Here is a 72,089-nt window from a genome sequence, read left to right as displayed (position 1 = left end):
TCATTTCTTGCTTTATAAGAGCCGAATTTACTCCCTTTAATTTCTTCTCTTTCCTTGTGAGTGGAATAATTTATTTCCTTTCTGCTTAAATAGGAGTCGAATTTACTCCTTTTAATTCCTTCTCTTTCCTTTTGAGTGGAGTAGTATATAAGAGCCGACTTTACCCCTTTTAATTCCGGGAAACTATCTAAAGCAACCGACTGATTGCACCCCGCACATCAGCCGCCTCGTTTGTTGGCCACGTGTCCCCATGCCTCGTGCCCTCGTCCACCCATATCCTATCCAGAAGCCCTCCATTCATTGGCAAACCTCATCCTCTCCTCTGCTCCTTAGATCGATAGGCGCAGCTTCACATCCACACCATCTCCAAGCTCGCCGGAAAGCCTCCCCGCGTTGTGCTGCTTTTTCTCGCGCTCTTGCTCTCACATGCGTCTTTACGTTGATGCAGCGTTGCTGCTTGGCGGCTCCATGCAGCTGCAGGCCGACGAGTGACGCTGGTGCAGGCTGGTCGTCAGGGGGCGGGTGCTGCAAGTCGGCGTTGGCTACCGGTTGCCGGTTGCCGCACCGCAGCAAGGATAACGAGGGACGCTACTGCTGAAAGGGTCGCTGTGCTGCAAGCCGGTGCCGGCTGGCCATGGATCTCGCCGGGCGGCGGAGCTCTTGGTGCTGCAAACCGGCAACTAGAGCTCCGACCCCGCACGTCTCGCCGGCCGCCAGGGGATGCTGCAATGTAACAAGCGGGCACCGCATCCTGCGTGATATGCCCGTGGTCCTGCAAACTGGCAGCCGGCTCTGCGACCCCGCACATCTCATCGGCGGCCGGGGATGCTGCAATGTAACGCGTGGTAGCGTCACCGGGGATCTTGCCCTGGACAGCGGTGATGTAGTGCAACTGCGACCTGCATATCTCGCCGGCGGCCGAAGTTGTTATGCAACACACGCGGTGATGCCCGCCGCCGGCGGAGCTGCAATGGAACTTGGGTGGTGCTGCGACCCACAGATTTGGCCGACGAGGAAGCTGCAATGCAATGTGTGTGGTGCCCTGACCTGCTGATCTCGTCGGCGACAAAAGCTTTGATGCAACGGGACGTTGTTGCGGGGGGAGATGACCCATTGATCTCACCGGCTATCGTCTGCTGCAAGGCAACGATGGCACGCGGCCGGTGCAGCAGGCGGCATCACGACACTGGGGCCCGGGGGAGGACGACGAGTGGGATGATGCTTCGGTGCCTTAAGGCACTTACCTTCGTGTCTATGACATGTGGAGGCCCAACAGGTGGCTGACCCACATGTCAGTGACCCAAAGGCAGGTTGCCTTTAAGGCATCGAAACTGCGTCCTGACGAGTGATAGAGGGTGTTGGGGTCTTTACTCCTAATGAAGCAGTTGATAGTTTCGTTTTCAGGTTTATTTTCGTCCCACCTCTTATGGTTTTTTTGGTACCTCGTCCCACCTCACACTGAGCCGCCACGAACCAAAAAACCGCGTACCGAAGCCCCCACCCGCCCTCACGCATTCCAGGGCCTAACCTCCGATCACATCCAAGACAATCCAGCGAAAAAAACCTACGAAAATTAACCAGCGAAAAAAATCTAATGGAGGAGTTGGTAGTCCGGTATGGTTTATTTTCAACACTTTCCTAATGACAAAAGATCATGGATCTAACTTCCCTAACTTAGCCAAATCAACAAATCTCTCTCATTAATGCAATTTGCTTTAGGAAACAAATAATAGATTCTTTCCTACCTTAGCCAAATCAGTGGATCTCTCCCATTAATGCAATTTGCTTTAGCAAACAAATAATAGATTCTTTCCTACCTTAGCCAAATCAACGAATCTCTCTCATTAATGCAATTTGCTTTAGGAAACAAATAATAGATTCTTTCCTACCTTAGCCAAATCAACGAATCTCTCCCATTAATGCAATTTGCTTTAACAAACAAATAATAGATTCTTTCCTACCTTAGCCAAATCAAAGGATCTCTCTCATTAATGCAATTTGCTTTAGGAAACAAATAATAGATTTTCAGGAAACAAATAATCTCTATCTCTAATCTCTAATTCTCTAATAATAATTATTATTATTAATAATTAATTAATTAAACCTAAAAGAAATGCAGCGTTCCGTTTTCCGTCTTACGTCGTCGAACCCTTCGTCGAGCCTCCCTCCCGTGCGCTGTTGGTTTTCCCTGCGTACGTTCCACCCCAAACGTGATTTGTTCTTCTTAATTACGTGGTCCTCCCATGCGATCCGGCGAAAGAACCAGCAAAACTGTCATACCCACGCATGCAAGCAACGAAAAATTCACGCAAGCCGTGTCTCCTCCTCCCTGTTCAAACCCTCGCCGCCCCTTCCCAGTTGATGCCGCTAGCGAGTAGCGCATAGCACAGGCACCAGTGCGGCCCTTTAGTGGTCCCCCTTGACCACGCAATGAAACAGCTCGTCGGCATCGACGACGAGCCGGTGCGTCCGATGTTGATTCCTGTGGATGGGTCAAGCAGGGCAGATGGCGGTGGATCAGGGACATAGCCATGAAGTCTGCTTCAATGCGCGCCCAGTATTGTCTCAAGTGCATGGGTCGATCCTGCACGGCGAGCGATGGATCAAGGACGTACATAGCAGCTTTCACCTACGCAAAACGGGTGACTACTCAACCTCCTCTCGGTGGTGGCAGCGGCCAGGTCTGGTTAGCTACCATTTATCTTTAATACATGCCATGAAAGGCGATCAAGAGGAGCAATCATAAGCCGCGAGGTGTTCCAGGGCTACGAGCGCCAATACTATGACTCTGCGTCTGCGAGGTCTTCGCCAAGATTGCCACCCTCTCTTCCCGTGCCTATTTCTATTTGTTGTTGTTGGTTTCGTCTTACATGGTGGGATCTAAGCAGACAAGATGAAGCAAAGGTCTCTGAGATCCAGTCCGATGTGCAGGATACTGAATCAATGGTAAATACTAGATTGTGTTTTATGATTTGATCATCCATTCCGCTGCCTTACATACTGCCTTTGGGACATTTGGCAGGTGGAGGCTTCATTTTGGATGTAGGTGAATGTGTGATTTCTGGAAGCTCTGTATATTAACTTCATGATCTGCTCTTGATTTCCTTCTTGGGGACTAGATTTGAAGATTTTCCAGCCACACCATCTAAAAATCAGGCTGCTGATCTGGGTACATTGCTACTCGGCCTTGCGTTCAATTGACGTTTTCTGAGATCAACTCTTTTGAAACTTCAAAACGAGTAGTCCTCGTATTTTGAGGTTGCTACTTGCACATTGTTCATCTTTCTGTCAATTTTGTTCCATTATTTTGCACTCTAGCTATTTGCCAATTTGATTGCTTGGTATAGGGTGCGGTGGTGGCGTGGGCGCCGCACGGTGTAGGAGCAGTGCCCTGCACAGGCCAGCCCATGCCGGGAGCTAGCATCGCGCCAACGCCTCCATGAAGGCCGCCATGACGCATTGCATGGTGTCGCTATCGGGTGTGGCCCCCAACATCGCGATGTGTGCTCAAGCATTTCGTTTGTGGCTTCAAGCCACTTGTTTGCCACCATGGCATCGTGGCTAAACAAGAGGTTGGTGATGAAGAGCCTGCGCTCGTCCAGGAGGATATGGCGGAGCATCCACGACGATGTGGACGCGGCTGCAGCCGTGGCTGGATGGAGAAGCCTTAGGTCCTGGTAGATTATCTACTGATGGCATAATCCTCCAGAGCTACAATAGCCAGAAAGATGCCTTGCCGTGGGAAAGCCTCGCTGCTGGAAGTGCCATCAGTGATCTGATTTGAAGAGTCCAACAAGATGTCAATGAAATTCTCATCTCCAATATGTTCGCATTCTAACATGTCCTTGTTGATTCAGCTGTTACATTGTGTCATAGTTCACTTGTTTTTCACCCTTTTTCGTACTACTATGCACTGGAATGTCCATGTTTGCTAATTTGCAGATTGAATTGTTCTGATAAAATATACTAATATATGTCACCTCTTTGTGAAAGGTATCCAGAACTCTTAACTGCATTGCTCCGGTGATAACTTTTTCTTATTGTTGCCATTTTGTGTTCCGGTCAAGATTTTCTTCTTTCACAGACATTAGAAGTCTAGAACTAGGATAAAAATAAATAAAGTTTGGAATAAGCTAGAATCTTAATAATCTCCAATATCTGCTCCACATGTGTGGAATCAATCATCCAGATATATATACTCGGATTGATGCAGCCATGCCGAATAAGAATCTTCATGTAAATAAATCGAAGGATTCTCTACTGATGAATAGGGAGGTGCACCAGACATCATATGGCCTTTTCATTTTCATGGTAAGACTGGACTGACCTCAAGACTTAAGTATCTCAGAACCATGCTTTTCCTGCGTAGTTTTCAACATGCTATTACATGGTCTATTAAGTGCGTGTGAAGATTCTTGAATTTACCCTGACATTATGGAACCTTTGTGCTGAAACAATTAAATATGTTAATCTGTAATGATAGCAATGAAGACACGCAGTTCCGTTATCAGTACAGTGCAGATGGTCATGTGGCCATTATGGCCTATCTTCAGTATTGTAGTTAATATTGACATGATTAATGTAATCTTCGAAACGACATGTTCCATTTTCCCTATGTATTTTTTTGTTCAGATGCCCTACTACTGTTTTATTGACTGCAGGCAATCTATTTTGTATGGTATGATTTTGTTTTTTGGAGAGATGCTAGCTGCCCCTTTTCCACCTGTTAGTAAGTTTTGTAGCAGACTTCTTAATTGATATTATAGACGTTCTAAGGTAGACGTCGTATTTTCAGTTAGACTGATTTCTTGTATTTTATCCACTGCTATAGGAGTTTGTTACCTTTGTTTTTTGATCGAAAATTAAAATGTGCATGCATTGTCGAAGCTTGTGAAGTAGAATTAATAGCCTTCTGGTTATTGATTAATATGTATATCTTGGATGTCCCATAGCAACGCAAGGGCATTCAGCTATCCTTGAAAAAAAAGAACTATCAAACCGCTCAAGAACCTGCCAGGTAAAGCCTCTCCCTCTGTTGTTTGGCACTGCCTACCCCCGAATACCGCGACAGGGAAGATCCGGTCCATCGAGAGAGACCGATGCTGTCGACCATTGATGTCGCATGGGAGATCTGCGACAGTGGAAACATGCTCCCCTTCGCGCCAACGGCGCCTCGAGGTCACTAACACGGGTGACCCAGCGATTCGCCACTGCCATCCCGAGCTACTTTGCCAACATCGTGGGCGTGGGCTACTGGCCTTCCGGGTAGTCGACCGTCGGGCTTATCGAATTGGGCCGCCACGGTGCTGATGGCCGCCGCCGGTCTCACTATAGATGCATCATGTGCCGTCGGCCATGCCAGCATCGCCGCCTACGTTTCCCAAATAAGTTACCCATACGGTCCATGCATACCTGGAGACATTGGTGCGTTCACACTTCTCATGAATCTTTGTATTAGCCTGATAGTGTTGGGATCTCGAAATTTTGCTGTAGGTGAAGAAGGGATTCCTATCTCGAAATTCTGCTATAGGTGAAGCGCCTCCTGTAGGCCATGGAGATGACCAGGGATGCATTGGCAGGCAGGCGACGTAAAGCACTGGAAAGGAGTATTGTATTATGTATGGTCCTCCTTCACTTTTTGGAAGGTTGTATAGTCGTTTTGATACATAAGATATAATTTCAGGTTCTACATACATATTGGTTTGAGATTTTTTTCATTTTTTATCATTTCAATGAATAATGCAATCTGGATTTGTTTTATCATGCCAATTTGAGGCATTCTGTATGGGCTGGTTGGAGGAATATCATTTTTTGATGCACTATGTGTGAACATGTTGAAGGGATGACCATCAACGAGCTTGTGGCAGAAGTTTGAATGTGAGTAGCTCCTATCTTTTGTGTACTTATTTTCAGTCTATCAATCAAAGGGTAGAATGATTACACGTGCAGTTATTTGGTGTGAGCTTTGACATGGGATGCCGATTGTTATGTTGAAGACGCTAAAATCTTCCTCGGCAAGTGATGTGCATTATGCATCTGATAAAAAAGAGGCTTTAGGGAGTTGATTGTGCCCATGAGAGGTGGTCCTAATATTAGGCTTGCTATAACATGTCATATTTAACACGTAATGTTCTTTACCAACCAAATGTTCACGTTGTAGATTATAAAGAATGATGACCTCAAAGACAAAGAGCTCCAAGAACTCGGTTCTGAAACTTTTGGTTAGTCTGAGTAATGAAATGTGACCCTACTGGAAGTTCTACCTCATTTCAGTTCTTCTCTTTTCCATTTAATTATCTATTTCATTCCAAGCTAACTGTCTTACATACCTATATCTTTCGATGCAAGACTACACGAGGACTATGGTCTATGGGATATCAAGCTCCTTCAAATAATCTGCACCAGTTCTTCTGGAGAATAATGTGTATGCATGGTCTACAATGGAGTTTACAAGATAGATTCACTTACTCAAAGATTCAGCCCAAGATTTTCCATAAGGATTATGTATGTTATACCAACTCTCAGTAATCTCTACTACTAATGTCTTAGTTGGTAGTCTCGCCTCACTCCACCTCATCCCACCATTCCTTATTTCGCCCACCTTTGACATTATCACATCACAACATTGAGCTGGCCCATTAACGTGTATGTGAACGCAATCCTCCCATCGCCTGACCTCCTCGCGATAATCCCGACGTCCTCGCGATGCCGTCCTCTTCTCCCTGATCTCCTCTACCAGCGTGCCTTCCTTGCGATCCTCCCGACGTGTCCTCGTGTCTCCATCCTCTTCTCCCCAAACTCCTCTACCAGGGGGACTCCTCTATGACCCAGGCGGAGCGAACATTGTACGCAGGTTTTTTTGGCTTTCACTGGTTCGTTCTCTAACCCTCCTCCATGACTCCCTCGCCATCGTTTTTTTACGTCTAAATGCAATCCCTCCGTAGGGAATTATGGTGTGAAGGAGAGAGGCCGCGATGGCGAAGGTGAGGTGGGCGTCATCCCGTTTTAAAGGAGAGGGCTCCAGCGAGAAATGTCTCACTACGGCGAAAACCGAGCAGAAGGGGAGGGTCCTACAGGAAAACATAAGGGTGTGTCATGGGGTGGAGTTTTTATGTTGCTACACTAGATCACGGGAACCTGCCGTCGACCTTGAGGTTGGTGTATGAGAGAGAAATAAGCTTCAATATCAATAATTTGTCTGATTCATTTATATACAGTATAGCCCGTAGCAACGCACGGGCGTTTTACTAGTGTAAGGTTAATTTTTGCTGGGTCGCGCACATGGTCCAGCGGGAACAGATCGGGCGACTGCGCGGGGCCTCATCCAACGGCTTGCGAGGCGGTTTAAGATTGTCTCACGTCAGTCGGATGACGCATAGGAGCGAAAATTCTACAAGCACAGATCTTTACGGGGCTACAACGGACTCCTTCCATCTTAGTGTTAATCTCCCCCCTGATTTTCATGGGGGTGGGGCCCGCTTCACCTCTTCTTCCCAATCACACCTTTCCACATCAGCACACCCTGTAAACGTCCGTCAAATCTCTCCGTGCGTGTAGCAAAGCTCTGCATAGGAGTGGCCTTTAATTCTTGCTCTTTTCTTCATGCTTATATTCCGGGACTCACCCCTTGAGTTGGCTCATTGATTTTGAATAATACATAGATATAAATGGGTGGGATGTGATATAAATAGGTGAGGTAGGATATTGATCACAGCTATGGGTAAGGCGGTTGGATGGGTCTTTTCTTACTTTCCCTTTGGCCGGGAGTTCGATCCGTGACACGCTCCTGTTTTTTGATATATTTTGTTCTCGACCATCACTGCAGCCCATAGTTAGATGCCCAGATCCGATTCGATGGGCCGGCAATCGAACCGACATGAAGTGCACGCGGCCCATGAAAAAAAACGAACGTACGGGCAGTTTATTAGTACCACATTGGATATTAAAAAATCTCAAAAAGTATAATATAGGAAATTGACGGTGAACCCGACGGAAGCAATGTGTGCTTTATTAGTATATATAGGTAAAGATAAAGATAAAGATAAAGATGATTTAGTCAACCAAATTGAACCTAATAAATATTTTGGAGTGATAATTGACTTTAGGGAATTAAGCTTATGGATTTCTATTTCTGTGCCCTCGATTCCTTAGTTGTGCTCAGTTTTACCCATGGCCTCTAACTTTCCTGAGCCCCCCCCCCCCAACTCAACCCATGTTCACAAAAACTGAAACATAGCCTTGTTGTTGAGTCAAAGCAGTTGAGAATTACCTGCACAGTTACTAATGCATGGGGGTAGACGTCTTAGGATAGGTGGGCTATGTATGATAGGTGGGCCGTGGCCATGACCGCTTATGATGAGTGGGACATGTGCTAGCCGCCGCATTTCTTTGCCTAAATTAGCCTGAGACCGAGCAAGCCGCCGCATCCCCACCCAGCCCAACACTGCCACCACCACCGTTATGCTCCCTAGCAGCCCCGCCGCCATCTGCCTGAGTTCCAATGGTGCAACAAAGTGGTTCTACCAGGTAGCCCTTCCTCCTATATGCAGGAACCGTTCGAGACACACTACAAAAAAGACACATCCGTGACATTATGGCCCGAACGATTTTTTTCTGTCATGGTTGACACGTCTCCAACGTATCTATAATTTTTGATTGTTCTATGCTATTAAAGTATCAATATTGGATGTTTTATATACATATACAAGCAACTTTATATCATTTTTTGGGACTAACATATTAACCTAGTGCCAAGTGCCACTTGGTGTTTTTTTGCTTGTTTTTGGTTTCGCAGAATATCAGTACCTAACAAAGTCCAAATGCCACGAAACATTTTTGAGATTTTTTTGGACATAAAGAACACTAGAAGCTTTGGGAGAGGACCAGATGTGGGAGGATGGGCCCACCACCCACCAGGCCGCGCCGGGGGGTAGGCGTGCCCTGATGGGTGGTGGGGCCCTGAGGCTCCATTTTACCTAATTCTGCCTCTATAAATACCCATAAATCAGAAAACCCTCGGGAGTCCATGAAATAAATTTTCTACCGCCGCAAGCTCTAGTACCACGAGATCCAATCTAGAGACCTTTTCCAGCACTCTGCTGGAGGGGGAATCGATCATGGAGGGGTTCTTCACCAACCTTGTTGCCCCTCTGATGATGTGTGAGTAGTTTACCACAGACCTACGGGTCCATTTAGCTTGATGGCTTCTTCTCTCTCGATGTTCTTCAATACAATGTTCTCCTTGATGTTCTTGGAGTTCTATCTGATGTAATTCTTTTTTGCGGTGTGTCTGTCCGATGAATTCTGAGTTTATGGTCAGATCTATCCATGAATATTATTTTAGTTTTCTATGAAATATTTTATGCATGATTAATATAGCCTCGTATTTCTTCTCCGATTTATCGATTTGGTTTGGCCAACTAGATTGATTTATCTTGCCATGGGAAGAGGTGCTTTATGATGGGTTCAATCTTGCGGTGCTCAATCCCGGTGAGAGAAATAGACATGACATGTATGTATCACTTCCATTAAGGGTAAAAATATGGGGTTTATTCATACATGAGTTTATCTTGTGTACGTCATGTCATTTTGCCTAATGCATTACTCCCTTTTTCCATGAACTTAATACACTAGATGCATGCTGGATAGCGGTTAATGTGTGGAGTAATAGTAGTAGATGCAGAATCATTTTGGTCTACTAATCTTGGACGTGATGCCTATGTATGATCATTGCCTTGGATATCGTCAAAATTATTTGCTTTTCTATTAGTTGCTCAATAGTAATTTCTTTACCCATCGTATGTTGTTTTCTCAAGAGAAATCTCTAGTGAAAACTATGGCCCCCGGGTCTATCTTTTATCATATAAAAATCCTAAAAATACCTTGCTGCAATTTCATTTTATTTTTTAGTTTGGTTAGATCTATTTATGAAATCCTATACAATTTAATCTCGCTCGTAACGGTTGAGGGATTGACAACCCCTTTACGCGTTGGGTTGCAAGTATTTCTTGTGTGTGCAGGTGTTGTTTACATAGTGTTGCTTGGTTCTCCTACTAGATTGATAACCTTGGTTTCATAACTGAGGGAAATACTTACCTCCGTTGTACTGCATAATCCTCTCCTCTTCAGGAAAATCCCAACGCAGATCACAAGTAGCAGGAAGAATTTCTAGCACCGTTGCTGGGGAGACATCATCAACATCTATAAAGTACCTACGCATAAACTTTCATCTCCTTGCAATTTACTTTATTTTCCATTTTCTTCTTGTTTTCATCTCCCCACTTCAAAAAAGTTTTGATAAAAATTACAAAAATAATTTTCATTTGCCTTGCCTTTTTGCGTGTTTTCTTGTCTACTAATTTTCCAACTGTCATCATGAGTGATTTTGGTATGGCAGAAACAGATGATGGAAGGACTCCTAAAATTGGAAGTTTTGCTAATCTTGATGCTAAAAATTTTGTGTTGGGACAAGGGAATGTTATAGGGAAAGGTGTCATCCAAGAATTCTTTAATTGCATCGGGACTTTAGCTTGGGATGATGCCCCTATATTTAAAAGAACCAAGACTTATGCCGATGCTATTTTCGCACTTGTTCTTAAACTTGAAAGAAAATTTATCCATACTCATCCTACTTTACGAAGATTATTTTACGAGTTTCCCATTATAAAAAATCCTAGGGCTAAAAAGATAGCTATCCTTGTCCTGATGAATGAATTGATCATATAGTGCGCGAAGCTAGAGAGATCTTTGATTTTTATGGTATGAACCGTGAAAGCCAGTAATAGATGAGATCCTTTTTAATGGTGATTATATGTTAAGGCATTTCCTTCGCAGTGATCACATCTTTGATGAAAATCTTAAAAGGAAGTCCCTCCTTTAAGTATGATTCAACAAGTTTTCTATGATATCAACCAACAACACTCTTGGATTATAGCCGGTAATCAAAAGGGATATGAAGATGAGCAACTTGCTAATGCTAAAATTTCAATGGATGATGTGTTTTATGTTATGTTTGAAAAACCTCTAGATGAAAATACACCTAAGGTTAAGGGGAAGAAAGATGTCAACACTTGAAACTATACATTATGCCTAGCTAGGGGCATAAAACAGTAGCGCTTGTTGTGAGGCGACCTAATAGTTATCCTTTAAATTTTTGTTTCTTTTTTGTTTTTCAAACATACAATTATGGTTCTATAATGATCGTGTTTTAGTGTTTTAATTAGAGTTTGTGCCAAGTAAATCCTTTAGGATGATTTGGGTGATAGTTGCTTTGATTCTGTGCATTAACAGAAAGTTTTACGTCCAGTAGCATAATTATCAAATATCACTAGAGTGACGGTTTTTTTTAATCTTTTACCAATGATTTATATACAAATTGCCTATGTATTCCTAATTGTTCCGAATATGAGTATTTGGAGTTACATAAGTATGGTCAAAGTTCAGATTACTACAGACAGTTCTGTTTTTGACAGATTCTGTCTATGGATTGTATTGGGGGGGGGTATAAGCCATGGTTAAGTTAGAATACAATAGTGTTAATGCAATAATAAAATATGAATGGGTTTGCAACATTACCTAAATGGTGATTTGCTTTTTTATACTAACGGCACTCACAAAGGTTTTTATTAAGTTTTGAGTGATTGAAGTTTTCAAGTTTGGGTGAGATCACGATGGATGAAGGAATAAGGAGTGGCAAAAGCCTAAGATTGGGAATGCCCATGGTGAAGGAAATATGCCCTAGAGGCAATAATAAAGTTATTGTTTATTTCCCCATATCATGATAACTGTTTATTCTTCATGCTAGAATTGTATTAACCGGAAACATAATACATGTGTGAATATATAGACAAACATAGTGTCACTAGTATGCCTCTACTTGACTAGCTCGTTAATTAAAGATGGTTGAGTTTCCTAACCATAGACATGAGTTTTCATTTGATTAACGGGATCACATCATTAGTAGAATGATGTGATTGACTTGACCCATTTTGTTAGCTTAGCACTTGATCGTTTCAGTTTAGTGCTATTTCTTTCTTCATGACTTATACATGTTTCTATGACTATGAGATTATGCAACTCCGGTTTACTAGAGGAACACTTTGTGTGCTACCAAACGTCACAACGTAACTGGGTGATTATAAAGGTGCTCTACAGGTGTCTTCGATGGTACTTGTTGAGTTGGCATAGATCAAGATTAGGATTTGTCACTCCGATTGTCGGAGAGGTATCTCTGGGCCCTCTCAGTAATGTACATCACTATAAGCCTTGCAAGCAATGTGACTAATGAGTTAGTTATGGAATGGTGCATTAGAGAACGAGTAAAGAGACTTCCCGGTAACGAGATTGAGCTAGGTATTTAGATACCGACAATCGAATCTCGGGCAAGTAACATACCGATGACAAAGGGAACAGCGTATGTTCGTTTTGACCGATAAAGATCTTCGTAGAATATGTAGGAACCAATATGAGCATCCAGGTTCCGCTATTGGTTATTGACCAGAGATGTGTCTCGGTCATGTCTACATAGTTCTCGAACCCGTAGGGTCCGCACGCTTAAAGTTCTGTGACGATCGGTATTATGAGTTTTTGTGTTTTGATGTACTGAAGGTATTTTGGAATCCCGGATATGGTCACGGACATGACGAGGAGTCTCGAAATGGTCGAGACGTAAAGATCGATATATTGGACGACTATGTTCGGACACCGAAAGTGTTTCGGGAGGTTTCAGACATATACTGGAGTACCGGGGGATTACCGAAACCCCCCGGGGGATTTAATGGGCCTATTGGCCTTAGTGGAGAAGAGGGGCGGTCAGGGCAGGCCGCGCGCCCCCTCCCCCTCTAGTACGAATTGGACAAGGAGGGGGGCGGCGCCCCCCTTTCCTTCCTCCTCTCTCCTTCCCTTTCCCCTTCTCCTACTCCTACTAGGAAAGGAGGAATCCTACTCCCGGTGGGAGTAGGACTCGCCCCTTGGCGCGCCCTCCTCCTAGCCGGCCGCCTCCCCCTAGCTCCTTTATATACGGGGGCAGGGGGCACCCCAAAGACACAAGTTGATCATTGATCTCTCCCAGCCGTGTGCGTGCCCCCTCCACCATAATCAACATCGGTCATACTGTAGCGGTGCATAGGCGAATCCCTGCGACGGTAGCTTCATCAACATTGTCACCACGCCGTCGTGCTGACGAAACTCTCCTTCGAGCTCTACTGGATCGTGAGTTCACGGGATGTCACTGAGCTGAACGTGTGCTGAACGCGGAGGTGCCTGATACGTCTCCAACGTACCTATAATTTTTTATTGTTCCATGCTATATTATATCCTGCTTTGGACATTATTGGGATTTATTATACACTTTTATATTATTTTTGGGACTAACCTATTAACCGGAGGCCCAGCCCAGAATTGCTATTTTTTTGCCTATTTTAGGGTTTCACGGAAAAAGAATATCAAACTGAGTCCAAACAGAATGAAACCTTCGGGAACGTGTTTTTCGGAACGAACATGATCCAGAGGACTTGGACCCTACGTCAAGCAATCAACGAGGAAGGCACGAGGTAGGGGGGGCGCGCCTATCCACCCCCCCAGGCGTGCCCTCCACCCTCGTGGGGCCCTTGTTGCTCCACCAACATACTCCTTCCTCCTATATATACCTACGTACCCCCAAACTACTAGATACGGAGCCAAAACCCTAATTCCACCGCTGTAACTTTCTGTATCCACGAGATCCCATCTTGGGGCCTTTTACGAAGCTCCGCCGAAGGGGTTATCGATCATGGAGGGCTTCTACATCAACACCATAGCCTCTCCGATGAAGTGTGAGTAGTTTACTTCATACCTACTGGTCCATAGTTATTAGCTAGATGGCTTCTTCTCTCTTTTTGGATCTCAATACAAAGTTCTCCCCCTCTCTTGCGTAGATCTATTCAATGTAATCTTATTTTGCGGTGTGTTTGTTGAGATCGATGAATTGTGGGTTTATGATCAAGTTTATCTATGAACAATATTTGAATCTTCTCTGAATTCTTTTATGTATGATTGGTTATCTTTGCAAGTCTCTTCGGATTAACAGTTTGGTTTGGCCTACTAGATTTATCTTTCTTGCAATGGGATAAGTGCTTAGCTTTGGGTTCAATCTTGCGGTGTCCTTTCCCAATGACCGTAGGGGCAGCAAGGCACGCATTGTATTGTTGCCATCGAGGATAACAAGATGGGGTTTATATCATATTGCATGAGTTTATCCCTCTACATCATGTCATCTTGCTTAAAGCGTTACTCAGTTCTCTTGAACTTAATACTCTAGATGCATGCTGGATAGCGGTCGATGTGTGGAGTAATAGTAGTAGATGCAGGCAGGAGTCGGTCTACTTGTCTCGGACGTGATGCCTATATACATGATCATACCTAGATATTCTCATAACTATGCTCAATTTTGTGAATTGCTCAACAGTAATTTGTTCACCCACAGTAATACTTATGCTCTCGAGAGAAGCCTCTAGTGAAACCTATGGCCCCCGGGTCTATTTTCCATCATATTAATCTTACAATACTTAGTTATTTCCTTTCCCATTTATTTTACTTGCATCTTTATTTATCTTTATCATAAAAATACCAAAAATATTATCTGGTCATATCTATCAGATCTCACTCTTGTAGGTGACCGTGAAGGGATTGACAACCCATTTATCGCGTTGGTTGCGAGGAGTTTATTTGTTTGTGTAAGTGCGAGGGACTCGTGCGTGGCCTCCTACTGGATTGATACCTTGGTTCTCAAAAACTGAGGGAAATATTTACGCTGCTCTACTGCATCACCCTTTCCTCTTCAAGGGAAAACCAACACAGTGCTCAAGAGGTAGCAAGAAGGATTTCTAGCGCCGTTGCCGGGGAGTCTACGCAAAAATCAACATACCAAGTACCCATCACAAACCCTTATCTCCCGCATTACATTATTTGCCATTTGCCTCTCGTTTTCCTCTCCCCCACTTCACCCTTGCCATTTTATTCGCCTTCTCTTCTGCTCACCTTTCTTCTGCTATGTTGGAATCGAAAAGGGTTGGGGGTTCTCTCCCGAGTTTTAGTACTTTGGAGAATCCTTCTATTCCCGCTAAAATCGTAAATAAAGATGCTATGGAAAGACCTACCGGAGTTATCAATGAGAATCTTAATAATTTTGATGAAGATGATTCCGGAATTTTTCGCTATTTACTTGATGAATCTTTGAAAGATGCTTGGGATAGACTATTAAGGATCAAGGCTAGCTATGTGTCTCAATACCAAATTGAAATTTACTTAAAAAGCTTTTATGTTGCCCTACCTTCTTCTTTTGAGCATGTCCTAGATTCTATATTTGAAGAAGGTTTTCTTGAAGGGGATGCCGTAGACACCTATGAAAAGATGAAAACCATATTTGGGCACCCCATGAATGAGAAAGTTGAATCTACATCTCTTTTGCTCTCTTACCAAAAGATGAAGGCTGGCTTAGATACAAATTTCCGTAACGTACTTAATCTTTCTTCTACCATCAATAGCCATGTGCTTTATCAAAATATAAAGATTAATTCCATAGATAGCAATTTTGCTCTTTTCTTCCCTAAAACCAAAGATGGCAATACCTAGATCTATCTTCGCTTTTATGCCTAGCTAGGGGCGTTAAACAATAGCGCTTGTTGGGAGACAACCCAATTTTTTTTTATTCCTTGCTTTTTGCTCCTGTTTAGTAATAAATAATTTATCTAGCATGTGTTTTGGTTGTGTTTTTTGTGTTTAATTAGTGTTTGTACCAAGTAGAACCGTTGGGAAGACTTGGGGAAAGTCTTTTTAATCTTGCTGTAAAAAACAGAAACTTTAGCGCTCATGAGAACTGCTACCATTTTTATTTTGAAAGTGCTATTTAGTTAATTCTTTTTGAATATGATTAATAGATAAATTCCAAACGTCCAGAAATTTATTTTATAATTTTTGGGGTTCCAGATCTTGCGTTAGCTACAGATTACTACAGACTGTTCTGTTTTTCACAGATTCTGTTTTTCGTGTGTTGTTTGCTTATTTTGATGAATCTATGGCTAGTAAAATAGTTTATAAACCGTAGAGAAGTTGGAATACAGTAGGTTTAACACCAATATAAATAAAGAATGAGTTCATTACAGTACCTTGAAGTAGTGTTTTGTTTTCTTTCGCTTACGGAGCTCGCGAGATTTTCTACTTTAAGTTTTGTGTTGTGAAGTTTTCAAGTTTTGGGTAAAAGATTTAATGGATTATGGAACAAGGAGTGGCAAGAGCCTAAGCCTGGGGATGCCCATGGCACCCCCAAGATAATCTAAGGACACCTAAAATCCAAAGCTTGGGGATGCCCTGGAAGGCATCCCCTCTTTCGTCTACTTCTATCGGTAACTTTACTTGGAGCTATATTTTTATTTACCACATGATATGTGTTTTTCTTGGAGCGTCTTGTATTATTTGAGTCTTTATTTGTTAGTTTTCCACAATCATCATTTCTTCACACACCTTTTTGAGAGAGACACTCATGATTCAGAAATTGTTAGAATACTCTATGTGCTTCACTTATATCTTTTGAGTTATATAGTTTTTTCTCTAGTGCTTCACTTATATCTTTTAGAGCACGATGGTAGATTTGTTTTATAGAAACCATTGTTCTCTCATGCTTCACTTAGATTATTTTGAGAGTCCCACAAAAATGGCATGGTAATTTGCTTTAATTATGTTAGGCATTCAAGATTAATAATACGATTTTCTTATGAGTGTGTTGAATACTATGAGAAGTTTGATACTTGATAATTGTTTTGAGATATGGAGATGGTGATATTAGAGTTGTGCTAGCTGAGTAGTTGTGAATTTGAGAAATACTTGTGTTAAAGTTTGTGATTCCCGTAGCATGCATGTATGGTGAACCGTTATGTGATGAAGTCGGAGCATGATTTATTTATTGATTGCCTTCCTTATGAGTGGCGGTCGGGGACGAGCGATGGTCTTTTCTTACCAATCTATCCCCCTAGGAGCATGCGCGTAATACTTTGCTTTGATAACTTGTAGATTTTTGCAATAAGTATATGAGTTCTTTATGAGTAATGTTGCGTCCATGGATCATACGCACTCTCACCCTTCCACCATTGCTAGCCTCTCTAATACCGCGCACCTTTCGCCGGTATCATACACCCACCATATACCTTCCTCAAAACAACCACCATACCTACCTATCATGGAAGTTCCATAGCCATTCCGAGATATATTGCCATGCAACTTACCACCATTCCGTTTATTATGACACGCTCCATCATTGTCATATTGCTTTGCATGATCATGTAGTTGACATTGTATTTGTGGCAAAGCCACCGTTCATAATTATTTCATACATGTCACTCTTGATTCATTGCATATCCTGGTACACCGCCGGAGGCATTCACATAGAGTCATATTTTGTTCTAAGTATTGAGTTGTAATTGTTGAGTTGTAAGTAAATAAAAAAGTGTGATGATCATCATTTTTAGAGCATTGTCCCAAGTGAGGAAAGGATGATGGAGACTATGATTCCCCCACAAGCCGGGATGAGACTCCATACTAAATAAAAAAAGAGGCCATAAAAAAGAGAAAAGGCCCAAATAAAAAAAAAGAGAAAAACGGAGAAGGGACAATGCTACTATCCTTTTACCACACTTGTGCTTCAAAGTAGCACCAAGATCTTCATAGAGAGTCTCCTATGTTATCACTTTCATATAGTAGTGGGAATTTTTCATTATAGAACTTGGCTTGTATATTCCAATGATGGGCTTCCTTAAAACGCCCTAGGTCTTCATGAGCAAGCGAGTTGGATGCACACCCACTTAGTTTCTTTTTGTTGAGCTTTCATATACTTATAGCTCTAGTGCATCCGTTGCATGGCAATCCCTACTCACTCACATTGATATCTATTAATGTGCACCTCCATAGCTCGTTGATACGCCTAGTTGATGTGAGACTATCTTCTCCCTTTTTGTCTTCTCCACAACCACCATTCTATTCCACCTATAGTGCTATGTCCATGGCTCACGCTCATGTATTGCGTGAAGATTGAAAAAGTTTGAGAACACCAAAAATATGAAACAATTGCTTGGCATGCAATCGGGGTTGTGCATGATTTAAATACTTTGTGTGGTGAAGATGGAGCATAGCCAGACTATATGATTTTGTAGGGATAACTTTCTTTGGCCATGTTATTTTGAAGAGACATAATTACTTAGTTAGTATGCTCGAAGTATTATTATTTCTATGTCAATATTGAACTTTTGTCTTGAATCTTTCGGATCTGAATATTCATACCACAATTAAGAAGAATTATATTGAAATTATGCCAAGTAGAATTCCACATCAAAAATTCTATTTTTATCATTTACCTACTCGAGGACGAGCAGGAATTAAGCTTGGGGATGCTTGATACGTCTCCAATGTATCTATAATTTTTGATTGTTCCATGCTATATCATATCCTGTTTTGGACATTATTGGGCTTTATTACACACTTTTATATTATTTTTGGGACTAACCTATTAACCGTAGGCCCAACCCAGAATTGCCGTTTTTTGCCTATTTCAGAGTTTCGCAGAAAAAGAATATCAAACGGAGTCCAAACGGAATGAAACCTTTGGGAATGTGATTTTCCGAACGAACATGATCCAGAGGACTTGGACCCAACGTCAAGAAAGCAACCAGGAGGGCACGAGGTAGGGGGCGCGCCTACCCCCCTAGACGCGCCCTCCACCCTCGTGGGGCCCACGCTGCTCCACCGGCCTACTCCTTCCTCCTATATATACCTACGTACCCCCAAACTACCAGATACGGAGCCAAAACCCCAATTCCTGTTGGGGAACGTAGTAATTTCAAAATTTTCCTACGCACACGCAAGATCATGTGATGCATAGCAACGAGAGGGGGAGTATGATCTACATACCTAGTAGATCGACAACGGAAGCGTTTGGTTGATGTAGTCGTACGTCTTCACGATCCGACCGATCAAGCACCGAAACTACGGCACCTCCGAGTTCTAGCACACGTTCAGCTTGATGACGATCCCCGGACTCCGATCCAGCAAAGTGTCGGGGAAGAGTTCCGTCAGCACGACGGCGTGGTGACGATCTTGACGTACTACTGCTGCAGGGCTTCGCCTAAGCACCGCTACAATATTATCGAGGACTATGGTGGCTGGGGGCGCCGCACACGGCTAAGGAATAGATCACGTGGATCAACTTGTGTGTCTCTGGGGTGCTCCTGCCTCCGTATATAGAGGACTAGAGGGGGGAGGCTGGCCGGCCAAGGAGGGCATGCTAGGACAGTCCTACTCCCTCTGGGAGTAGGATTCCCCCCCCCCCCAATCCTAGTTGGAATAGGATTCGCGGAGGGGGGAAAAGAGAGAGAGGGGCCGACCCCCTCTCCTTGTCCTATTCGGACCAAGGGAGGGGAGGGGCGCGCGGCCCATGTAGGGCTGCCTCTTCTCTTTTCCACTAAGGCCCATCATGGCCCATTTAGCTCCCGGGGGTTCCGGTAACCTCCCGGTACTCCGGTAAAATCCCGATTTCACACGGAACACTTCCGGTATCCAAACATAGGCTTCCAATATATCAATCTTTATGTCTTGACCATTTCGAGACTCCTCGTCATGTCCGTGATCACATCCGGGACTCCGAACAACCTTCGGTACATCAAAATGCATAAACTCATAATATAACAGTCATCGTAACCTTAAGCGTGCAGACCCTACGGGTTCGAGAACAATGCAGACATGACCGAGACATGTCTCCGGTCAATAACCAATAGCGGGACCTGGATGCCCATATTGGCTCCTACATATTCTACGAAGATCTTTATCGGTCAGACCGCATAACAACATACGTTGTTCCCTTTGTCATCGGTATGTTACTTGGCTGAGATTCGATCGTCGGTATTCCAATACCTAGTTCAATCTCGTTACCGGCAAGTCTCTTTACTCGTTCTGTAATACATCATCCCGCAACTAACTCATTTAGTTGCAATGCTTGCAAGGCTTAAGTGATGTGCATTACCGAGAGGGCCCAGAGATACCTCTCCGACAATCGGAGTGACAAAACCTAATCTCGAAATACGCCAACCCAACATGTACCTTTGGAGACACCTGTAGTACTCCTTTATAATCACCCAGTTACGTTGTGACGTTTGGTAGTACCCAAAGTGTTCCTCCGGTAAACGGGAGTTGCATAATCTCATAGTCATAAGAACATGTATAAGTCATGAAGAAAGCAATAGCAACATACTAAACGACCGGGTGCTAAGCTAATGGAATGGGTCATGTCAATCAGATCATTCAACTAATGATGTGATCCCGTTAATCAAATAACAACTCTTTGTCCATGGTTAGGAAACATAACCATCTTTGATTAATGAGCTAGTCAAGTAGAGGCATACTAGTGACACTTTGTTTGTCTATGTATTCACACAAGTATTATGTTTCCGGTTAATACAATTCTAGCATGAATAATAAACATTTATCATGATATAATGAAATAAATAATAACTTTATTATTGCCTCTAGGGCATATTTCCTTCAGTCTCCCACTTGCACTAGAGTCAATAATCTAGTTCACATCGCCATGTGATTTAACAGCAATAGTTCACATCACCATGTGATTAACACCCATAGTTCACATCGATATGTGATCAACACCCAAAGGGTTTACTAGAGTCAGTAATCTAGTTCACATCGCTATGTGATTAACACCCAAAGAGTACTAAGGTGTGATCATGTTTTGCTTGTGAGATAATTTTAGTCAACGGGTCTGTCACATTCAGATCTGTAAGTATTTTGCGAATTTCTATATCAACAATGCTCTGCACGGAGCTACTCTAGCTTATTGCTCCCACTTTCAATATGTATCTAGATCGAGACTTAGAGTCATCCAGATTTGTGTCAAAACTTGCATCGACGTAACTTTTTACGACGAACCTTTTTGTCACCTCCATAATTGAGAAATATTTCCTTATTCCACTAAGGATAATTTTGACCGCTGTCCAGTGATCTACTCTTAGATCACTATTGTATTCCCTTGCTTAACAAAGTGTAGGGTATACAATAGATCTGGTACACAGCATGGCATACTTTATAGAACCTATGACTGAGGCATAGGGAATGACTTCCATTCTCTTTCTATCTTCTGCCGTGGTCGGGCTTTGAGTCTTACTCAACTTCACACCTTGTAACACAGGCAAGAAACTTTTTCTTTGACTGTTCCATTTTGAACTACTTCAAAATCTTGTCAAGGTATGTACTCATTGAAAAACTTATCAAGCGTCTTGATCTATCTCTATAGATCTTGATACTCAATATGTAAGAAGCTTTACCGAGGTCTTTCTTTGAAAAACTCCTTTCAAACACTCCTTTATGCTTTGCAGAATAATTCTACATTATTTCCGATCAACAATATGTCATACACATATACTTATCAGAAATGATGTAGTGCTCCCACTCACTTTCTTGTAAATACAGGCTTCACCGCAAGTCTGCATAAAACTATATGCTTTGATTAACTTATCAAAGCGTATATTCCAACTCCGAGATTCTTGCACCAGTCCATAGATGGATCGCTGGAGCTTGCATATTTAGTTAACACCTTTAGGATCGACAAAACCTTCTAGTTGCATCGTATACAACTCTTCTTTAGTAAATCCATTAAGGAATGCAGTTTTGTTTATCCATTTGCCAGATTTCATAAAATGAGGCAATTGCTAACATGATTCGGACAGACTTAAGCATAGATACGAGTGAGAAAAAATCATCGTAGTCAACACCTTCAACTTGTCGAAAACCTTTTGCAACAATTCTAGCTTTGTAGATAGTAACACTACTATCAGCGTCCGTCTTCCTCTTGAAGATCCATTTATTTTCTATGGCTTGCCGATCATCGGGCAAATCCATCAAAGTCCATACTTTGTTCTCATACATGGATCATATCTTAGATTTCATGCCCTCAAACCATTTCGCGGAATCTGGGCTCATCATCGCTTCCTCATAGTTCGCAAGTTCGTCATGGTCTAGTAACATGACTTCCAGAACAGGATTACCATACCACTCTGGTGCGGATCTCACTCTGGTTTACCTACGAGATTTGGTAGTAACTTGATCTGAAGTTACATGATCATCATCTTTAGCTTCCTCACTAATTGGTGTAGTAGTCACAGGAACAGATTTCTGTGATGAACTACTTTCCAATAAGGGAGCAGGTACAGTTACCTCATCAAGTTCTACTTTCCTCTCACTCACTTCTTTCGAGACAAACTCCTTCTCTAGAAAAACTCTGAATTTAGCAACAAAAGTCTTGCCTTCGGATCTGTGATAGAATGTTTATCCAATAGTTTCCTTTGGATATCCTATGAAGATTTACTTCTCTGATTTGGGTTCGAGCTTATCATGTTGAAACTTTTTCACATAAGCATCGCAGTCCCAAACTTTAAGAGACGACAACTTAGGTTTCTTGCCAAACCATAGTTCATATGGTGTCGTCTCAACGGATTTAGATGGTGCCCTATTTAACGTGAATGCAGCTGTCTCTAATGCATAACCCCAAAACGATAGTGGTAGATCGGTAAGAGACATCATAGATTGCACTATATCCAATAAAGTACGGTTATGACGTTCGGACACACCATTATGCTGTGGTGTTCCATGTGGCATGAGTTTGTGAAACTATTCCACATTGTTTTAATTGAAGACCCAACTCGTAACTCAAATATTTGTCTCCGCGATCAGATCGTAGAAACTTTATTTTCTTGTCACGATGATTTTCCACTTCACTCTGAAATTCTTTGAACTTTTCAAATGTTTCAGACTTATGTTTCATCAAGTAGATATACCCATATCTGCTCAAATCATCTGTGAATTCAGAAAATAACGATACTTGCCGTGAGCCTTAACTTCATCGGACCACATACATCAGTATGTATTATTTCCAATAAGTCAGTTGCTCGCTCCGGAGAACGGAGTCTTAGTCATCTTGCCCATGAGGCATGGTTCGCAAGCATCAAGTGATTCATAATCAAGTGATTCCAAAATCCCATCAACATGGAGTTTCTTCATGCGCTTTACACCAATATGACCTAAACGGCAATGCCACAAATAAGTTGCACCATCATTATTAACTTTGCATCTTTTGGTTTCAATATTATGATTATGTGTATCACTACTATCGAGATCCAACGAACTATTTTCATTGGGTGTGTAACCATATAAGGTTTTATTCATGTAAACAGAACAACAATTTATTCTCTTGCTTAAATGAATAACCGTATTACAATAAACATGATCACATCATATTCATGCTTAACACAAACACCAAATAACACTTATTCAGGTTCAACACTAATCCCGAAAGTATAGGGAGTGTGCGATGATGATCATATCAATCTTGGAACCACTTCCAACACACATCGTCACTTCACCCTTAACTAGTCTCTGTTTATTCTGCAACTCCCGTTTCGAGTTACTAATCTTAGCAACTGAACTAGTATCAAATACTGAGGGGTTGCTATAAACACTAGTAAAGTACACATCAATAACATGTATATCAAATATACTTATGTTCACTTTGCCATCCTTCTTATCTGCCAATCACTTGGGGTAGTTCCGCTTCCAGTGACCAGTCCCTTTGCAGTAGAAACACTTAGTCTCAGGCTTAGGACCAGACTTGGGCTTCTTCACTTGAGCAGCAACTTGCTTGCTGTTCTTCTTGAAGTTCCCCTTCTTCCCTCCGCCCTTTTCTTGAAACTAGTGGTCTTGTCTACCATCAACACTTGATGTTTTTCTCGATTTCTACCTTCGTCAATTTCCGCATTATGAAGAGCTTGGGAATCGTTTCCGTTATCCCTTGCATATCATAGTTCATCACGAAGTTCTACTAACTTGGTGATGGTGACTAGAGAATTCTGTCAATCACTATCTTATCTGGAAGATTAACTCCCACTTGATTCAAGCGATTGTAGTACTCAGACAATCTGAGCATATGCTCACTAGTTGAGCGATTCTCCTCCATCTTTTAGCTATAGAACTTGTTGGAGACTTCATATCTCCCAACTCGGGTATTTGCTTGAAATATTAACTTCAACTCCTGGAACATCTCATATGCTCCATGATGTTCAAAACGTCTTTGAAGTCCTGATTCTAAGTCATTAAGCATGGTGCACTAAACTATCAAGTAGTCATCATATTGAGCTAGCCAAACGTTCATAACGTCTGCATCTGCTCCTGCAATAGGTCCGTCACCTAGCGGTGCATCAAGGACATAATTCTTCTGTGCAGCAATGAGGATAAACCTCAGATCACGGATCCAATCCGCATCTTTGCTACTAAGATTTTTCAACACAATTTTCTCTAGGAACATATCAAAATAAACACAGGGTAGCAACAACGCGAGCTATTGATCTACAACATAATTTGCAAAATACTACCAGGACTAAGTTCATGATAAATTTAAGTTCAATTTAATCATATTACTTAAGAACTCCCACTTAGATAGACATCCCTCTAATCCTCTAAGTGATCACGTGATCCAAATCAACTAAACCATGCCCGATCATCACGTGAGATGGAGTAGTTTCATTGGTGAACATCACTATGGTTATCATATCTACTATATGATTCACGCTCGACCTTTCGGTCTTCGTGTTCCGAGGCCATATCTGTATATGCTTGGCTCGTCAAGTATAACCTGAGTATTCCGCGTGTGCAACTGTTTTGCACCCGTTGTATTTGAACGTAGAACCTATCACACCCGATCATCACGTGGTGTCTCAGCACGAAGAACTTTCGCAATGGTGCATACTCAGGGAGAACACTTCTTGATAATTTAGTGAGAGATCATCTTATAATGCTACCGCCAATCAAAGCAAGATAAGATGCATAAAAGATAAACATCACATGCAATCAATATAAGTGATATGATATGGCCATCATCATCTTGTGCTTGTGATCTCCATCTCCGAAGCACCGTCGTGATCACCATCGTCACCGGCGTGACACCTTGATCTCCATCGTAGCATCGTTGTCGTCTCGCCAAGCTTGTGCTTCTACGACTATCGCTACCGTTTAGTGATAAAGTAAAGCATTACATCGCGATTGCATTGCATACAATAAAGCGACAACCATATGGCTCCTGCCGGTTGCCGATAACTCGGTTACAAAACATGATCATCTCATACAATAAAATTCAGCATCATGTCTTGACCATATCACATCACAACATGCCCTGCAAAAACAAGTTAGACGTCCTCTACTTTGTTGTTGCAAGTTTTACGTGGTTGCTACGGGCTTAAGTAAGAACCAATCTCACCTACGCATCAAAACCACAACGATAGTTTGTCAATTTGACTCTGTTTTAACCTTCGCAAGGACCGGGCGTAGCTACACTTGGTTCAACTAAAGTTGGAGAAACTGTCATCCACAAGCCACCTCTGTGCAAAGCACGTCGGGAGAACCGATCTCGCGTAAGCGTACGCGTAATGTCGGTCTGGACCGCTTCATCCAACAATACCGCCGAACCAAAGTATGACATGCTGGTAGGCAGTATGACTTATATCGCCCACAACTCACTTGTGTTCTACTCGTGCATATAACATCAACATATAAAACCTAGGCTCGGATGCCACTGTTGGGAAACGTAGTAATTTCAAAATTTTCCTACGCACACGCAAGATCATGTGATGCATAGCAACGAGAGGGGGAGTATGATCTACATACCTAGTAGATCGACAACGGAAGCGTTTGGTTGATGTAGTCGTACGTCTTCACGATCCGACCGATCAAGCACCGAAACTACGACACCTCCGAGTTCTAGCACACAATTCAGCTCGATGACGATCCCCGGACTCCGATCCAGCAAAGTGTCGAGGAAGAGTTCCGTCAGCACGACAGTGTGGTGATGATCTTGACGTACTACTGCTGCAGGGCTTCGCCTAAGCACCGCTACAATATTATCGAGGACTATGGTGGCTGGGGGCGCCGCACACGGCTAAGTAATAGATCACGTGGATCAACTTGTGTGTCTCTGGGGTGCTCCTGCCTCCGTATATAAAGGACTAGAGGGGGGAGGCTGGCCGGCCAAGGAGGGCGTGCCAGGAGAGTCCTACTCCCTCTGGGAGTAGGATTCCCCCCCCCCCCAATCCTAGTTGGAATAGGATTCGCGGAGGGGGGAAAAGAGAGAGAGGGGCCGACCCCCTCTCCTTGTCCTATTCAGACCAAGGGAGGGGAGGGGCGCACGGCCCATGTAGGGCTGCCTCTTCTCTTTTCCACTAAGGCCCATCATGGCCCATTTAGCTCCCGGGGGGTTCCGGTAACCTCCCTGTACTCCGGTAAAATCCCGATTTCACCCGGAACACTTCCGGTATCCAAACATAGGCTTCCAATATATCAATCTTTATGTCTCGACCATTTCAAGACTCCTCGTCATGTCCGTGATCACATCCGGGACTCCGAACAACCTTCGGTACATCAAAATGCATAAACTCATAATATAACAGTCATCGTAACCTTAAGCGTGCGGACCCTACGGGTTCGAGAACAATGCAGACATGACCGAGACATGTCTCCGGTCAATAACCAATAGCGGGACCTGGATGCCCATATTGGCTCCTACATATTCTACGAAGATCTTTATCGGTCAGACCACATAACAACATACGTTGTTCCCTTTGTCATCGGTATGTTACTTGCCCGAGATTCGATCGTCGGTATTCCAATACCTAGTTCAATCTCATTACCGGCAAGTCTCTTTAGTCGTTCTGTAATACATCATCCCGCAACTAACTCATTTAGTTGCAATTCTTGCAAGGCTTAAGTGATGTGCATTACCGAGAGGGCCCAGAGATACCTCTGTGACAATCAGAGTGACAAAACCTAATCTCGAAATACGCCAACCCAACATGTACCTTTGGAGACACCTGTAGTACTCCTTTATAATCACCCAGTTACGTTGTGACGTTTGGTAGTACCCAAAGTGTTCCTTTGGTAAACGGGAGTTGCATAATCTCATAGTCATAGGAACATGTATAAGTCATGAAGAAAGCAATAGCAATATACTAAACGATCGGGTGCTAAGCTAATGGAATGGGTCATGTCAATCAGATCATTCAACTAATGATGTGATCCCGTTAATCAAATAACAACTCTTTGTCCATGGTTAGGAAACATAACCATCTTTGATTAATGAGCTAGTCAAGTAGAGGCATACTAGTGACACTTTGTTTGTCTATGTATTCACACAAGTATTATGTTTCCGGTTAATACAATTCTAGCATGAATAATAAACATTTATCATGATATAAGGAAATAAATAATAACTTTATTATTGCCTCTAGGGCATATTTCCTTCAATTCCACCACCGTAACTTTCTGTACCCATGATATCCCATCTTGGGGCCTTTATCGGAGCTCCGCCGGAGGGGGCATCGATCACGGAGGGCTTCTACATCAACACCATAGCCTCTTTGATGAAGTGTGAGTAGTTTACTTCAGACCTTCGGGTCCATAGTTATTAGCTAGATGGCTTCTTCTCTCTTTTTGGATCTCAATACAAATTTCTCCCTCTCTCTTGTGGAGATCTATTCGATGTAATCTTCTTTTGCGGTGTGTTTGTTGAGACCGATGAATTGTGGGTTTATGATCAAGTTTATCTATGAACAATATTTGAATCTTCTCTAAATTCTTTTATGTATGATTGGTTATCTTTGCAAGTCTCTTCAAATTATCAGTTTGGTTTGGCCTACTAGATTGATCTTTCTTGCAATGGGAGAAGTGCTTAGCTTTGGGTTCAATCTTGCGGTGTCCTTTCCCAGTGACAGTAGGGGCAGCAAGGCACATATTGTATTGTTGCCATCAAGGATAACAAGATGGGGTTTATTTCATATTGCATGAGTTTATCCCTCTACATCATGTCATCTTGCTTAAAGCGTTACTCTATTCTCTTGAACTTAATACTCTAGATGCATGCTGGATAGTGGTCGATGTGTGGAGTAATAGTAGTAGATGCAGGCAGGAGTCGGTCTACTTGTCTCGGACGTGATGCCTATATACATGATCATACCTAGATATTATCATAACTATGCTCAATTCTGTCAATTGCTCAACAGTAATTTGTTTACCCACCGTAATACTTATGCTCTCGAGAGAAGCCACTAGTGAAACCTATGGCCCCCGGGTCTATTTTCCATCATATTAATCTTCCGTCAACAAGCTATTTCCTTTTTCGTTTATTTTGCTTTCTTTACTTTGCATCTTTATCATAAAAATACCAAAAATATTATCTTATCATATCTAGTAGATCTCACTTTGGTAAGTGACTGTGAAGGGATTGACAACCCCATTATTGCGTTAGTTGCGAGGATTTTATTTGTTTGTGTAGGTGCGAGGGACTCGTGTGTGGCCTCCTACTAGATTGGTACCTTGGTTCTCAAAAACTGAGGGAAATACTTACGCTACTTTGCTGCATCACCCTTTCCTCTTCAAGGGAAAACCAACTCAGTGCTCAAGAGGTAGCAACCTGCTGCCTGAGTGTTTGACGCTCTTGGCAACCACATCTGCCTCACCACTTTATGCCCTTGATGTCCCTACGCCCATATCGCTACCGTTAGTGTAAAATCACATGAAGCATTAAGTAATGCCACCTAATGTCACTATAAGTAATGGTCTAGCGCCGTCGATAAATTGAAGCAATGCCACCACCATTTTATGAAGTGCTCCCGTCTTGCTTTATTTCCCATGAATTGTGTTTTTGCAGTTACACTTAAATGTCACACCGCTAACATTGCTTCATCCCAGTGGAACTGCACAAATTTGATTGCACATTTACTGACCATGTGCTACTCTCATGACAGTAATACTAATGCTATTGTTCTGCATGTTAATCTAGTGGCAGTGTTGATGTGATGTGATTCTACTTACTTAAGGGCACTTTCATACGGTCAATCTAGTGCCAATTATAACACAATAGATGCTGATGTTAATCATACACCACTGCAAATATCTGTCACTTTTAAATAACCGTATTTCGTATTCGTGCAAACAGGGATGTCTGTCTCCATATTGTTTCTATCTGCGCAATTAAATGTCACACCGCTAACATTGCTTCATCCCAGTGGAACTGCACAAATTTGATTGCACATTTACTGACCATGTGCTACTCTCATGACAGTAATACTAATGCTATTGTTCTGCATGTTAATCTAGTGGCAGTGTTGATGTGATGTGATTCTACTTACTTAAGGGCACTTTCATACGGTCAATCTAGTGCCAATTATAACACAATAGATGCTGATGTTAATCATACACCACTGCAAATATCTGTCACTTTTAAATAACCGTATTTCGTATTCGTGCAAACAGGGATGTCTGTCTCCATATCGTTTCTATCTGCGCAATCAAAAGTACACACCTCAGTTTTAGTACAACTGCACAAAATGAGATGGCTATTCGTAGCTGCCGTCCTCTAACCACCAGTGTTCCAGGTATTCCTACATTGGTAGTAACTAGGTAGAATGACCAACGCAATCTAAAAGAAGCTGATTCATACGTTTTACTTCCTGCTTGCAGTGCAGGGATGAGTGAACACAACTGCATCCTAGTCCGGAATGCACTTTCTATGAGTTGATCCATGGACCGAGGACTAGCTGGCACGGCTGGACAAAGGTTTTTGGGACAGGTGTGCGGACAAGAGGCATTGTGGTCTTCTTATTTATGCAAATAGCGGTGCTTAAATTTAGTGGAATGCACAATAATTTCAGCTGGTCAGTACACTACATGGTTCAGTTCAGCATTCCAGCTGAGCACACAATTATAATTGGTTATTCCGGAATGAGAGAACCTAACCTTGGATGGTGGCAACAAGAAAAAACCAGAGTGAACTCCAGGAAATTTAAGCCTTCCGGGAGGCCCTTTGCTCAGAGAAGCCTTGTTTGTTTTTTCTTGATTTGTAAACCTTCTCACAACTTTCTCTTTTGATGTGAACTAGTATATGTTTGTTATGTTCTATGAATCATTGAGATGTATAAAGTTGCTTAACTTATGCTTTTCAAGTTTCTTATGAAGCCGAGTTTAATGTGAGTTTTCCACATGAACGCTGGACTAGCGTGTGAACATTTGGAATTTACATTGTGGCCTCAGTTAACTGCATGAACCACTGTAACAAGATACATTGTTGCTTATATGTCAGACAGCAGATTATTGATTGTTAGCTGGTCGATAGCCTAGTGTTGAAGTGAGTTGAGCTAATGTGCCGTGTTTTGCACAACTTCTTACAAGTGGGGTAGCACCAACAGTGTTTACAAGTATTTATGTATACGTCGGCGCACAGTTCTCGAACGAGTACTCTATTTTATCACACACACAATGCTCGTATGATAAACCATGACAACTTATGTCTTACCATGCCATATTCATAAAAAAACTAGTGAGGATGCATCTGTTTCGGCAACAATTACAATGGTTCTCACATTATTCACGGGCACACAAAACTAGAAGCAGTTCCCATAGACGGATTCAAACAGAGTACTAGCCCCAGAGGGCTTGATAATAGGCAAGGTTCAGATAAGTAGACACAATCCAAACTAGTATTAAACACTATCCGGGGCAACTATTTCATGCCTCAATCTAATTTGGGCTAGACACAAGACGGACCTTGCCATGAACATCATCGAGGACGTCCGGCAGTAGCTCAATCATGTGAACCTTCATGAAGATAACCTTGCCTTGCCACTCATAAACTTGTTTGTGGAAGCATGCCACGTCATCTTCCTGTGTAAGCTTGACAAGAACAGTATCCTCACAAACAAAGGAGTAGCTTTGAACTTCTGGTGCTTCAGTACACCCTGGACAACACGCCTGACAACAATGAGGCTGGAATACAACTCGACATTGGTATAAGCGCAAATGACTTCCATGATCCAACAACCTAAGAATCTATTTTCCCAGTGCATATATTCAGGTCATCCGCCTCATAGCGAGTGACATGTACAACCACACAATCCTTGTCTACATCAAGGGTCTAATTGAAACAGAAACAAATTCTAAATTACTTTCCAGTATAAGAAACACAAGTTATTTAAACCACTATGTATAGCATGGCATCGAAGCTAATAAAATTTTGCATTATTCATCACAACATACTTAGATGAAAAACCACAATCGAGATCGGCAAAGAAGAAAATCACCTTGGGCAACTCGGCGGGGGGGGGGGGGACACATCCTTGAAGGGGGGAAACTGCTCCTGTAGTGCCAAGGGGGCTGTAACCTCAAACGGGGCGTTGACCATCTCAGTAGTGGCCGTGAGCGTATCTGGGGTCGGCTCGGTGACTGCCTCCATCTTCTTGGAGCTCTCTGTCTCGTGGGGATCAGCCTCCCGCGTCTGCTCCAATATCGGCAGATCTTTGCCTGGTTCACCTTGGTCCATCATGAAACTGACGAATACTAGGAGACCACTAAAAGGAAAGCACAATCACAATGACAATGAAATAAAAAAGAGAGTGAGGATCGGTTACTGCTTTGCAAAAGTTCTTTTTTTCTCTGAATGAAAATATACCAATATCACAGATCCGCCTACCTTCCCTTCGTTGGGAGAGAAGAACAGTGCCAGATGTGAGTGTTGGCTTTCTTGAAGATGGTGAGGGAGAAGGGGATTCAGCGAAGAGTGAAAATATGGTTACTTCGTCCGTCAAGCATAGATTGCAGGGAGGTGGGGTTTTGTGATACGACGGCTCGTTATTGCCGCGCTACGACCGGGGTGACTCTTCGCCTGCATACTGCCTTCTAATTTGGTCGATGACATTTGGTCCCACGCGCGGCATGGCCCGCATGTCGGTGAACAAAAGTAAAATGACATTCAGTAGAGGGAGACGGTTCGATGACCTAGGAGGAGCCTGAAGCGGTAGAGTATCCACTTTACTAGTAGTATAAGTAATTTTTTTTCTGGTAGCTGTAGAGTGTCTCCACTTTACTAGTAGTGATTGTTTCTCTGGACCCAAGACAAAACAGCCCATCCACCCTAGTAAATAATAAAATCAATTCAAAAGCCCATATATTTACTTAATGATAGGCGCTACCCACACCCAGCACACCGCCCCCCAAAAAAACCTGGGTGCTCTTATTCCTCCTCACTCCCACCCACCTCACGTCAGCTCGCTCCACTCGTACCCCCAAATTCCTCACCTCACTCCTACAGAAAACCCCAGCTCCCCTTCTTCCTCACTACTATAGAAAAACCTCAGCTCCCCTTCTTCTTCACTCGCACTACAACTAGGCTCATCATTCGTTACTCTGCTCAAATCCTTGAGCGCGACGCGACGCCCATGAGGAAAATGGAGTCGGCTGACCCCAGCACCAAGAAGATGAGGCTCCCGCCAGCGGTGACGCCTGTTGTAGATCCCGCACCCGGCAGTGCGGGGAGAAGCGGTGACCCCGCCCCCAACGGATCCCAGGAACCCGTAGAATCTCGGGTGGACCGCATCAGCGATCTCCCGGACGCCATCCTTGGGGAGATCATCTTGCTTCTCCCCACCAAGGATTGCTGTCGCACCCAAGTCCTCTCAATTCGGTGGCGCCCTCTATGGAGCACCATGCCCCTTAATCTCGACTGTCGTCAGCTATCTCTCTTCAATGATTTTGAAATCCCTAGAGCCATCATCTCCTTCCACCAGGGCTCCGTTCAAAGCCTTTGCATCCCATCATGCTACCTAAGCAAGCATACCATGCCCTGCACGATGGACGCCTGGCTGAAATCCCCTGAATTCATAGAACTACAGCTGCTTGAGTTCTACTATTCCCCTAGAAATCACCTACCAGATACCGAACGCCATCTACCTATGCCCTCACCACCGATGTCCATCTCGCGGTTTTCCTCCTCTCTCCACACCGCCACCTTTGCGCTGTGCTACCTACCAGACAATCTGGTACTAAACCTTCGGCTCCCATTTCTCAAGAGACTTTCACTTGTGCAGGTTCGTATATCGGAGGCCTCATTGCACAACATCATCCACTCCGATAGCCCTGCCCTGGAGTGCTTGGTGCTTGTTTTCACAGTTAGAATCGGTTGTCTCCAAATAAAGTCGCCTAACCTTGTAAGAATTGGAATTTCTTTTAACGGATGGCATCTCATCATCCAAGATGCCCCTTCACTTCAATGGTTGATCCTTGATTCTAGTTATTCACTGTCACAAATAACCATCCTCTCTACGCCTAAACTAGAGACCTTGGGTGTAATACATGATATCTGTGCTCATTTCAAGATGGTGTTTGGCTCCACAGTTCTTCAGGTACTTTATATTATCATCTACAGTTGTAACTATAAGCTGCATTTTAAATTTCCGCGCATAAGTTATATATCATCTCGGAGTACACATTTTGTACTAATATTATGTTCTATGCTCAATGAAGAGTTTCTCCATGGATAGCGTATCAATGGTGCTGGATTCTGTCAAGATCTTATATATCCAAATGAATAGTTTTGATCTAAACAAGATTATTGGCTTGCTGCAATGCTTTCCATGTCTGGAGAAGTTGTATATAAAGATGATAATGTCACGCACATGGGAAGCCCGCATATAGTGTACTAGAATTAACCATTCAGTTGTTGCTCTTTCCACACTATTTTTTTAGACCTTAACTGTTTTCAATCTTCATGTCTATTTAGGCATCAGGACGGGGTAAGGAAGTTATAACCAATCGGTGGATTCGTAAGCACCGGGATTTTCTCACTTCTCATGACATTCGTTTGAAGACAATATCGCTAGAACGATATGTAGCCAACCATGCAAACACTAGATTTGTCACATTCTTCCTACTGAATGCGAGGTTGCTATTGTGCATCAGGCTTAAGTTTATCAGCAGCATGGTTTTGACGGTTGGGTATTTCAAAGAGCAAAAAAAGTAGTTTCAGGTGGGCAAAAGAGCTCCTGAACATGCTGGGCTTCTATTTACAACATATTGTGGTCATAATGCAGTAAATTTTACGACCCAGGATGTTCATTCTATGGACCCGACCGATCCATTTGACTGTGACTGCCGAAAACAGTGCTGGAGTTAGATGTTGTTGCCCTTTTCAACCTGGGTTTTGTCTAAACCTGATGAACAATTAACCTTCGTGCTTTTGTACAGTTTGTAAGCTGGAGTTAGATGTTCTTTCCCTTTTCAACTCGGCTGTGACTGTCATATTTTCTTTGAAACAAGGCAAATGGCTTGCCATTCGTTTAATTTAGAGTGAAATATTGTAACAAATCCCAACCAAGGGAAATAACATCACTCTCGCTGGTAGCTTGAGCTCATTGTGCACTACAGAAGCTAAGTGATTAGCCCCACTAGCACCCACAAACTTATTTCAAACTAGCACACCAAATGTGCTGTAATTTTCATAGGAAAGGCTGCATGACCGTGACAGATTTGGATTTTGACATTTGGGACCTACGAGGAAATAGCCTATCCAAGGTGGTGTTGACTTACTAGCTAGTCAACAAACGTTTCTGCCTACCAGCCGTTGGATTGACATCCAACATCTATCGTGTATCTTCTATATCTAGTCTTCTTCCTCCAACCGCCCAAATCAAACCACCTCGCGGCTCCGCCTGCTCCCGCCTCCCATGGCTGGCTGTGCCTCCGCCGCCCTACTGTACCCTCCAACATTGGCCAGTCCCTCCCTCTATTCCCCCACACGTCCTGTTATTCTCCGGTGACGTTAGCCCAACACGCACCCGCATCCGAACCAGTCAACCCTCGTACTCCCTTCCGCCTGCGACTGGACCGGCGCATCTTCCACCGCTCCTGTTTGTTCCGTTCGAGGCCTTGCCATTGTCCTCGGCCTTGGTTCGCTCGTCGTGCGCGGTGCGGCGCCCTCTTGCGGTGTCAACGTCGTCAACAACCGAGAGGAACAAGGATATGGCTGTACGTGGAGAGTATGATAGTAGGGACCCACCAGCGTCATGGCAGTACGCAAGCAAGTGCTTCGTTATGACAAGCCCCCAAAAAATGGTTCCTCCTAATGGTTGGACATCTAGGGCTCACACCATTGTCAACATAGTCAATAAACGAGAGAATTACACAACGAGCGGCTGACACCAGGGACCCACCAGGTCTCGCAGTTCTTATTTACTTTTTTGAGGAACAAGCAATTGTTATTTATACTAGTTTTAGCGACGGATCAGGGTAACAACGGGGCTGTGCGGGGGCTGTGGCCCATCTAGCCAGAGTTTTATTTATGTTTACCACATCATGATCCCAGTTGTGTTTTTCTCTTGCTGAAAATGGCTAGCCCAGTTCTATTTTTTTAAAAGAAATACCCAAGGCCTACTTGCTTTATCAGCCCAGCTGGGCTGCAAATATTTCAAGACGAGGAGAGAGTTTCATTCGGTTTGCTCAGAAACGGGCTGTACATTTTTAAAACACATCAAACCGGGAATTAGTTTCATTTTTTTAATTACAAGATTTTAAATTCCATTGATTTTTATGCCTGGACAATTATTTGGATTTTATATTTATGTAAATTATTTTTCAAGATGGTTTGAATGTGACTCGATATTTCGGGATTAAAAACAGTTGACCGCACCGAAATATGAAAAATTTCATATAATTTTTAACTGTGCCCACAATATGGGGTGTAATGCTAACAAAAAGAAGATGGGCTCCAAAAAAATTCTTCAGAATTGGCAAATGGGCTGTAAATTATTAGAAATAATGGCAGGTGGGTTGTATGTTGTTTTCCACAGATTTGAGGCTGACTTGTGCGCCTACTACAGGTTGACGCGTATGCTTTCCTAAAAAATAAGGTTGATGCACAGGCAACGCCGTGTCAACTTAGTCAACACACGAGAGTAGCGGCTGTTGGATGTCCATCCAACGGCCGTCATGCTTCTTCAATCTCTGCTCTTCCTGCTCCAGCCGCTCAAACAAGCGTCGGTAGGACTTCCTACTCCCTCCTCCCGCGGTCGGCTATGCTGCCGCGCAGGCCTCACCGCCCCATCGGTCCCCCATCGTTGGCCTAGCCATCCCTCTACTCACCCACACCTATTGTTATTCTCCGGTGTTGGCAGACGAACCAGTAAACCCTTGCACTCCCCTGCGCGTGGGAAACAACTGCCGAGTTTTCCCTGGCTCTGTGTTGTTCCCTTCCTAGGCCTCTCCATCAGTGGCGGAGCTTGGCCCAATTAGTTGGGTAGGCCGGCTGAAGGAAATACGTATCTGGGCTTATTTTGCATGGCCCAACAGTAGGTATACAATAGAAAAATCTCATGGACTGGGCGGGCCATGGCCCACTCGGCCTTGCTGTAGCTCCGCCATTGCTCGTCGTCGTCCACCGCCTTGGTGCTCTCGATGCGGCGTGGTCAACGTGGTCAATGAACGACATGCATCAGAAGTCGACTGTATGTGGAGAGGCTGACAGCTGGGTCAACGGCCGCATGCAAGGAAATGCCTCCTTATTACGCGCAAAATAAAGATTCCTCCACCTGACAGCTGGGACCCACAGGAAGGGCCTCTGTATTTCGCGAAAAAACGTTGCCCCGCTGACAGGTCGGACCCATCAGCTATATCTTCGCACGCAAGGAAGTGCCTCGTTACTACACACACAAAAATGAATACCCCCCTGCTAGCTGGGACCCACCATAGTGGGAGGCTGACTTGTGGGCCTACTAAGATGACGGGGACGGAGGGCTTTGTCAACTTAGTCAATATGCATGATTCTCCCCGGCATAGAGGGATGGCATGGCCAGCAGTGGCAGCATAACCGAACACGGGAGGCAGGAGCAGATGTAGCTATGCTGCCACTATTGCGTGCGAACATGTAGCTGGCCATGCCGCCCCTGTTATACTCCAACGACGCCAGCCTCACACCGCAGCCGAAGCAGTTAACCCATGTACTACCCTCCGCGTGGGCATCCACTGCTGCGTCTTCCCCGGCTCCGCGGCGTCCCCTTCCTAGGCCTCGTTGTCGTCCACCGCCCTGGTGCTCTCGGCGCGGTGTGGTCAATGTGGTCAACGAACGACTTCTGTCGGAAGAGTTCTGTACGTGGAAAGGCTGACAACTGGGTCCACAGCTGCAGCAAGGAAGTGCCTCCTTATTACGCGCAAAATAATTATTCCTCCACTTCACAGCAGGGACCCATCGGACAGGCCACCATATTTCGTGAAAAAATGTTTCCCTCCTGACAGCTGGGACCCACCAGCAAGATCTTCGCACGCAAGGAAGTGCGTCCATATTACGGGCAAAAAAATGATTCGCCCCCCTGACTACTGGGAACCACCAGCTACATCTTCGCACGCAAGGAAGTGCCTGACAATCGAGACCCACCTGGTCGAAGCGTACGTAGCTTTGTCATTCTGGTCGCGAACGTGTACGTATATACTGGACGATGTAGAGGCGCGCACGTGCTGTAGTAGAGGCGCGCACGTAGCATGTACACGTACGTACATCGGCCAGGGTGCAAGAAAGAAAATACGGCCACATACGTACATACGGGCGGGGTCTCGAACTCCTACTCGCGCATACGTCCGGCCAGGGCTCATGTACATACGAGCTGGGTCAGAACGGAGAAGCTGCGTCGTCTTCATGTTCATGGGGAGTCAACGGAATGTGTGTTGTTCATCGGGAGGCAACGGAACACGTGCTGTTCTTCGGGAGCCAACCGGCTTGGACGGAACAGTCGATGGAAACGAGGTCTGGCGTACCACAGAACGGAGGAAACAACCTTGTGTTTGACCGGCCACAGTCGAAACGGGATCCTGTTCATCGGGAGGGGTCTGGCGTACCGCAAAACGGAGGAAACAGACTTATCTTGGACCTCCTACAGTCGAAACGAGGTCCTGTTGACCGGGAGGGGTGTGGCGTACCGCAAAACGGAGGAAACGAACTTGTGTTGGAGCGCTATAGTCAAAACGGGGGTCCTGTTCATCGGGAGGGGTGTGGCGTACGACAAAACAGGACTCCACGGGATATTGTTCATCTCCACCGTCGACCTCCTGCAACCTCCACGGGGTACTGTTCATCTACCGTCGACCTCCTCCAGCCTCCACCTGCGACTGTTCATCCACGGGCTCCTGTTCATCCAGCCTCCACCGCGCGCTCCTCCACCGGCTACTGTTCAACCAGCCCTCTCCACAGGGGTCCTGTTCAACCACCCCTCCATGGGCTACTATTCATCCAGCCCTCAACCGACTACTGTTCAACCAGCCCTCGACCAGTTACTGTTCAACAAACCCTCCACGGGGTTCTGTTCATCCACCGGCTCGATCGATCGGGGTACTATTCATCCAGCGGCAACGGCCTCTACTACCACGGGTTCCTGTTCATCCAACCCCCACCGGGAACTGTTCATCCAAACCCCCCAACAACACTCACTGTTCATCCAGAGGCAGCATTGATTAGCATCAGTTAGCAGCAGTAGCGAAGGAATCACTCGATCGAGTTCAGTTAACAGCCATCGATCGATCGCTTGGGTTCGGCAACGCGTAGCCTGTAGTGCAATCGCTCGGGTTCAGTTAGAGCGCAACAGCTCACATACATGCGTGTACGTACGAGAGAAACGTGCATCGCTCATCCCCCGACCAACCACCATAGCCGGGAACTCCCTAATATTTTCCTCGCCCTCTCTTCTACAACAATTTTTCCATCATGGACGGCCCAAATAATGTCATGCAACTGCGTCTCCGGCCCGCCCAGGATGAAAATCCCATTTTCTATCATGATTTTGTGTCGTAGAAGTAGGACCCCACCACATCTATGATGATACTGGGTTTTGTCACAAATATTGTCATAGAAGTGTCATAAGTATGACAGAATTTTTTTGCGTTCGGCCCAAAATGTCATGGATGTGTCTTTTTTTGTAGTGCAAGGTATAAGTGTTCTCCCTGAGTGTGCACCATTGCGACAGTTCGGCGTGCTGAGACACCATGTGACGATTGGGTGTGATAAGCTCTATGTTCACATACAACGGGTGCAAGACAGTTTTGCACATGCGGAATACTCGGGTTAAACTTGACGAGCCTAGCATGTACAGACATGGCCTCGGAACACTGGAGACGGAAAGGTCATATGTGAATCATATAGTAGATATGATCAACATAGAGATGTTCACCATTGAAGACTACTCCATCTCACATGATGATCGGACATGGTTTAGTAGATATGGATCACGTGATCATTTAGATGACTCGAGGGATGTCTATCTAAGTGAGTTCTTATGTAATATGATTAATTGAACTTAATTCATCATGAACTTAGTCCTGATAGTTTTTGCATATTTATGTTGTAGATCAATGGCCCGTGCTACCGTTCCCTTGAATTTTAATGCGTTCCTAGAGAAAGCTAAGTTGGAAGATGATGGTAGCAACTACACAGACTGGGTCCGTAACTTGAGGATTATCCTCATTGTTACACATAAGAATTATGTCCTTGATGCACTGCTAGGTGAAACGCCTGCTGCAGGAGTAGATTGATGTTATGAACGTCTGGCAAGCTCGATCTGATGACTACTCGATAGTTCAGTGTGCCATGCTTTATGGCTTAGAATCGGGACTTCAAAGAAGTTTTGAACGTCATGGACCATATGAGATGTTCCAGCAGTTGAAGTTAATATTTCAAGCAAATGCCCGAGTTGAGAGATATGAAGTCTCCAACAAGTTCTATAGCTGCAAGATGGAGGAGAACAGTTCTGTCACTGAACACATACTCAGAATGTCTGGGTATCAAAACCACTTCACTCAGCTGGGAGTTAATCTTCCAGCTGATAGTTTTATTGACAGAGTTTTTCAATCACTGCCACCAAGCTACAAAGGCTTCATGATGAACTATAATATGCAAGGGATGGATAAGACAATTCCCGAGCTCTTCGCTATGCTCAAAGCCGCGGAGGTAGAAATCAAGAAGGAGCATCAAGTGTTGATGGTTAACAAGACCACTAGTTTCAAGAAAAAGGGCAAAGGAAAGAAGGGGAACTTCAAGAAGAATGGCAAGCAAGTTGCCACTCCCGGGAAGAAGCCCAAGTCTAGACCAAAGCATGAAACTGAGTGCTTCTACTACAAAGGGATTGATCACTGGAAGCGGAACTGCCCCAAGTATTTGGCGGATAAGAAGGATGGCAAAGTGAAAAAGGCATATTTGATATACATGTTATTGACGTGTACTTTACTAATGCTCATAGTAGTGCCTAGGTATTTGATACCGGTTCGGTTGCTCATATTTGTAACTCGAAACAGGGGCTATGGATTAAATAAATATTGTCTAAGGATGAGGTGACGATGCGCGCCGGGAATGGTTCCAAGGTCAATGTGATCGCCGTCGTCACGCTACGTCTACATCTACCTTCAGGATTAGTTTTAGACCTGAATAATTGTTATTTGGTGCCAGCGTTGAGCATGAACATTATATCTGGATCTTGTTTAATGCAAAACTGTTATTCATTTAAAACAGAGAATAATGGTTTTTCTATTTATATGAGTAATATGTTTTATGTTCACGCACCCTTGAATAGTGGTCTATTTTTGTTGAATCTCCATCGTGGTGATACACATATTCATAATATTGATGCCAAAATATGCAAAGTTGATAATGATAGTGCAACATATTTGTGGCATGACCGTTGAGGTCATATTAGTGTAAAGCACATGAAGAAACTCCATGCAAATGGACTTTTGGAATCACTTGATTATGAATCATTTGATGCTTGCGACGCATGAAGAAACGCATGAAGAAACCTCATGGGCAAGATGACTAAGGCTCCATTCTCCGGAACAATGGAGCGAGCCACTGACTTATTGTAACTAATACATACCGACGTATGCGGTCTGATGAGTGTTGAGGCTCGTGGCGGGTATCGTTATTTTCTGACCTTCATAGATGATTTGAGAAGATATGGGTATATCTACATAATGAAACACATGTCTGAAACATTTGAAAAGTTCAAAGAATTTCAGAGTGAAGTGTAGAATCATCGTAACAAGAAAATAAAGTTTCTATGATCTAATCACGGAGGTGAATATTTGAGTTCGAGTTTGGCCTTCATTTAAAACAATGTGGAATAGTTTCACAACTCATGCCACCTGGAACACCACAGCGTAATGGTGTGTCCAAACTTCGTAACTGTACTTTATTAGATATGGTCCGATCTATGATGTCTCTTACCGATTTACCACTATCGTTTTGGGGTTATGCATTAGAGACAACTGCATTCACGTTAAATAGGGCGCCATCTAAATTCATCGAGACGACACCGTATGAACTGTGGTTTGGCAAGAGACCTAAGCTATCGTTTCTTAAAGTTTGGGGTTGCGATGCTTATGTGAAAAAGCTTTAGCCTGATAAGCTCGAACCAAAATCGGAGAAGTGTGTCTTCATAGGATACCCAAAAGAAACTGTTGGGTACACCTTCTATCATAGATCCGAAGGCAAGATCTTTGTTGCTAAGAATGGATCCTTTCTAGAGAAGGAACCATTCTCTCGAAAGAAGTGACTGGGAGTAAAGTAGAACTTGATAAGGTAATTGTACCTTCTCTCAAATTGGAAAGTAGCTCATCATAGAAAACCGTTCCTGTGATACCTACATCAACTAGAGAGGAAGCTAATGATAATGATCATGAAACTTCAGATCAAGTTACTACCGAACCTCGTAGGTCAACCAGAGCATGTTTCGCACCAGAGTGGTACGGTAATCCTGTTCTGGAAGTCATGTTACTAGACCATGATGAACCTATGAACTATGAGGAAGCGATGATGAGCCCAGATTCTGTAAAATGGCTTGAGGCCATGAAATCTGAGATAGGATCCATGTATGAGAACAAAGTATGGACTTTGGCTAACTTGCCCAATGATCGGCAAGCCATAGAGAATAAATGGATCTTCAAGAAGAAGATTGACGTTGATGGTAATGTTACTGTCTACAAAGCTCGACTTGTCGCGAAAGGTTTTCGACAAGTTCAAGGAGTTGACTATGATGAGACTTTCTCACCCGTAGCGATGCAAAAGTCTGTCCGAATCATGTTAGAAATTGCCGCATTTTATCATTATGAAGTCTGGAAAATGGATGTCAAAACTGCACTCCTTGGTGGATTTCTCGAAGTAGAGTTGTATATGATGCAACCAGAAGGTTTTGTCGATCCTAAAGGTGCTAACAAAGTGTGCTAGCTCCAGCGATCCATTTATGGACTGGTGCAAGCATCTCGGAGTTGGAATATACGCTTTGATGAGGTGATCAAAGCATATGGTTTTGTACAAACTTTTGGAGAAGCCTGTATTTACAAGAAAGTGAGTGGGAGATCTGTAGCATTTCTAATATTATATGTGGATGACATATTTTTGATTGGAAATGATATAGAATTTCTGGATAGCATCATATACTTGAATAAGAGTTTTTTAATGAAAGACCTTGGTGAAGCTGCTTATATATTGGGCACCAAGATCTATAGAGATAGATCAAGACACTTAATTGGACTTTCACAAAGCGCATACCTTGATAAAGTTTTGAAGAAGTTCAAAATTGATCAGTCAAAGAAAGGGTTCTTGCATGTGTTACAAGGTGTAAAGTTGAGTCAGACTCAATGCTCGACCACTATAGAAGAAAGAGAGAAAATGAAAGTCATTCCCTATGCCTCAACCATAGGTTCTATCATGTATGCTATGATGGGTACCAGACCTGATGTGTGCCCTGCTATAAGTCTAGCAGGGAGGTACCAAAGTAATCCAGGAGTGGATCACTGGACATCGGTCAAGAACATCCTGAAGTACCCAAAAAGGACTAAGGATATGTTTCTCATTTATGGAGGTGACAAAGAGCTCATCGTAAATGGTTACATCGATGCTAGCTTTGACACTTATCCGGATGACTCTAAGTCACAAACCAGATACGTATTTATATTGAATGGTGGAGCTGTCAGTTGGTGTAGTTCCAAGCAAAGCGTCATGGCGGGATCTATGTGTGAAGCGGAGTACATAGCTGCTTCAGAAGCGGCGGATAAAGAAGTTTGGATGAAGGAGTTTATATCCAATCTAGGTATAATACCTAGTGCATCGGGTCCAATGAAAATCTTTCATGACAATACTGGAGCAATTGCCTTGGCGAAGAAATCCATATTTCACAAAAGAACTGAACACATCAAGAGATGCTTCAACTCCATCCATGATCAAGTCAAGGAGCGAGACATAGAGATTTGCAAAATACATACAGATCTGAATGCGGCAGACCCGTTGACTAAGCCTGTTCCACGAACAAAACATGATCAGCACCAAGACTCCATGGGTGTTAGAATCATCACAATGTAATCTAGATTATTGACTCTAGTGCAAGTGGGAGACTGAAGGAAATATTCCCTAGAGGCAATAAGGAAGTTGTTATTTATATTTCCTTATCTCATGATAAATGTTTATTATTCATGCTAGAATTGTATTAACCAGAAACTTGATACATGTGTGAATACATAGACAAAACACCGTGTCCCTAGTAAGCCTCTACTAGACTAGCTCATTAATCAAAGATGGTTAAGTTTCCTAACCAAAGACATGTGTTGTCATTTGATGAAAGGGATCACATCATTAGGAGAATTATGTGATGGACAAGATCCATCTGTTAGCTTAGCATAATGATTGTTAAGTTTTATTGCTATTGCTTTCTTCATGTCATATACATATTCCTTTGACTATGATATTATGCAACTCCCGGATATCGGAGGAATACCTTGTGTGCTATCAAACTTCACAACGTAATTGGGTGATTATAAAGATGCCCTACAGGTATCTCCAAACATGTTTGTTGGGTTGGCATAGATCGAGATTAGGATTTTTCACTCCGAGTATCGGAGAGGTATCTCTAGGCCCTCTTGGTAATGTACATCATAATAAGTCTTGCAAGCAATGTGACTAATGAGTTAGTTGAGGGATGATGTATTACGGAACGAGTAAAAGGACTTGCTGGTAATGACATTGAACTAGGTATGAAGATACCGCCGATTGAATCTCGGGCAAGTAACATACCGATGACAATGGTAATAATGTATGTTGTCATTACGGTAAACCGACAAAGATCTTCGTATAATATGTGGTAGCCAATATGAGCATCACTTTCTGCTATTGGTTATTTACGGGAGAGGTGTCTCGGTCATGTCTACATAGTTCTCGAACCCGTAGGGTCCGTACGCTTAACATTCGTTGACAATTTTGTATTATATGAGTTATGTGATTTGGTGACCGAATGTTGTTCGAAGTGCCGAATGAGATGACGGACATGACGAAGAGTCTCGAAATGGTCGAGAGGTAAGGATTCATATATAGGACGATGATACTCGGACACTCAAAGTTTTCTCGGGGTACCGGGTACATATCGGGTCACTAGAAGGGGTTCCGGGCATCCCGCCGGCAACTACATGGGCCTAATGGGCCAAGAAGGGGATAGACCAGACCCTAGGGGGCTGGTGCGCCCCAGGTAGGCCGAAATAGGGGGAAGGAAAGAGGAGAAGAGAGAAAGGAAGGGGAGGGGTTCAGCCTCCCCCTTCCTTCTCTCCTCCCTCCTCCTTCCTTCCCCCTCCAGTAATTATGGTAAGGGGGGCGAATAGGATTAGGGCCCCAAGTAGGATTCCTCCTACTTGGGTGCCCCCTTGGCTCCCCCTCTCCCTCCCACCTATATCTATGAGGGGGAGGCGCCTAGAACACACAGCAACATCAGTTAGCTATGTGCGGCGCCTCCCTCCACAGTTTACGCCTCCGGTCATATTCACGTAGTGCTTAGGTGAAGCCCTGTGCGGATTACTTCACCATCACCGTCACCATGCGGAACTTTCCCTCGACACTTTGCTGGATCAAGAGTTCGAGGGACGTCATCGAGCTGAACGTGTGCAGAACTCGGAGGTGCCGTACGTTCAGTGCTTGATCGGTCGGAACGAGAAAAAGTTCGACTACATCAACTGTGTTGGCAAACGCTTCCGCTTTCGGTCTACAAGGGTACATGGACACACTCTCCCCGTCTCCTTGCTATGCATTTCCTAGATAGATCTTGCATGAGCGTAGGAATTTTTTGAAATTGCATGCTACATTTCCCAACAAAGGCGGTTGCGGCGCTCTCTGGTCGCGTCCGTCCATCATGTGAATTTACAATTGCAACGGTTAATAATTGTCTTAGATATTCAGGATAACTAAATTTCCACATGCAGCAACGCCCAAAACACATGTGTCCTACATATGCATAGTGACTTAAAATGTCGATATGCAACATTTGCATACAATTATAATAAAATATAGGCTAAAAGGCTGAGCTGGCGGCCTTCCGACAATAGTCTTCTCGAACTCCATGATCAGCATAGCACCCTTGCGGCCGTTCACTCCAAGTGTCCGGACCCATGGCCACTGTACTCATCTCTGCCTGCAGAGCTGCTGGCGCTGGGAAGCTCTTGGGGAAGCTGGACCTCCTCCAGTAGAGTTTGACAACGTGCAATCACGCGCATGCCACACCCACGAAACCGCTCCCACTGCAAAAAAGACACATATGTGACATTTTGGGCCGAACGAATTTTTTTCTGTCATGCTTATGACACTTCGATAACGATAATTGTGACAAAACCCGGTATCATCATAGATGTGGTGGGATCCTACTTCTATGACAAAAAATCATGACAGAAAATGGGATTTTCGTCCTGGGCGGGCCGGAGACGCAGTTGGATAACATTCTTTGGGCCGTCCATGACGGAAAAACCCGTGGTAGAAGCGAGGGCGAGGAAAATATCGGGGAGTTCTCGGTTACGGTGGGTGGTCGGGGGCCGAGCGATGCGGGTTTCTCTTGTACACGTATGTGCGTGGGTGCAAGGCATTGGGCTCTAACTTAACCCGAGCGAGGCGTTCGCCTATTGAACCCGAGCGATTGCACTACAGGCTACACGTTACTGAACGCGAGCGATCGATCGATGGCTGTTAACTGAACCCGGTCGAGCGATTCCTTCGCTACTGCTACTAACTGAAGCCAATCGAACCTGCTACCTCTTGATGAACACTGAGCATTGTTGGGGGGTTGGATGAACAGTTCCCGGTGAGGGTGGATGAATAGGACCCCATGGTAGTAGAGGCCATTGCCGCTGGATGAACAGGACCCCGATCAATCGAGCTGGTTGGGGGTGGATGAACAGGACAGCCCCGTGAAGGGCTGGTTGAACAGTAGCCGGTCGAGGGTTGGATGAATAGTAGCCCATGGAGGGGTGGTTGAACAGGACCCCGTGGACAGGGCTGGTTGAACAGTAGCCGGTGGTGGAACGCGTGGTGGAGGATGGATGAACAGGAGCCCGTGGATGAATGGTTGCAGGTGGAGACTGGAGGAGGTCGACGGTGGATGAACAGGAGACCGTGGAGGCTGGAGGAGGTCGATGGTGGAGATGAACAGTATCTCGTGGTGTCCCGTTTTGTGGTACGCCACACCCCTCTCGATGAATAGGACCTCCTTTTCGACCATGGCACTCCAACACAAGTCTGTTTCCGCCGTTTTGCGGTACACCACACCCCTCCCGATCAACAGGACACTATTTCGACCGTAGGAGGTCCAAGAGAAGTCTGTTTCCTCCATTTTGTGGTATGCCAGACCCCTACCGATGAACAGGATCCCATGTCGACCGTGGCCAGTCGAACACAAGGCCGTTTCCTCCGTTCTGCGGTACGCAAGGCCTCGTTTCGATCGGCTGTTCTGTCCAAGCCGGTTGGCTCCCGATGAACACGACGCATTCCTTTGCCTCCCGATGAACATGACACATTCCGTTACCTCCCGATGAACACGAGACACAGTTTCTCCGTTCCGACCCAGTCATGTACACAAGCCCTGGTCGTACGTATGCGTGAGTAGGCGTTCGATACCCCACCCGTATGTACGTACGTGGCCGTATTTTTTGGTGTGTGGCTGTATGTACGTGTACACGGTTTAGCCAGGACAGCCTGAACTGCTACATGGGGGGCTCTACTATGACAAGTGCCGCTACTTACTCGGCCACGGTTCATCGTTGCAGAGCGACCGATCGACCAGTATGTATGTACATGTTCCGACAAGACAGACAACAGTACGTACGCTTCGACCAGGTGGGTCCCAGCTATCAATGAAGGAAATATGCCCTAGAGGCAATAATAAAGTTATTATTTTATTTTCTTATATCATGGTAAATGTTTATTATTCATGCTAGAATTCTATTAACCGGAAACTTAGTACATGTGTGAATACACAAACAGAGTGTCCCTAGTATGCCTCTACTAGACTAGCTTGTTAATCAAAGATGGTTAAGTTTCCTAACCATAGACATGTGTTGTCATTTGATGACTGGGATCACATCATTAGAGAATGATGTGATGGACAAGACCCATCCGTTAGCTTAGCATAATGATCGTTTAGTTTTATTGCTATTGCTTTCTTCATGACTTATACATGTTCCTCTAACTATGAGATTATGCAACTCCCGAATAGCGGAGGAACACCTTGTGTGCTATCAAACATCACAACATAACTGGGTGATTATAAAGATGCTCCACAGGTGTCTCCAAAGGTGTTTGTTGAGTTGGCATAGATCGAGATTAGGATTTGTCACTCCGAGTATCAGAGAGGTATCTCTGGGCCCTCTCGGTAATGCACATCACTATAAGCCTTGCAAGAAATGTGACTAATGAGTTAGTTGCGGGATGATGCATTACAGAACGAGTAAAGGGACATGCCAATAATGAGATTGAACTAGGTATGATGATACCGACAATCGAATCTCGGGCAAGTAACATACCGATGACAAAGGAAACAATGTATGTTGTTATGCGGTTTGACATATAAAGATGTTCGTAGAATATGTAGGAGCCAATATGAGCATCCAGGTTCCGCTATTGGTTATTGACTGGAGATGTGTCTCGGTCATGTCTACATGGTTCTCGAACCCGTAGGGTCCGCACGCTTAACGTTCGATGACGATTTGTATTATGAGTTATGTGATTTGATGACCGAAGTTTGTTCGGAGTCCCGGATGAGATCACGGAGATGACAAGGAGCCTCGAAATGGTCAATACATAAAGATTGATATATTGGATGGTTATATTCGGACACCGGAATGGTTCTGAAGTGTTTCGGGTATTTTCCGGAGTATTGGGAGGTTACCGGAACCCCCCGGGAGAGTAATGGGCCTTAATGGGCTTTAGGGGAAAGGAGAGAGGGCCGCAAGGGGTGGCCACATGCAACCCCATGGGCTGGTCTGAATTGGAATAGGAGGGGGCGGCGCCCCTCCATCCCCTTTCCTCTTTCTCCTAGTTGGAATAGGAAGGGGGGGGGGCGAATCCTACTTGGACCGGGAGTCCAAGTAGGACTCCTCCCTACGGCACGCCCCCAATGGTCGGCCTCCTCTCCTCCCCCCTTTATATATGTGGGAGGGGGCACCCTTCAGGAACATCAAGTCTTCTCTTAGCCATGTGCGGTGCCCCCCTCCATAGTTACACACCTCGGTCATATTGTCGTAGTGCTTAGGCGAAGCCCTACGCCGGTAACTTCATCATCTCCGTCGCCATGCCTTCATGCTGACGAAACTCACCCTCGTCCTCAACTGGATCAAGAGATCGAGGGACGTCATCGAGATGAACGTGTGCTGAACGTGGAGGTGCCATACGTTTGGTGCTTGGATCGGTTGGATTGCGAAGATGTTCGATTACATCAACCGCGTTACTAAACGCTTCCGCTTTCGGTCTACGAGGGTACGTGGACACACTCTCCCGCTCGTTGCTATGCATCTCCTAGATAGATCTTGCGTGATCATAGGTAATTTTTTTTGAAATACTGTGTTCCCCAACAGTCAGGGAGGATAAGGATGCACTTCCTTGCGTGCAAAGATATAGCTGCTGGGTCCCAGCTGTTAGCCAGGGATATTTTTTTCCCGTAATAAGGACACACTTCCTTGCAAGCGAATATGTAGCTAGTGGGTCCCAGCAGTCATGGGAGAAAACACTATTTTTCAAGGTAAAAAGGATGCAGTTGCATGCATGCGTCCATGGGCGTGGTGCGTCCCCACTGTTAGCCTCTCACGTACAACCATCTTCCAATGACTCTTGTTTGTTGACAACATTGACCACACCATGCCGAGCGCACCAAGGCCGGTGGACGACAGCGAGGCCCTAGACTGGAACGAGCCGGAGAAGGGGAAGACGCAGTAGTGGATTCGCAGATGGAGAGGAGTGGGAAACTTGACTGGTTCGGGTGCGCGGCAGCACTGTCGCCCATGGGAGACAGGAGCAAGAACAGGGGTTGAAGAAGGAGCACGGCTGTTGGATTAACATCCAACGATCCAGCTGCTAGAATCATTTGTTGATTAAGTTGACAAAGCCCTGCGTACACGTATGCTTAGTAGGCCCACAAGCCAGCCACCAAATCTGCCGGGTTCCAGCTGTCACTGTGCTAAGATACATCCGGTGGTTCCCAGCTGTCTGGGGGAGGAAACAGCTTAATAAGGAGGAACTTTCCTTATGTGCGACCATGGACCTCGTGGGTCCCAACCGTCAGGCTCTCCATGTATAGTCCTCTTCCGATGACTCTCGTTTGTTGACCACGATGAGCCGAGCGCAGCGAGGCAGTGGACGACAGCGAGGCCCCAGACTGGAATGACTCAGAGATGGGGACGACGCGGTAGTGGACTCACAGACAGAGAGGAGTTGGAAACTTGACTAGTTCGGGTACGGGGTTGGCCTACACTTGGTAGAGAATAACAGGAGGTGCGGACTGGAGGGATGGCCTGGCCATCGGCATGGTAGCGTGTCGCTGTGAGGCGCGCAAAATAACGCCGCTAGACGCTGGAGGCTGGAGCAGGCGGTCCCGGCAGCGCTGGGGGAAGAAGACGAGAGATTGAAGAAGAATGTCGACTGTTGGATGTAAATCCAACGCCTTGCTTAGGCTTCGACCTACTAGCCCACATGTTAGCCAGTCCATTTGTTTGTTTTGAGTCCATTTGGTGGGTTGGGTGAAACAATGATGTAGCATCTTTGCAGCCCGTTTATATATATGGTAGAATTTAAAGCCCATTTGCATTTTTCTCGAAATCCGCAAACTTGCTGGGCTGGGTGAAAATATCATGTTGGCCTGGACGGAGAAATGTTATAAAAACATAAACACATGATTGCATGTCTATTACTGCATTGGTCAGTAAAATCTTTGCAAGCTTATGTACGCAATCACTAGGAGTTAACTTGCCAAGTTATATATAAACAATTATTATTATTATTTTGTAAGAACTTTCAATTTACGAAATAAAATATCATTTTAATTTGATGAGTTAATAGGACGTGGGGTATTATTATTTTTAGGCCAGACGTGGGACAGTTGAGTTGGTTCTAGGCAAAAGTACTGGGAGAAAATTCAGCTTACATCAAAAAAGAAAGTGGGAGAAAATTCTGATCTAGGATTAATGAAAATTAAAAATAAAGGAAGTGGGAAGGTCTATAAAATGGTTGGATGAACGACAAGTTCAACAGAACCTTATGTTTTTTCTATTATATATATGCAATAAAATAAGATATAAATACACACACATATATATACTATTATAGAAGGGAAAACATAGGTTTAGTTTTGCATTCTTATAGAAAAATAGAACTGAGCTGTGTGTCATCTTGAAAAAACAAACATAACTTGGGCTGCTGATGTTACAGACAAGCTAGGTTGGGAGGCCCAGAGGCCGCTTGATACCTGCTGGATCCAAAAAACGTTGAAACATGTCGTGGGCTGCCCCATGTTAAACAACAAAACCTAGGCCATGGACCTGGTGGGCCTAGGACTATCAGCCTCTCGACGAACAGTTGTCTCCCGATTCCTCTTGTTTTGTTGACCATGTTGGGAATGACAGACGGCAGCGCCGCGGCGAGAGCACCAAGGCGGAGGACGACGTCGAGACCTCGGACCGAACGAACCGGAGTGGGGAAAGACGCAGGCGGAGGGGAGTACGAGGGTTGACTTGTTCGGGTGCAGGGTGGGCCGGTGGAGCTACCGCCGCCGGACAATGTGTGGGAGTAGAGGGATGGCCTGGCCAACGCCATAGGCTATGATGGCCAACAGTACTATAGGAAGAGGATGAAAGATTGAACAAAATAAAGAAATACAAATGGATAGGTGGTTAGTCCCATATGTCTGTGTACGAGACCTGCTGGGTCCACCTGAGAAGGGGATTATGTTGGGAGGAAGGAGATTCAAAGCAGGGCAGCCGAGTGAAGTAGTTTTTTTTGAAACGGATGAGTGTACTAGTTACATACATAAGCAAATAGCCACTAAAAATGCAAACAGGTTAATTGGTTCTTAGAAGAAATATTTTGGACAAAACAGATATTTACGACACATAGGCTAATGCATGAAACACTCAGATGATAAAGGTGCTTATAAACAAATAAAGTACTACATCTAGACCTTCCTGGAACACTTGATCATGACACTTCGACTGTCTGTGTACTCGTCGGTTACGCGAATCAGACACGCCCTTATGTCCAAGATCTGCCTGTACATGTCGTAGCATGTGGATGCGTCCTTGGCCGTGTTGGTTATGTAGGCTAGATTCAGAGGTACCTCCCACGTGTTCAAGTCCTTGGTATCGTTGTCTTCTTTCATGTTGGCGTAGCAGGGGTCGATGATGGTCTCGGCGGGGTCAACCACGGAGTCCTTCTACTGCCCGTTGCAGATGATCTTGTATTGCTTTTGGATGTCGACAAGCTTGTTGCACCAGATGACCGAATCGTCGCATTCTTCCTTCTCTCCACCTTAGCGAAGGTGCAGCCGGTGCTACCGATGAAACGGGTGAATGCTCCAGAACCTCTGATGGCCCTACAGCAGTGGTAGACGAGAACCTCGTCCCGCAGGCCTACCTGGGCGACTGCGATCCGCTGGTCCCTGTCAGGAGATGAATGGATGGGCACAAGGTCTAGTCCTGTGACCTTGTGCTTTCTCGTCCTATAGGTACTATTTGAACTCGGCGAGGCAGAGCTTCACTGAGTCTGGATCGTTGGTGTACATCACATTCAACTTGGTGACGCCATGGGACTTAACGGCGAACTCAAAGGTGAACTCCTTGCTGAAGTCCATATCCAACAGTCTCACCCCTCAGAGCACCATTGGAGTCTCTTCAACTGTACGAGTGGATAGACGGCGGCGGCAATTCGTTTATCAGCTCTTGGGGAACTAGATTCAACAGTAAACTGAGTGTGTACAGGCGAGAATAGTTACTACCTCTCCCTCCCCGCTGCACGCCCGGCAGAACATGCACCCACGGCACATTCAAACACCTCCATTAAGAAACCTATTCTGACCACACGTCGGTTCACGAGCGGGTCTGTATTGGTATTGTTATAACAAGTGTTAGTGGTCACTTTACTTAAATTTAATTAGCTTTAATAGAAATTTATTCTTAAAACAAGCAATGCATTGGCCCGTTCTATCAGTGCCACAGGATCAACATGCACAACAATTAGAATTATTATTCTCAGGACACACACAATCAGCACATTTGTCGCACTTTCACACAGATAATACTGCCAAGTTTGAACTGTTTGTTATGGTTGTTGTCCTCTGCATCATCATGTCGTGTTTCCCAGCTTGCAAGATTCAAAACCAACAAATAAGATTCAAATAATAAGTACATCAAAGATGCCTAAACATCTCATTGATTCCTAGCTTGCAAGATTCAGAACCAACAAATAAGATTCAAACAATAAGTACAACAAAGATGCCTACACATCTCATTGATTCCCAGCTTGCAAGATTCAGAACCAACCTATTAGAGCCTTTTGATAAACTGAATATCGGGATTAAATCCATCTTGGCTAGCCATGTCATACAACCCAAGAACTTGGCGAATGCTCTTGACCATGACAACATCTGTAATTGAGTATTCTTGTTTACACAGATAAGAAAGAGCATGATTACAATAATAGTGGCACTAGTTGAAGCAAACTTCATTTCCAAAACGAGAAAAGATTGCGATAGAATAGCTTTATTTAAAAGATAGAACATTAGCACAGTATGACAAAGCACAATCATGTTGATAAAGGAGAGTACTGACCGGTGTGAGGGGCCCTATGCCGCCAAGACTCGATGTGGTGAACCTGCAATTCCACTCGGATGAGGCCAGCCTAGAGTTCCATGATTCAATTCATGCACCTTTTTCTAAAGTTCACCTGAAATGAAGCAAAGATTGCATCATTCAGCTAGCAAGAAGTACTTTCTCTCATGAGCTGGCAGGTTCTTCTTTAGTAGTTGCACTAAAATTCAACAACATTAAGGTTGGCTGTCCTGCTCATGTAAGGTGCAACTATAATTTGCTTATCCTTTTGTGCAATTCCACTAAAATAAAGTGCCATTGTGGTGACAGTGACGGCTCATCTTGCAAAAGCTAATAAAATGTTGCTCAAGATTACCAGCAGAATTTGATGGAGATTTTGGAAAATCCAATCACCATTTTGTCCAGTTCCACCAAAACTGAGAGATGTTGCCCACGTGACATTTTAGTTGAACTGCACAAGACACTCATTCCAAAAAAGTGTTTTGTGTAGTTCACCATAAGGTCACAATAGCAACAAGGTGAAATGGATATCCCTATCTGCACAAAAAGATAGAAAGTAAACAGTTGTTGGTTAATAAGAATATACGAAACATACACAAAATGAAAAGAAGCATCTTAATTATGTTCATGGCAATCACGCAAGGACAGTAGAAATTTTAAAACGTCGGCAATGCTTCATGTTACCGGAAGCATTACAATCAAGTATGACATTCGTCGAATATGGGATTACTTTAATGGTGGCATTGCTTGTTTCCCAGATACAGTAAATCATCAGGAGCTAAAGAGTTGGTTTTAAGGGCATGGGACCATGGGGACACCAGGTCACTCAGCAGCGTAAAGAAGCAACTTACTTATCATACTAGGGAAAACAACAGGAGTACCATTTGTTAACATAGTTTCATTGCATCACATCACTGGACGCATTAGATTAACAATAACACTGGTTAGACATGTCCTTAAGGTAACAGTGTGATCGCTTCATTTTACATGCGCCCTTACATTAACAACATCAAAAGGTTGGTATAAGAACATGCGACAGTGGACGCATCAGCATAATGTACCTACAAGGAGGCATAAAGTGGTGATGCCGAGTTTGTTCATGCTCTGTGAGGGCAGCATATCTAATCCAGGAGACCTTTTACTATGTGAGGGCAGCAAATCTAATCCTGGAGACCTTTTAATATGTGAGGGCAGCAAATCTAATCCCGGAGACCTTTTACTATGTGAGGGCACCAAATCTAATCCTGGACATACTCTGTTGACTTGTCCACCAGCCGCCACTTTCTATCCTTTTTCAACTAATAATAGATCTGTTCCTTATCTAGTTTGTACTGAGTTTTCCCATTATTTCCCTTTTTAACCAAGAGACCGGTTGGGTATCCGGTCTCTACTACTTTCCCCCTGTTATTTCCTCTTTGAATCAAGTCCTAGATTAATGCTACAACTTTCCCCCTTTCTTCGTTGTTTGAAGCAAGTCCTAGATTCAAATGCATGAAGTAGCTTTACCTATAATAATACTAAAAATTTAGGTGGATTTGGAAGAGCTGATGGAAGTAGAAAAATATGCACATGCAGACACATGGGAAGCTGGGGCAGTAGAGCAAGGCCACTTTCGAAGAACTTGTACCTGAGGGTCATCGGGTTGTCGGCGGTGGCAGGTCCGATCTGCGCACAATACGGCAGGGAGGAAGAAGGGTCGGAGGACCTCCCGAGCTGGCGCTGTGTCAGAGATAACGGCACGGGCAGAGGATCAGGCCCCGCCGACAGCTCTGGGTTTCCTCCCTCACCGGCGATGACCGCATGAACGATGCACCTTTTAGTCCTCTACACACACCGGACGGATCTGTGATCAGCGGTGAGCAGAGAGAAAATGTTGCTACCGCTGTCTTGTTTAGATCTGGAGAGGATGAGAGAATGAAGAGAGCAACCCTAGTAAAGCAAGCGCTCAGGCCCCTGCTGATACGTCTCCAATGTATCTATAATTTTTGATTGCTCCATGCTATATTATCTACTATTTTGGACATTATTGGGCTTTATTATCCACTTTTATATTATTTTTGGGACTAACCTATTAACCAGAGGCCCAGCCCAGAATTGCTGTCTTTTTGCCTATTTTAGGGTTTTGAAGAAAAGGAATATCAAACGGAGTCCAAACGGAATGAAACCATCGAGAACGTGATTTTCTCACCGAACATGATCTAGGAGACTTGGACCCCATGTCAAGAAACAAAGGAGGAGGCCACGAGGTAGGGGGCGCGCCTACCCCCCCCCCCCCTAGGCGCGCCCTCCACCCTCGTGGGCCCCCTGTTGCTCCATCGATGTACTCCTTCCTCCTATATATACCTACGTACCCCCCAAACGATCAGATACGGAGTCAAAACCCTAATTCCACCACCGCAACTTTCTGTATCCACGAGATCCCATCTTGGGGCCTATTCCGGAGCTCCGCCGGAGGGGGTATCTGCTACCTCTTGAGCACTGCGTTGGATTTCCCCAAAGTGGAAGGGATGATGCAGCAAAGTAGCATAAGTATTTCCCTAAGTTTTTGAGAACCAAGGTATCAATCCAGTAGGAGGCTACGCTCGAGTCCCTCGTACCTACAAAAAAACAATAGCTCAACGCAACCTACGCGCTTAGGGGTTGTCAATCCCTTCACGGTCACTTACGAAAGTGAGATCTGATAGAGGTGATAAATAATATTTTTGGTATAAATATGCAAAGTAAATAAAGTAAAATCAAAGTAAAAGCAAAGCAATAATAAAGTGATGGAGATTGGTATGATGAAAAAGAGACCCGGGTGCCATAGGTTTCACTAGTGGCTTCTCTCAAGAGCATAAGTATTCTACGGTGGGTGAACAAATTACTGTTGAGCAATTGACAGAATTGAGCATAGTTATGAGAATATCTAGGTATGATCATGTATATAGGCATCACGTCCGAGACAAGTAGACCAAAATGATTCTGCATCTACTACTATTACTCCACTCATCGACCGCTATCCAGCATGCATCTAGAGTATTAAGTTAAAAACAGAGTAACGCCTTAAGCTAGATGACATGATGTAGAGGGATAATTGCATGCAATATGATAAAAACCCCATCTTGTTATCCTCGATGGCAACGATACAATACGTGCCTTGCTGCCTCTTCTGTCACTGGGAAAGGACACCACAAGATCGAACCCAAAGCTAAGCACTTCTCCCATGGCAAGAACAACCAATCTAGTAGGCCAAACCAAACTGATAATCCGAAGAGACTTGCAAAGATAATCAATCATACATAAAAGAATTCAGAGAAGATTCATATATTATTCATAGATAGACTTGATCATAAACCCACAATTCATCGGTCTCCACAAACACACCGCAAAAAGAAGATTACATCGAATAGATCTCCACAAGAGAGGGGGAGAACATTGTATTGAGATCCAAAAAGAGAGAAGAAGCCATCTAGCTACTAACTATGGACCCGTAGGTCTGAAATAAACTACTCACACTTCACCGGAGGGGCTTGGATGATGATGTAGAAGCCCTCCGTGATCGATGCCTCCTCCGGCAGGGCTCCGGAACAGGCCCCAAGATGGGATCTCGTGGATACAGAAAGTTGCAGCGGTGGAATTAGGTTTTTGGCTCCGACCCCGATCGTTTGGCGGTACGTGGATATATATAGGAGGAAGAAGTACGTCGGTGGAGCTTTGAGGGGCCCACGAGGTAGGGGGCGCGCCCTAGGGAGGGCGCCCCCTACCCTCGTGACCACCTTGTGGCTTTCTTGACGGAGGGTCCAAGTCTCCTGGATCTTATCTGATGAGTAAATCACGTTTTCGAAGGTTTCATTCCGTTTGGACTCCGTTTGATATTCCTTTTCTTCAAAACCCTAAAACAGGCAAAAAACAACAATTCTGGGCTGGTCCTCCAGTTAATAGGTTAGTCCCAAAAATAATATAAAAGTGGAAAATAAAGCCCAATAATGTCTAAAACAGTAGATAATATAGCATGGAGCAATCAAAAATTATAGATACGTTGGAGATGTATCAAGCATCCCCAAGCTTAATTCTTGCTCATCCTCGAGTAGGTAAATGATAAAAACAGAATTTTTGATGCGGAGTGCTACTTGGCATAATTTTAATGTAATTCTTCTTAATTGTGGTATGAATATTCAGATCCGAAAGATTCAAGACAAAATTCATATTGACATAAAAATGATAATACTTCAAGCATACTAACTAAGCAATTATGTATTCTCAAAATAACATGGCCAAATAAAGTTCATCCCTACAAAATCATATAGTTTAGTCATGTTTCATTTTCATCACACAAGAATGCTATCATCATGCACAACCCCGATGACAAGCCAAGCAATTGTTTCATACTTTAGTAATCTCAAACCTACAAACTTTCACTCAATATATGAGCGCGAGCCATGGACATAGCACTACGGGTGGAATAGAATATAATGAGGGGGGTTATGTGCAGAAGACAAAAAAGGAGAAAGTATCACATCAACGAGGCTAATCAATGGGCTATGGAGATGCCCACCTATTGATGTTAATGCAAGGAGTAGGGATTGCCATGCAACGGATGCACTAGAGCTATAAATGTATGAAAGCTCAACAAAAGAAACTAGTGGGTGTGCATCCAACTTGCTTGCTCACGAAGACTTAGGGCACTTGAGGAGGCCCATTGTTGGAATATACAAGCCAAGTTCTATAATGAAAAATTCCCACTAGTATATGAAAGTGATAACATGAGAGAGTCTCTACTATGAAGATCATGGTGCTACTTTGAAGCACAAGTGTGGTAAAAGGATAGTAACATTGTCCCTTCTCTCTTTTTCTCTCATTTTTTGGGCCTTCTCTTTTTTATGGCCTTTCTCTTTTTTTATTCCTCACTTGGGACAATGCTCTAATAATGATGATCATCACACTTCTATTTATTTACAACTCAATGATTACAACTCGATACTAGAACAAAGATGACTCTATGTGAATGCCTCCGACGGTGTACCAGGATATGCAGTGAACCAAGAGTGACATGTATGAAAGAATTATGAATAGTGGCTTTGCCACAAATACTATGTCAACTACATGATCATGCTAAGCAATATGACAATGATGAATGTATCATGATGAACGGAATGATGGACAGTTACATGGAAATATATCTTGGAATGGCTATGGAAATGCCATAATAGGTAGGTATGGTGGCTGTTTTGAGGAAGATATAAGGAGGTTTATGTGTGAAAGAGCGTATCATATCCCGGGGTTTGGATGCACCAGCGAAGTTTGTGCCAACTCTCAATGTGAGAAAGGGCAATGCACGGTACCGAAGAGGCTAGCAAGGATGGAAGGGTGAGAGTGCGTCTAATCCATGGACTCAACATTAGTCATAAAGAACTCACATACTTATTGCAAAAATCTACAAGTCATCAAAAACCTTGGCACTATGCGCCTGCTCCTAGGGGGATAGATTGGTAGGAAAAGACCATCGCTCGTCCCCGACTGCGACTCATAAGGAAGACAATCAAATAACACCTCATGTTTCAAATTTGTTGCATAACGTTTACCATACGTGCATGCTATGGGACTTGCAAACCTCAACACAAGTATTTCTCAATTTCACAACTACTCAACTAGCATGAATTTGATATTATTACCTCCATATCTCAAAACAATCATCAAGCATCAAACTTTTCTTAGTATTCAACACTCATAAGAAAGTTTTATTATTAATCTTGCATACCAAGCATATTAGGATTTTAAGCAAATTACCATGCTACTAAGACTCTCAAAATAATATAAGTGAAGCATGAGAGATCAATAGTTTCTATAAAACAAATCCACCACCGTGCTCTAAAAGATATAAGTGAAGCACTAGAGCAAAACTATAAAGCTGAAAAGATATAAGTGAAGCACGTAGAGTATTCTATCAAATTCCAAATCATGTATGGCTCTCTCAAAGGGTGTGTACAGCAAGGATGATTGTGGTAAACTAATAAGCAAAGACTCCAATCATAAAAGACGCTCCAAGCAAAACACATATCATGTGGTGAATAAAAATATAGCTCCAAGTAAAGTTACTGATAGAAGTAGACGAAAAAGGGGATGCCTTCCGGGGCATCCCCAAGCTTTGGCTTTTAGGTGTCCTTAGATTATCTTGGGGGTGCCATGGGCATCCCCAAGCTTAGGTTCTTGCCACTTCTTGTTCCATAATCCATCAAATCTTTACCCAAAACTTGAAAACTTCACAACACAAAACTAAAGTAGAAAACTCGTGAGCTCCGTTAGCGAAAGAAAACAAAATACCACTTCAAGGTACTGTAATGAAATCATTCTTTATTTATATGGGTGTTATACCTACTGTATTCCAACTTCTCTGTGGATTATAAACTATTTTACTAGCCATAGATTCATCAAAATATGCAAACAACACACGAAAAACAGAATCTGTCAAAAACAGAACAGTCTGTAGTAATCTGTATCTAGCGCAAGATGTGTACCCCAAAAATTCTAAAATAAACTGCTGGACGTGAGGAATTTATTTATTAATCATCTGCAAAAATAATTAACTAAATAGCACTTTCCAAATAAAAATTACAGCAGTTCTCGTGAGCGCAAAAGTTTCTGTTTTTTACAGCAAGTTCAACAAGACTTTCCCCAAGTCTTCCCAACGGTTCTACTTGGCACAAACACTAATTAAACACAAAAAACACTACCAAAACAGAGGATAAATAATTTATTTATTACTAAACAGGAGCAAAAAGCAAGGAATAAAAATAAAATTGGGTTGCCTCCCAACAAGCGCTATCGTTTAACGCCCCTAGCTAGGCATAACAAGGAAGAATAGATCTAGGTAATGCCATCTTTGGTAGGCAATCCATAAGTGGCTCTCATGACAGATTCATATGGTAGTTTTATTTTATTTCTAGGAAAGTGTTCCATGCCCTTTTTAATGGAAATTGAAATCTAATATTCCCTTCCTTCATATCAATAATTGCACCAACCGTTCTAAGGAAAGGTCTACCAAGAATAATAGGACAAGAAGGATTGCAATCTATATCAAGAACGATAAAATCTACGGGCACATAATTCCTATTTGCAATAATAAGAACAACATTAATTCTTCCCATAGGTTTCTTAATAGTGGAATCCGCAAGATGCAAGTTTAGAGAGCAATCATCAAAATCACGGAAATCTAGTAAATCACACAAAGTTTTGGGAATAGTAGAGACACTAGCACCCAAATCACACAAAGCATAAAACTCGTAATTTTTAATTTTAATCTTAATAGTTGGTTCCAACTCATCATAAAGTTTCTAGGGATAGAAACTTCCAATTCAAGTTTTTCTTCATAAGATTGCATCAAGGCATCAACGATATGTTTAGTAAACACTTTATTTTGACTATAAGCATGAGGATATTTTAGCACGGATTGCAACAAGGAAATACAATCAATTAAAGAGCAATTTTCATAATTAAATTCCTTGAAATCCATAATAGTGGTTTTAGACACATCTAGGGTTTTAATTTCCTCAATCCCACTTTTATCAAATTTAGCATCAAGATCAACAAATTCCGAATTCTTAGAACGCCTTCTAGGTAAAGGTGGATCATATTCAGTCCCATTATTATCAAGATTCATATTGCAAAACAAAGATTTAATAGGGGACACATCAATAACTTTTAGATCTTCATCATTGTTTTCATAGGAACTAGAATAGCACGCTTTTATAAAGGCATCTTTCTTAGCACGCATCCTAGCGGTTCTTTCTTTGCACTCGTCAATGGAAAGGCTTTGAGAGACTCATTGATATCATGCTTAGGAGGAATAGATCTAAGTTTCAAAGAATCAACATCAAGAGCAATTCTATCAACATTCCTAGCCAAATCATTAATCTTAAGCAATTTTTCTTCAATCATAGCATTAAAATTCTTTTGTGAATAAATAAATTCTTTAATATTAGATTCAAAATAAGAGGGCATCTTATTATAATTTCCATAAGAATTGTTGTAGTAATTACCATAATTATTAGAGGGATTACTAGGATAAAGCCTAGGATTAAAATTTCCTCTATACACGTTGTTACCAAAATAGTTCCTACCAACAAAATTCACATCCATAGATTCATTATTATTCTCAATCAAAGTAGACAAGGGAACATCATTAGGATCAGAAGAAACACTCTTATTAGCAAATAATTTCATAAGTTCATCCATCTTTCCACTCAAAACATTAATTTCTTCTATCGCATGCACCTTTTTAGTAGATCTTTAAGTATGCCATTGAGAATGATTAACCATAATATTATCTAGGAGTTTAGTAGCTTGTCCTAAAGTGATTTCCATAAAAGTGCCTCCCGCGGCCGAATCTAAAAGATTTCTAGAAGCAAAATTCAATCCGGCATAAAAATTCTGAACAATCATCCACAAATTTAAACCATGAGTAGGGCAATTACGTATCATTAATTTCATTCTCTCCCAAGCTTGTGCAATATGTTCATGATCAAGTTGTTTAAAATTCATAATATCGTTTCTAAGAGAGATGATCTTAGCGGGAGGAAAATATTTAGAGATAAAAGCATCTTTGCACTTGTTCCATGAATCAATGCTATTTTAGGAAAAGACGAAAACCAAGCTTTAGCACGATCTCTAAGCGAAAAAGGAAATAGCTTCAATTTAATAATATCATTATCGACATCTTTCTTCTTTTGCATGTCACACAAATCAATGAAGCTATTAAGATGGGTAGGGGCATCTTCACTAGGAAGGCCGGAGAAGGGATCTTTCATGACAAGATTCAACAAAGCAGTATTAATTTCACAAGATTCAGCATCGGTAAGAGGAGCAATCAAAGTGCTAAGGAAATCATTATTATTGGTATTGGTGAAGTCACACAATTTAGTATTATCTTGAGCCATCGCGACAAACAAGCAAACTAACACACGAGCAAACAAAAAGGAAACGGGCAAAAAGGCAAACGGAGAAAGAGAGGGAGGATAGAGAGAGAGAGAGGGCGAATAAAACGGCAAGGGTGAATTAGGGGAGAGGAAAAGGAGAGGCAAATGGCAAATAATGTAATGCGAGAGATAGGGATTGTGATGGGTACTTGGTATGTTGACTTTTGCGCAGACTCCCCGGCAACGGCGCCAGAAATCCTTCTTGCTACCTCTTGAGCACTGCGTTGGATTTCCTCGAAGAGGAAGGGATGATGCAGCAAAGTAGCGTAAGTATTTCCCTCAGATTTTGATAACCAAGGTATCAATCCAGTAGGAGGCTACGCTCGAGTCCCTCGTACCTACACAAAAACAATAGCTCAACGCAACCAACGCGCTTAGGGGTTGTCAATCCCTTCACGGTCACTTACGAAAGTGAGATCTGATAGAGATGATAAATAATATTTTTGGTATTTTTGGTATAAAGATGCAAAGTAAATAAAGTAAAAGCAAAGCAATTATAAAGTGATGGAGATTGATATGATGAAAAAGAGACCTGGGGGGCATAGGTTTCACTAGTGGCTTCTCTCAAGACCATAAGTATTCTACGGTGGGTGAACAAATTACTGTTGAGCAATTGACAGAATTGAGCATAGTTATGGGAATATCTAGGTATCATCATGTATATAGGCATCACGTCCGAGACAAGTAGACCAAAACGATTCTGCATCTACTACTATTACTCCACTCATCGACCGCTATCCAGCATGCATCTAGAGTATTAAGTTAAAAACAGAGTAATGCCTTAAGCAAGATGACATGATGTAGAGGGATAATTTCATGCAATATGATAAAAAACCCATCTTGTTATCCTCGATGGCAACGATACAATGCGTGCCTTGTTGCCCCTTCTGTCACTGGGAAAGGACACCGCAAGATCGAACCCAAAGCTAAGCACTTCTCCCATGGCAAGAACAACCAGTCTAGTAGGCCAAACCAAACTGATAATTCGAAGAGACTTGCAAAGATAACCAATCATACATAAAAGAATTCAGAGAAGATTCAAATATTATTCATAGATAGACTTGATCATAAACCCACAATTCATCGGTCTCAACAAACACACCGCAAAAAGAAGATTACATCGAATAGATCTCCACAAGAGAGGGGGGAAACATTGTATTGAGATCCAAAAAGAGAGAAGAAGCCATCTAGCTACTAGCTATGGACCCATAGGTCTGAAATAAACTACTCACACTTCATCGGAGGGGCTTGGATGATGATGTAGAAGCCCTCCGTGATCGATGCCTCCTCCGGCGGAGCTCCGAAACAGGCCCCAAGATGGGATCTCGTGGATACAGAAAGTTGCGGCAGTGGAATTAGGTTTTTGGCTCCATCCTCGATCGTTTGGGGGTACGTGGATATATATAGGAGGAAGAAGTACGTCGGTGGACCTTCGAGGGGCCCACGAGGCAGGGGGCGCGCCCTAGGGGGGGCGCCCCCCACCCTCGTGACCACCTCGTGGCTTTCTTGACGGAGGGTCCAAGTCTCCTGGATCTTATCTGATGAGTAAATCATGTTTCCGAAGGTTTCATTCCGTTTGGACTCCGTTTGTGTCGGGGATATAACAATTTGTGTAAGCCGCCTTGGAGGGGCTGGGTTTTGAAAAGAGGATTATCATGCAAAGGCCAGGATCAATCATGAAGATGGCGGTTCAGTAAAGGGTCTAAAGCCCACGGGCGACTTATGGCCTGTAGTGATAAACCGCCGTAGTGGCGTGACTTGTATCATAAGGTAGAATTAACTAGTCACCGAGCCGGACACTGTTTATGAGCCGGCCGTTGTCGTGGTTCTAAGTCTGACAGTAGTGTAGGGGGGTAAGTATGGAGAGGCAAGATCTTAGTCGTGGAGAAGTTGTAAGCACGCAAGGTTTACGAGTTCAGGCCCTTCTCGGAGGAAGTAATAGCCCTACGTCTCGGAGCCCGGAGGCGGTCGAATGGATTATATGAATATGGGTTATAGAGGTGCGAACCCTTGTCTCGGAGCAGGGGGTGGCTTATATAGAGTGCGCCAGGACCCCGGCCACCCACGTTACAAAGGGTTCAATGTACATTAAGGCAGGGCGTTACTGGTAACGCTAGTAATAAAGTGCTATGATGACCATAAAAGCTACTTAATGATTGACCGTTAGCGTGCGGAGTGACTTCAGGTCTCCTGGCCGTCGAGTGGTTGGATCTTGGTCGAGTGATTGCTTCTTGGTCGAGCGTCTTCGAGTCTGTCGAGTGGAACACCTCCAAGTCGATTGAAAGGTGGTTTCTTCTAGAGATGTCCTTGGGTAGGGTAGTTTAGGACAGGTCCATGATCCTACCCTAGGTACATAGCTTCATCATTAGCCCCCGAATGGATTGAGGTTTGAGTGGGGAAGGATTTGAGAACTTCTCTGATTCGTTTTTCATGCCGTGAACATATCTTGTTTCAGATCAACGGACCTGAGTGATGACAGCAACTTCCTTTTATGTCGCCTTGATCCATTCTTAATTCTTCGTCGAGTGGGTTTCTTTACTTGTAAGGCTCCGAGTGATGGTGCTGAGGAGATCTTTGGTCTGACTAGTTGTTTGCTGCGCGCAGATTTCGTGGGATCCGAATTTTGGGCAGCGCGCGGGACGGGGGAGGTCGCAGTAATCGGATGGGATAGACCGGAGCCGCCTCGATCCCCGCGCCACCTTTTTCGCCACATATCGCGTGCGCGGTCGTTACGGGATTTGACAGAGCCGCCTGGGCCTACCCGTCAGCCACTCGGAAGCGGCCTGATATAAAGCGCCGGACCGGAGTCTCCCGAATAGTGCATCTCATTACCTCTTCTCTTCCTCACGCCCATCCTCTGCACTCGCTCTCGCCCCAGCGCCACCGCACCGTACGCGTCTCGCCGGCAACAATGGGGAAGGAGAAGACAGCAGCTCTGGAGCGGGCAAAGAAGGCGACAACGAGGTCGAAGGGGAAGGCGACCAGCCGGGGCGGATCTTCCTCGCGGTCTGGCCTGCCGAGGGGCTGGATCCAGGGTGACTGGATCCACTCGAGGCTCTCCCAAGAAGACCTCGACGACTTGGCCGAAGGGGGGTTGATCCCCTACGACTCGGCACGGCTTCCGGGGAAGGAATCCGAGCCGTAGCCTCGGGAGGGTGAGCGTGTCCTTCTTGCCACCCACATCGACCGTGGATTTTCCTTGCCCCCTCACCCCTTCTTCCGAGGGTTTCTGAACTTCTTTGGGGCACAACTCCATCATTTTACCCCCAACTCAATCGTTTATCTTGCCGCTTTCATTTCTTTGTGTGAGAACTTCCTGGATTGTCGGCCTCACTGGGGTCTCTTCAAGCATATTTTCACTTGTCGCTCCCAGATAGTGAAAAAGGCTAATCCGAGTGACGAGAGGACCCAAGTGATCCAGATGTGTGGGGGTCTTGGCATCCAGACAAGAGGGAAAAGCTCCTTTCCGGCCATGATTCTTCCCGACTCAGTTCGCGGATGGCAGTCGACCTGGTTTTACTGTAAAGACCAGTCGACGCCAGGGCAATCGACTGGCCTCCCTCCCTTTACCATGGACCGAGTGGAAAAACCCTTCCCTTTGAAGGTGCTCCCGGAGGAGAAGGCGCACGTGAAGGTGTTGGTCAACCAAGTGGTCTAGCTTATTCGTGACGGGGTCACTGGTATGGATCTCTTGGAGGTCTTCCTTCAGCGGTGCATCCAGCCTCTCCAAGCCCGAGACCATCTGATGTGGATGTATTCGGGTCTTGAAGACTCCACTCGGATCCACCCGGAGGAGGTCGACGACGACACACTGGAGAAGTGGCTGTCTGGCATTACCGGGAACAAGGACAATCCCAGGGGAGCCTGGAGAGTCCCTCCAGTCGACCAGTCTCACGCACCAGAGCAGGTCTGATTCTGAGTTTTTGCTTGTAATCTGAATTCACTCGCGCAGCTGCCTATATTGCGTCGACTGACTTTGATCTACCTGCTTTCTTTCAGGCCATTATTGAAATGTATTCAATGCCCAACGGGGAGTAAGAGCAAGCTCTGGAAGGCGAGGCGAGTGGCGAAGAAAGTGGCGAGTGGACTTTCGATGGTGAAGGGGATGGAGGAAGCGACGACTCAAGCGGTGGAGAAGAAGTCGAGTCGCCTCCTCGCAAGGAGAGGCGATCCAAGCTTGACCAAGAACAGCCAAGTGCCCGTGACAAGGCAACTGCTCCGGCTGGTCAGTCTTCGAAGCGCCCTCGGATCTCTTCACCAACCCCGACTAAGAAAGCGCCAAAGCACCCCAGAGTTGCAGAACCGAAGACTCGGAAGGCGTTGCCGAAAATCAAGATTGATATCCCCGTCGCTTCCGCGTGAGTGCCTCTCTTTGCATTCACTCGACGCTCCGTGCTGTTTGTTTTTCTTGTTTTAACTGGACGAACTTTGGAACTGTCAGCGCTGCTACCTCCGGGACCTCAGCTTACAGGGACGAAGATGAGGTGATGGAGGATGCGGTCACTTCTAATCCGGGTATGATCCCTGCCATACTGTCTTTATTTTGGTCGATTCAACTGCAACGCGTACCATTGGGTGATGTGATTTTGACGATTGAACTTTGCATAGCTCCCAACGTTATTGACCTCCCTGATGATGATGAAGAGCCCGAGAGGCCTTCGACGAGGAAAAATAGGTGAGCTCCTGCAAGCGAGGCGCTACAAACGACACCGAGGGCGGAACCGGTTGTTCAGGACACTGGCGACGTTAATCGGGGTTCTGTTACCTTCGCTGAGCTGCTATCGAGTGCCTTGCCTTCTTCGTCGACTGCTCAGGCCCCTGTCGACCCGCCTTCAGTTTTTGCGACCCATCATGTCCCAGAGGACGAGGTGAATGCTGCTAAGGAAGCCATACGCCAGGCAGGCATTATGATGGAGAAGATAAAGATGGTGCGAGATGCCAGCCAAGCCGCCTATGATGCCAGCTCGGCTCTCCAGAGCAACGTTCAGGTTAGTTGGTCACCGCTTGTTCTGTTAGGATATGCTACCTGAAGATTCTTTCCGAAAACCTTTGCATCTGTACACCCACTGGGTGCGTCGATTGAATTTTTGGACTAGTGGGGGCACGCTGAGTGCACCCACTGGGTGTAGTCCCCAAGACTACGGTGGACTCCTGGCAGTCGACTGTAGTCTTTGTATTTTGCCGAATTTATAAACCGAACTGGTAGTTTGTCTCTTCCACTCGATCTGGTCGAGTGGGATCGGAACCGGTGGGGGCACGCCAAGTGCACCCACTGGATGTAGTCCCCGAGACCGCGGTCGACTGCTGGCAGTCGATTGTGGTCTGAGTTCTACTTTCTCTCTTTTTTCTTTTTTTAACTCCCTGCACTCGACTCCGGCGGGCCGGTCGAGTGGGATCAAAACCGGTGGGGGCACGCTAAGTGCACCCACTGGGTGTAGTCCCTGAGACTATGGTGGACTACGGGCAGTCGACCGTAGTCTTAGTATTTATTGCCTTTGTTGTTTTTTGCTGTAAAAATAACTTCTCCCCTTTGATTTCAGAAATCTTGTGATCTTGGAGCTCGCTTTGCTGACTTGGAGAAGCAGCAGATTCAACTGAACCTTGACTTGGAGCTGGCCAGGACAGAGCTGCAAAAGGTCAGAGACGGCGCCGCAGGTAACACGAGTTTGTCGACTGGTCAGTTTTAGGCTCGGGTACCCTTCTGCTATTTATGAATCAATCGTCATTTCTTTGCAGAAAAACTGAGAGAAGCTCTGGCGAAGAAGGATCAGGATTTGGCCGCTGCTCGTAAGGAGGCTGACGACAAGACCGTTCTGGCCGAACAGAAGCTGGGTTCGGTCGGCCAGTTGGAAGAAGAGAATACCATGCTGAAGACCGCTCTGAATGACTCCAACAAGGAGTGCTCGTGCTAGAAGAAGGCGAATCTCGTCCAGGGCGAGAAAATGGAAGGCATTTCTCGCAGGAGGGATGATCTGGAGAGTTATCTGAGAAGTCTTGCCAAGAAGCTGTTCATCAAGCTTGAAGGTGCACATTCTGTTCCGACTGACTTTTTTTTGAGTCGACTCAGAGTACGAAAATTGACTTATCCTTGGATCGTGAATGCAGAGTTTTGCCAGAACTTTGAAGAGGGGACTGGGCGGATCGAGCCTGGTTTGGATCCAATCAACTCTCCCGTGAAAGATGAAACTGCCATGAATCTGCTCCGTCCAGAATCTCGCATCAACAGTGCCATGGACTACTTGGCTCGATTGAAGGTCGCCATGTCGCGAATTGACCCGGCACTTTGGCCAGAGGCTGCGCTCCAAAATGATATTGAGTCCCTGATGACTCGACTAAATGAAATCCCCGACCGAGTGCAGGAGTGGAAGAAGTCTGCTGCTCGGTGTGGCGCTGATGTGGCTCTGTCTTTGGTTCGTGTCCACTGCAAGGAGGTGCGACAGGACAAACTGGCAGCAATCAAGGTTGCCAACACACAGAAGCATGACTTTCGAACCTTTATGGAGACTTTCATCGCTGCAGCCACTCGGATAGCCGACGGCGTCGACCTGGATGAGTTCGTCGAGCCCGCCAGCCCTCCTCCGGCGGAGTGAACAAACTCTTATGTCCCACCTTAAATTTGCCTCGGAATGCCGAGTGGTTTTTGTAACCGTTAAACTTTTTCGGGCTGCATGTCCGAGTACTTCGATCTGTGATTTGGAACCTTTGGAATTTACCCGAACTTGGTTTACCGTTGAATATCTTTATGAATCTCCTGCTGAGTGAACCCATTATTCATTCGAGACAACTTTTGCATTCGCAGCGCATCTCCGAAGGAGAGGGAAGCAGTCGACCTATGTCTTGTATTTGTGGCGAAGCTCCCCAGGGGAAGGCAGCGGTCGACCCACACCCTGTTACTGCAGAGTGGGATGGAGCGCACATTGTATTTGTGGCGAAGCTCCCCAGGAGAAGGTGGCAGTCAACCTACCCCTCGTCGTCCTTGAGGAATGAGATGTGTTTCGTACTTAGGTGAGTTCTGGACTTCAGCTAAGCCCCCGAGTGGGAGGATTGCTCTCCACTCGGTAGGATTTCTTTTCAAACTTAGGAGAGTGCCGGACTGCAGCTAAGTCTCTAAGTGAGAGAACTTAGGCGAGTGCTGGACTGCAGCTAAGCCCCTGAGTGGGAGGATTGCATTCCACTCGGTAGGATTTTTTTTCAAACTTAGGCGAGTGCCGGACTGCAGCTAAGTCTCTAAGTGAGAGAACTTAGGCGAGTGCTGGACTGCAGCTAAGCCTCCGAGTGGGAGGATTGCTCTCCACTCGGTAGGATTTTTTCAAACTTAGGCGAGTGCCGGACTGCAGCTAAGTCTCTAAGTGAGAGAACTTAGGCGAGTGTTGGACTGCAGCTAAGCCCCCAAGTGGGAGGATTGCTCTCCACTCGGTAGGATTTTTTTCTTCAAACTTAGGCGAGTGCCGGACTACAGCTAAGTCTCTAAGTGAGAGAACTTAGGCGAGTACTGGGCTGCGGCTAAGCCCCCGAGTGGGAGGATTGCTCTCCACTCGGTAGGATTTTTTTTCAAACTTAGGCGAGTGCCGGACTACAGCTAAGTCTCTAAGTGAGAGAACTTAGGCGAGTACTGGACTGCAGCTAAGCCCCCGAGTGGGAGGATTGCTCTCCACTCGGTAGGATTTTTTCAAACTTAGGCGAGTGCCGGACTGCAGCTAAGTCTCTAAGTGAGAGAACTTAGGCGAGTACTGGACTGCAGCTAAGCCCCCGAGTGGGAGGATTGCTCTCCACTCAGTAGGATCTTTTCAAACTTAGGCGAGTGCTGGACTGCAGCTAAGTCTCTAAGTGAGAGAACTTAGGCGAGTGCTAGACTGCAGCTAAGCCCCCGAGTGGGAGGATTGCTCTCCACTCGGTAGGAATTTTTCAAACTTAGGCGAAACAGATTCACAGCTAAGCCCCGAGTGGGAGACTGGCTCGCCACTCGGTAGGAAACTGTTTTTACAAACTTAGGCGAAGCGGATTCGCGGCTAAGCCACTCACTGGGGGATTTCTTATGCAAACAAAAAAAACAATAATAATCACTGGGAAAATTATAACGCTCTTGTCTTTGATAAATAAACTACAGGAGTTTTTCTTATTACATCTCATCCGAGTGTGAATTTAAGTATAAAAGGGGCGGAGTAGCTCCGCATTCCAGGCTCGTGGCTCATCAATCTGGCGATCAACATTGTAGAGGTGGTATGCTCCATTGTGGAGGACTCTGGTGACTATGAAGGGGCCTTCCCAAGTAGGAGCGAGCTTGTGTGGTTTCTGCTGATCCACTCGGAGGACTAAGTCTCCTTCTTGGAAGGCTCGGCTCTTCACATTTCTGGCATGGAATCGATGCAAGTCTTGCTGATAGATGGTCGAACGAATCAAGGCCATTTCTCTTTCTTCTTCTAGGAGGTCGACTGCGTCCTGCCAGGCTTGTTCTGCTTCATCTTTTGAGTAGAGCTCGACTCTGGGAGCGTTGTGAAGCAGGTCACTCGGTAAGACTGCCTCGGCTCCATAGACCAGAAAGAATGGGGTTCTTCCGGTCGATCGATTCGGGGTTGTCCTCAATCCCCAAAGGACTGATGGAAGCTCGTCGACCCATGCACCTGCTGCGTGCTTGAGATCGCGCATCAATCGAGGTATCAGTCCTTTGAGAATTAGGCCGTTTGCCCTTTTTGCTTGCCCATTCGACTGAGGGTGAGAGACCGAAGCATAGTCGACCCAAGTGCCTTGAGAGGCGCAAAAGGCCCTGAATTTGTCGGAATCGAAGTTTGACCCGTTGTCGGTGATGATGCTATGCGGAACTCCATATCTGAATATCAACTCTCTGATGAAACTGATAGCGGTGCAAGCATCAAGATTCTTGATAGGCTTGGCCTCAATCCATTTGGTGAACTTGTCGACTGCTACCAACACATGAGTGAAGCCGCTCCTGCCTGTTCTCAGTGGTCCAACCATGTCCAACCCCCAAACAGCAAAGGGCCGGACGAGTGGAATGGTTTTCAGGGCCGACAGGGGCTTGTGTGGCATGTTGGAGTAATACTGACATCCTTCACATTTGTCGACTATCTCTTTGGCCATCTCATTGGCTCTTGGCCAGTAGAACCCCGCTCGGTATGCTTTAGCCACAATGGTCCAAGAGGACGCATGATGACCACAGGTCCCCAAGTGGATATCGTTAAGGATCATCTGACCTTCTTCTGGTGTAATACACTTCTGGCCGACCCCAGTCGCGCTTTCTCTATATAACTGTCCCTTTATGACTGTAAAGGCCTTGGATCGACGGATGATCTGTCAAGCTTCTTCTTCATCTTCTGGGAGTTCTTTCCTTAGGATGTACGCGATGTATGGTTCTGTCCAGACGGGAGTGATAGCCAGGACTTCCATGATCAAGTCGACCATAGCTGGCACTTCAACTTCAGTCGGATCCATGGCACTTTTTGGCTGCGGGGCCTCTTCAATGAAGGGATCCTCCTGGACTGATGGTGTGTGGATGTGTTCCAGAAACACATTGCTGGGAATGGCTTCTCTTTTGGAACCTATTTTTGCCAGATCATCAGCTGCTTGATTTTTCAGTCGGGGTATGTGATGAAGCTCTAACCCCTCGAATTTCATCTCCAGTTTTCTCACTGCATTGCAATAACCAGTCATGGCTGGACTTCTGACATCCCAGTCCTTCATCACTTGATTGGCCACCAAATCTGAGTCGCCATAGACCATGAGGCGACGGACGCCGAGTGAAATGGCCATGCACAACCCATATAAAAGTGCTTCATATTCTGCCTCGTTGTTAGAGGAATCAAAGTGGATTTGAAGAACATATCTAAGTTTATCTCCTCTGGGGGAGACCAACACCACTCTGGCTCCGGAACCATTTATCATCTTGGAACCGTCAAAGAACATGGTCCAATGCTCCGAGTGGACCTGAGTCGGCAGTTCCTGTTCAATCCACTCGGCGACGAAATCCGCGATTGCCTGGGACTTGATAGCTTTCTTTGCCTCAAACTTGATATCTAGAGGAAGGAGTTCAATCGCCCATTTTGCCACTCGACCAGTTGCGTCCCTGTTATGCAAGATCTCTGACAA

This window comes from Triticum urartu, chromosome 3A, assembly GCF_056163025.1.
Source record: "Triticum urartu cultivar PI428250 chromosome 3A, HENAU_Tu73, whole genome shotgun sequence".
Taxonomy (NCBI): domain Eukaryota; kingdom Viridiplantae; phylum Streptophyta; class Magnoliopsida; order Poales; family Poaceae; genus Triticum; species Triticum urartu.
This window is presented reverse-complemented; position numbering follows the sequence as displayed.